This window comes from Lepidochelys kempii, chromosome 1 (genome assembly GCF_965140265.1).
Source record: "Lepidochelys kempii isolate rLepKem1 chromosome 1, rLepKem1.hap2, whole genome shotgun sequence".
NCBI lineage: Eukaryota > Metazoa > Chordata > Testudines > Cheloniidae > Lepidochelys > Lepidochelys kempii.
Window position 1 is genome coordinate 62,892,140 of NC_133256.1, and position 72,089 is coordinate 62,964,228.

At 43.6% G+C, this 72,089-nt stretch overlaps 1 protein-coding gene across 1 annotated transcript; it reads left to right on the forward strand.

Annotated features, from left to right (window-relative positions):
• The first annotated feature begins 14,103 nt into the window (after positions 1 to 14,103).
• Positions 14,104 to 44,254, forward strand: OLFM4 (olfactomedin 4). The gene is made up of 5 exons (XM_073346078.1): positions 14,104 to 14,177; positions 17,645 to 17,797; positions 28,292 to 28,504; positions 29,353 to 29,506; positions 42,993 to 44,254. The coding sequence occupies exons 1-5, from the start codon at positions 14,169 to 14,171 to the stop codon at positions 43,793 to 43,795; spliced, it is 1,332 nt and encodes a 443-aa protein (XP_073202179.1). The 5' UTR covers positions 14,104 to 14,168; the 3' UTR covers positions 43,796 to 44,254.
• The last annotated feature ends 27,835 nt before the right edge of the window (positions 44,255 to 72,089 follow it).

Here is a 72,089-nt window from a genome sequence, read left to right on the forward strand (position 1 = left end):
GTCAAGTCATAAACCTGAGCTGCAGCTGGACTGTGAACACTTCACAAACAATTTGGAAATCTCAGATCAAATAGATTACATGTGTCATTTGACATTGTCTAGTAGGTAGAGCCAAGGCTTAGGAATTATGGGACCTACATTCTCAGGTCTTAAATTCTCACACAGTACTTCCTGGAGCCTCGGGGCTTCTGCCTCTGGGGTATGCTGGGGCTCAGGGTGTCTGCCTCGCAGGCAGGGGTGGAAGTAAAATGCAGCTCTTACCAGTACAGGGCCGCTGTGGCCCTCCCCAGAAGGGGCGGGAGGGGGTCAGTGTCCCCCAGCAAGTCCATCTGCTCTCCCTGGCCTGTGCCTCCTGGGGCTCCAGCAGCATTTTAAAGGGCCCGGGGCTCCGGCCGCTGCTGCCACGGTAGCAGCAGTGGTAGCTGGAGCCCCACGCCCTTTTAAATCACTGTCCCAGGGCAGCTACTTCTTTCCCTGCCCCCCACTGTCGGTGGCCAGGGGGAAAAACGGGCAGCGACATTAAAGCGCTTTAACCTGTGGAACTCCATGCCAGAAGATGTTGTGAAGGCCAAGACCATAACAGGGTTCAAAAAAGGAACTAGATAAATTCATGGAGGATAGGTTCATCAATGGCTATTAGCCAGGATGGGCAGGAATGGTATCCCTAGCCTCTGTTTGCCAGAAGCTAGGAATAAGCAACAGGGGATGAATCACTTGATTACCTGTTCTGTTCATTCCCTTTGGGACACCTGGCACTGGTCACTGTTGGAAGACAGGATACTGGGCTAAATGGACGTTTGGTCTGACCCAGTAGGGCCGTTCTTATGTTCCCTAGGCAAATTGTTCCAGTGCTTAATCACTCTGACAGTTAGGAAGTTTTTCCTAATGTTCAACCTAAACCGCCCTTGCTGCAATTTTAGCCCATTGCTTCTCGTCCTCCATGTAACAATCTTTTATGTACTTGAAAACTGTTATCATGTCTCCTCTCAGTCTTCTCTTCTCTAGACTAAACAAACCCAATTTTTAAAATCTTCCCTCATAGGTCATGTTTTCTAGACCTTTAATAATTATTGTTGCTCTTCTCTGGACTTTCTCCAATTTGTCCACATCTTTCCTGAAATATGGTACCCAGAATTGGACACAATACTCCAGTTGAGGCTAATCAGCACGGAGTAGAGTGGAAGAATTACTTCTCCTGTCTTGCTTACAATACTCCTGCTAATACATCCCAAAATATTTGCTTTTTTTTTTTTGCAACAGCATTACACTGACTCATATTTAGCTTGTGATCCACTATGACCCTCAGATCCCTTTCCACAGTACTCCTTCCTAGGCAGTCATTTCCCATTTTGTATGTGTGCAACTGATTGTTCCTTCCTAAGTGAAGTACTTTGCATTTGTCCTTATTGAATTTCATCCTATTTACTTCAGACCATTTCTCCAGTTTGTCCAGATCATTTTGAATTTTAATCCTATCCTCCAAAGGACTTGCAACTCCTCCCAGATTGGTATCGTCAACCAACATTATAAGTGTATTCTCTATGCCATTATCTAAATCAGGGATCGGCAACCTTTGGCACGTGGCCCGTCAGGGAAATCAGCTGGCAGGCCGGGACGGTTTGTTTACCTGCAGTGTCTGCAGGTTCGGCCGATCACAGCTCCCCCTGGCTGCGGTTCGCCGTTTCAGGCCAATGGGGGCTGTGGGAAGTGGCAGCCAGCACATCTCTCGGCCCACACCACTTCCCGCAGCCCCCATTGACCTGGAACGGCGAACCACGGCCAGTGAGAGCTGCGATCGGCCAAACCTGTGGACCCGGCAGGTAAACAAACCGTCCTGGCCTGCCAGCTGATTTCCCTGACGGGCCACATGCTAAAGGTTGCCGATCACTGATCTAAATCATTGATGAAGATATGGAACAGAACTGGACCCAGAACTGATCCCCATGGGACCCCACTCATTATGTCCTTCTAGCATGACTGTGAACCACTGATAGCTACTCTCTGGGAACAATTTTCCAACCACTGTATGTTATGCATCCACCGTATAGTAGCTCCATCTAGGTTGTATTTCCCTAGTTTGTTTATAAGAAGGTCATGAGAGACAGTATCAAAAGCCTTACTAAAGTCAAGATATACCACATCTACTACTTCTCCCCTATTCACAAGGCTTGTTACCCTGTGAAAGAAAGCTATCAGGTTGGTTTGACATGATTTGTTCTTGACAAATCCATGCTGACTGTTGCTTAACACCTCATTATCTTCTAGGTGTTTGCAAATTGATTTCTTAATTATTTGCTCCATTATCTTTCTGAGTACAGAAGTTAAGCTGACTGGTCTGTAATTCCCCAGGTTGTCCTTATTTCCCTTTTTATAGATGAGCACTATATTTGCCCTTTTCCAATCTTCCATGACTTTTCAAAGATAATTGCTAATGGCTCAGATATCGCCTCAGTCAGCTCCTTGAGTATTCTAGGATGCATTTAACCAGGCCCTGGTGATCTGAAGATATCTAACTTGTTTAAGTAATTTTTGACTTGTTCTTTCCCTATTTTAGCCTGTGATCCTACCTCATTTTCACTGGCATTCACTATGTTAGACATCCAATCGCCACCAACCTTCTTGGTGAAAACCAAAACAAAGAAGTCATTAAGCACCTCTGCTATTTCCACATTTTCTGTTATTGTCTTCCCCCCCCCCATTGAGTAATGGGCCTGTTCTGTCCGTGGTCTTCCTCTTGCTTCTAATGTATTTGTAGAATGTTTTCTTGTTACCGTTTATGTCCCTAGCTAGTTTGATCTCATTTTGTGCCTGGGCTTTTCTAATTTTATCCCTACATACTTGTGTTATTTGTTTATATTTATCCTTTGTAATTTGACCGAGTTTCCACTTTTTGTAGGATTCTTTTTTGAGTTTTAGATCATTGAAGATCTCCTGGTTAAGCCAGGGTGCTCTCTTGTCATACTTTCTATCTTTCCTATGCAGTGGGATAGTTTGCTCTTGTGCCCTTAATAATGTCTCTTTGAAAAACTGTGAGCTGTCTTCAGTTGTTTTTCCCCTTAGACTTGCTTCCCATGGGATTTTACCTACAAAATCCCTGAGTTTGCTAAAGTCTGCCTTCTTGAAATCCATTGTCTTTATTTTGCTATTCTCCCTCCTATCATTCCTTAGAATCATGAGCTCTACAATTTCAGGATCACTTTTACTCAAGCTGCCTTCTACTTTCAAATTCTCAACCAGTTCCTCCTTATTTGTCAAAATCAAATCTAGAACAGCCTCCCCCCAGTAGCTTTCTCCACCTTCTGAAATAAAAATGGTCTCCAATACATTCCAAGAACTCGTTGGATAATCTGTGCCCTGCTGTGTTATTTCCCCAACAGGTGTCTGGGTAGTTGAAGTCTCCCATCACCACCAAGTCCTGTGCTTTGGATGATATTGTTAGTTGTTTAAAAAAAAAGCCTTGTCCACCTCTTTTCCCTCATTTGGTGGTCTGTAGTAGACCCCTACCATGACATCACCCTTGTTTTTTTCCCCCTTTTAACCTTACCCAGAAACTTTCAACAAGTCTGTCTCTTATTTCTATCTCAACCTCAATCCAAGTGTATACAATTTTTAATATATAAGGCAACACCTCCTCCCTTTTTCCCCTGCCTGTCCTTCCTGAGCAAGCTGTACCCTTCTATACCAATATTCCAGTCATGCGTATTATCCCACCAAGTCTCTGTGATGCCAACTATATCATAATTGTGTTTATTAGCATTTTGAGTTCTTCCTGCTTATTCCTCATACTTCTCACATTAGTATACAGACATCTAAGATACTGATTTGATTCCCCCGCTCCCAGTTCTGTCTTGTCTCTCCCTTATTTCTGCTACAACACCCCATGCTCCCCTTCTCCTGGTCTCCATGTGAGCCTCTGAAGGCCCTTATTTTTAGGTTTCTAATGAGGTCACTGGGATCCTAGTTTTGGAAAATCCATTAGTATGTGCTTAGGACCATCCCTATTCAGTGTAAAAATGTTGGCTGTTGTGGAATGTATTAATAATATAAATATTATGTCTCTCCATTTTTCAATATTTGGCAATGAGAGCGCTGAGGCTTGAAGAACCCATCACACTAACTTAGCCAACAATCTGTAGCAGGAAACTGTACTTACAGTAAAGGACAGCTCTCAAACACAGAAAGATTCTGAGGGTTTAAAGTAGGACTGTAAAGCAATTAAAAAATTATTCACGATTAATCACGTGATTAAAAATAATCGCAATTAAAGAATAATAGAATACCATTTATTTAAATATTTTTGGATATTTTCTACATTTTTAAATATATTGATTTCAATTACCACACAGAATACAAAGTGTACAGTGCTAATTTTATATTATCTTTTATTACAAATATTTGCATGGTAAAAAACAAAAGAAATAGTATTTTTCAATTCACCTAATACAAATACTGTAGTGCAATCTCTTTATCGTAAAAGTGCAACTTACAAATGTAGGATTATCTATGAAAAAATAAATGCACTCAAAAATAAAAATGTACTACAAATCCCCTCAGTCCGACTTCTTGTTCATAAAATCACTCAGACAAACAAGTTTGTTTACATTTTCAGGAGATAATGCTGCCCTCTTCTTGTTTACAGTGTCACTTGAAAGTGACAACAGGTGTTTGCATGGCACCGTTGTAGCCAGCATCGCAAGATATTTACGTGCCAGATGTGCTAAAGATTCATATGTCCCTTCATGCTTAAACTACCATTCCAGAGGACATGTGTCCATGCCAATGACGGGTTCTTCTTGATAATGACCCAAACCAGTGTGGACCAACGCATATTCATTTTCATCATCTGAGTCAGATGCCACCAGCCAGAAGGTTGATTTTCTTTTTTGGTTGTTTGGGTTCTGTAGTTTCCGCATCAGAGTGTTGCTCTTTTAAGACTTCTGAAAGCATGCTCTACACCTCGTCCCTCTCAGATTTTGGAAGGTACTTCAGATTCTTAAACCTTGGCTTGAGTGCTGTAGTTATCTTTAAAAATCTCACACTGGTACCTTCTTTGCGTTTTGTCAAATCTGCAGTGAAAGTGTTCTTAAAATGAAGAAAATGTTGGGCCATCATTCGAGATTACTATAACATGAAATATATGGCAGAATGCGGATAAAACAGAGCAGGAGACATACAATTCTCCCTCAAAGAGTTCAGTCACAAATTTAATTAACACATTTTTTTTTAATGAGTGTCATCACATGGAAGCATGTTCTCTGGAATGGTGGCTGAAGCATGAAGGGGCATTTGAATGTTTCGTATATCTGGCACATAAATACCTTGCAATGCCAGCTACAAAAGTGCCATGCAAATACTTCCTTTCAGGTGACATTGTAAATAAGAAGCAGGTAGCATTATGTTCCGTAAATGTAAACAAACTTGTTTGTCTGAGTGATTTTCTGAACAAGAAGTAGGACTGAGTGGACTTGTAGGCTCTAAAGTTTTACATTGTTTTGTTTTTTGAGTGCAGTTACGTAACAAAAACCCCTACATTTGAAAGTTGCACTCTTACGACAAAGAGATTTCACTACTTGTTTGAGGTGAATTGAAAAATACTATTTATCATTTTCACAGTGCAAATATTTGTAATAAAAATATAAAGTGAGCACTGTACACTTTGTATTCTATGTTGTAACTGAAATCAATATATTTGAAAATGTAGAAAAACATCCAAAATATTTAATAAATTTCAATTACTATTCTATTGTTTAACAGTGCAATTAAAAGTGCAATTAATTGTGATTTTTTTTAGCTGCGATTAATTTTTTTTAGTTAATCGCGTGAGTTAACGGCAATTAATTGACAGCCCTAGTTTAAAGCAAACAGCCTAAGAGTGACATACTTTGTGGTCACAAAAAAGTGACAGCATTCCATCTTAGAGAAGGTGGAGCTTGAACTGATCTTTAAGCTAGAGACTTTGGCTAGATTTTCAAAAGCACCTAAGTCACTGGGAGTTTGGCATCTAACTCATCGGTATTTTTGAAAATTCCCCCTCTTACCACTGTTTAAATCATTGCTTGTATACTATATTTGGGGATTTAATGCACAGTAATATTGTGTGTGAGAGAGTGTGAAGGTCTTAGCTATGTGTATTACCTTTGGAAGGATGATTTTGAACAGAATTGACATTTTTAGTAATTAGTTAACTGACTAAATTCCTAAGCTTTAACTTTAGCATTACACTAGTTGAACTGTTATGGATGTTCCCATAATATAATTGGCAAATAAACTTAATTGGTAAATCAACAAGGGTCTGGGAATCTAAGGGAATCCCTAATTTTTGGGACAAAAATTGCCAGCCCAGATTTATACAGAATAGGATAGTTTCTTTATGTAACAAGACTGTCAGACTTTGAGTAACTGATTTGGTCTATTGCCTATTGACAAATTTTAACTTTCCTTGTCAAATTCATTCTTTTTAATTTTGTAAAAAGACCCTACCAAATAACCTTCTTTATTTTGTTTTCTGTAATTCTCTCAAACTATTGTTGCTAATGAAACCTGTACATTTACAATCCTCCTCCAGTCTGTGCTTTAGCTAAGGAACAGAGGCACAAGAACTGTGAGAAAGGTAACTGCTTAATTAAAATTACTTAACTAATGTGTGTTTTATACCTTTATTGTTCTTTCTGATTTGGCATCTGAAAGATCTTCTAAAGACAAATTTCTGAGGTAGAGACACAATAATGGTAATAACAGAAAGGTCTCTGTTTTGCCAGAAAAACTAGGAAAGAAATTAGCTCTGAGAAAATAGTTAGCATGGCCATTGACTTATTCACAGATCATAAATTATAATGAAAGACCTGGGAAATGCTACCCAGAATCTAGAATCCGAAAACCAAGCCCTATGAAATTAATTGAAATGTCAGAATCCCCAGAGGCTGAGCAATACATAAACTCAAAAGAAGTCCAGGAGGTTGACTCTCTGGTCTCTAGTTGAAGGGAATTGTCTCTTGATGCCAACAAATTGAAGCAGTATGAACACACCCAAAAGAGGGCAGTGGTCCAGGAACTTATAATACTGACCCTGGGTAAAAATGTCACTCTCAAACATAGCTGAAGAGATTAATAAGACATAACAGGAATTATTCATACACAATTTATATATGATATATATATATATATGGATATAAATGATTTTATAGGCCTTAATTTTTCGGTAGACTTTGAGCAGAGTAAGAATACTGAACTATAGAACATGTCTTACCGTAGAAAGCAGTCGTAATGATGACCATACTATTCTGGGGCAGTTAGACCTTGAGGAACTGTCTCTTTAAGGGTTAAAACAGAACATGATAACTCTGAGAGAATTCCCCTGAATAAAATCATTATCCTCATGCAGAAAGCAAGCCATATCCTGCAAAGGGGATAGAAAGGTCCAAGAGACCTGCTAAATAAAATGGGGCCCTGAATCCTGAGACTGACAAAATATGTTTCAACCGCCTTTACCTTAAGCCAGGAAATTCTCAGGATCCGCCAATAACACTTAATTGGCAGGAGTGGCTAGATAGGGAAGGGGGCTGAAATTGCGACTTTAATGAATACCTTCCCACAGCTCTCGAGAGGGTCCAGCAGAAGGATGTTACATGCCGTGGATGGGTTGGGTCTGTTACTACCTTTGTGACTCACCAGTGTGACTTGACTCACTCAAATTCTAGATGCCAGGTGAAGCTTCGGGGACATTACTTATCCTTACACAGAAAGATTAAGATTTTACGTATTAAAAATAATGAAGTATAATGAATCCAATTGGCACAGGTCATCTTTCCTTCAACCGATCCTTCTCAATGTGTTTTCCACCCCTTTCCTCCTCCTTTATCATCTTCCCTTTGTCAGACCTGTACAGGCCTCCTACAGGAAATCACTTAAGCTTGTACTAAATTTAAGCATGTGCTTAAGTCCCATTTAAGTCACTCTGCTTTTAATTACTTTGTTTCCTTGAGCTCATAACTTTGAGACTTCTCCTGCTGGGCTGTCAATTTTAAACTCAGGGCTGCTTGGTAGTTTGTGGTATGTATTTATGGCTATCTTATAGGGGCTTTGGTCTTCTTTTTGGTAACTACAGTGTATATCACAGCCTTCTGGTCCAAGGGAAGCTGGCAACAAAGCTGTTTATTGTAATTCATTTAATTTAAGTGGGGTTATATATATGAGCTGTAATGTCTTGCACCTTCAAATAAAAATATGCTTTTTTGTCAGGGTTTTCCTCCACCTGCTGGTGGCAGCAGGGGTGGTGGAACTGGCGGTGGCGGTGGGAGGGGGCAGGCTGGTGTCCCTGCAATGGAAACATTATGGGGGCTCTGCCCCCAGGTAAACTTACATGTCTGTGGGGGGAGAGGGACAGAGGTGAGAGCAGGACACAGAGTGGCTGGAGTGGCTGCCGTGGGGCCAGGCACCAGGGACCCAGAGGGGCTGGAATGGGCCCAGGAGCAGGTGGGAACATCTGAAACCCTCCTTTCCAGCGTGGAGCCGCCTGCCTCTCCCTTCCCCCTGATGAACCTCAGCACCGCTCCTCACTCCCCCTCCTATCCCTTTGCCCCATCCCATTCACAGGGAGCTTCTACCTCCTCTAGATGCAGATTCCCTTGGGGACATTCCACAGTCTAAAGAGGGTGCACGCACAAGTTCATACTCACTAGGAGCCTGATTCAAGGTCTGCTGAAGTCAACGAGAGTGTTTGGATGAGGGTTTGGATCAGGCCATAGGTCAATATTCACCTAGGTGAGGATTCTCCTTAGTGCTGGTGTGGGGGATGATGCATAGACAGCATGATTTTCCCACCCTTCCCCCAGCCCTGCTCCCTTATGCCTACCCCTGAAAGAGCATGGATCCACTTACTTGTGGAGGGACTACCACGGAGGTTGGGAGAAGGGACGCTACCAGGCCACAGAGGAAGCACTACACTGTTCTGCTCTTCTCAGCAAGAGATCCACCAAGTTTTCATCCCTTCCACCCACAAAGACAGATGGGACAATAGGGCCCATAATTTTCTCAATTAAAACAGAATCCCGCATATTAAGCAGAACATTTGGAACACCTTGGGTGGCCTGTTTGTGATTAGAAATGAACCAGAGAAGCAAATATTTTAGTTACCTTGTCCTCCCAATTCCCACACTGCCAGTTTGTTTGTGTTCTAACTGCTGTCACTCGTCGGATGTTTAGACTGCGTAATATTTTGCACACGAAGTTAACAGTGTAGCTCTAAATTTGCTCTATTGCAAATTTATACAAAATAAATCTGTGTGCTTATTCAAAGTCAACAATAGAAGGTAAACATAGAAATCTGACATACTGAGAACTATATGTCCCAAGAATTGATGAGAAACAATTTGTGCTGTCCACAGAATATAGCATGTTTTGGGACTATCTACACAATACTTCTGCCCTAGTGAAAAGTGCAGTCAAGTGGTGATAGGGCCAGATCCAAAGCTCATTGATATCAGTGGGAGTCTTTCCATTAACTTCAGTGGGCCTAGGATCATACCTATGATGCAGAGGCTGGAACTTTGGAGACTTGGATTCTATTCCTGACTTTGTCACACTGGCTTCCTCTCTCAGTCTATGCTACGGCAGAAAAAGGTTTGTTGATATAGCTATGCAGGTCTAGTTATACTAAACCCTTCTAGTGTACATTCAGCATCTACCAGCAAAAATGTGCTTTTGCTGGTGTAGCTTATACCAGTTCCCCAAACAAAATAAAGACTTATGCTGGTACAAAAGGACTTTTATGCACCTACACTAGGACTTTTACCAGTATAGATGTATTGTTAAAAAAAAAAATCACATCCCTAATCAACATTATAATACCTGCAAAAGTTTCTAGTGTAGAACTGGTCTAAGTCTTAGTTGTCCCCTCTGTAAATTGGAGATGATAATATTAATCCACTGCTGAAAAGCTCTTTACATTCTTCAGAAGGAAGATGTGGTACATGTGAAGTGCTGTTATTACTCAGAGGAATTGGAATAACCTCATATCTGGAGGGACATAAAGTTTCTAACTTGTTTTGTAAGTCCGGAAATAGGTGGGGTAGAATATTATGTTCCGATATGGGGCCCCTTTGCTTTGCGCCACCAGCACAAACAGGTGAGAAACCTGATAGAACTGGCCAGATGGGATTTCTCCTGTGTAAGGGAAATCCCCAAAGGGCCTACAGCTGCCATAGTGGCTTCCTTCAGCCTGTGCCACCTCTGCCTCACCTGCATGCTGGGGGAGCTCGTGTGGAACGCAGCTCTGCGGCACTCAGGCGTTGCGTACCCTCTGTGTAAGGTCTCAGAATCCTCCCCCTCCCTTATTTTCTTACACTTAAAGAAGCAGTACTCAGAAAACAGAACCAAGCTCCATTCTCCACAATAAGTATGTATTGTTTAAAAATACAACTGCAGACACTAATTAAAGGTAGGAGAACTGACCTGAACTTCCACCCAAACTCACACCTAGCCTTCCTGCCAGTTCAGAAATGTCTGGATAGCCATTTTCATCCTTGCTTGCCTCTACGCCTGGCTCCAGTGAGCACTGGAAGTGGAAGTGCCTAAATGCCATGAGACCAGCTCATCGATTGCCTGAATGTCTTGAAATCTGCTGGCAAACCATGTAGATCTTCGTGCTCCCATGCAAAGGGCCATTCCACAGTGTGCTGTTCCCTGATCTCCGCTGCTTCAGGAGCCATGGTACCAAAACTATAGGATGGCCATTAACGCGGACTGTCTTAGCATTATCTTGCAGGTTTGCTGGGTCTGTTCTTTAGCTCATCCCCCTCCCCTTTCCAATGGTTGGCCTTTAGCCCAAATTTGTGGAGCCCCATGTGCGCTATGCTCATGTTAAAAGGCATCCAGGGGCTTAGAGAAAGGGAGGGATGCTCCTTTGACATTGTATGTGAAATGACCTAACTTGAGGTGCTTTCACCCCATCTGAGTTTAGAAGCAGGGTTAGGAAGATGAAGTGGCCCAGGTTGTCTATATGCTCCTGAAAGGATTTACAATAAAAATACGGATAAAAGTCCAGTAAAAGGAAGCAGCTATTCTCCCCGCCCACAAAAACCACCAAGAATGCATTTTAATCATTGCAGTCCTATCAAATTAATTGTTCTGTCCATTGTGTACTTATTCCTTTGTGGCTCTCAGAGAACAAGATTAGATACTGGGAATAACTAAGGAAGGGCTTTGTGGTACAAAAGGGCAGGGTGGTTAATTTTTGACAGCAGGCAATGAAAAAGTTATCTTTGTATAATAGTAGTTCAGTCACTTTCTGTGCTAAGATTTACTCACCTTTAGGAGAAGTGTCAATAAATATTACACAAGTTCCCCTTTCTGAGCAAAAACTCCTGCTGGGGGAATTCCCAGAGCACACTATAAAAGGGCTCTGTCTGTCCTTTCTCCATCATACCTGTTTGCTGAGAAGATGAAGTGTGCAAACTTGGCTGTGCTGCTGGTCTTTCTACAAAATGCCATTGCACTGAATGCAGCCACCACCACACTCCATAATATGGTAAGATGCGTATTATGATTTTCACAGGCTCTAATGTATTCTTTTTTCCTCTCACTACTCAGGTTGCTAGGAACATCTTTTAAAATTATTTGAGGCAAGTTTTCAGATCTCCACTTGTTCTGTGGGCTCTCTGCAGGTAGCAAGTGTAAAATACTGCCTTTAACAAATGTGCTGGGATTTAATTATAAATCCGAAAACAGATTACACTCATGTTTTAGATTACTCAGATTACACTGTTTTAAAAAGCCAAAATTCTGCTTTCAGTTAGGCAAATGTAACTCCCATTGAGAATCTGAATAGAGTTTAAATGCAAAATGCAGGTCGTATTTAATTAAATATGGTTTGTACTTGAGACAAACTCAATCCAAAACCACACATACAAACACCCCTCAGCCTTTTGGAGCGTTGAAGATCTGGATCTAGATTTCCGTGTCTCAGGTTCATTTGTCCAGCACTTTGAAAACATAATGCACTATATGAGTTCTAGGTGATACTATTAATGCAGTCTAGTAGGCCTTGAAAGTGCTGTGGACTCACGTAGGGAACTCAGCATCTAAGGGGAGGGAATGTTTTTTCACTGCAGCATGAATAAGCAGTGGCAATTCCTGGCAGTAAGAATCAAGGCTGAAGTGTAAATACATAATGATAAGCTGAGGATGGGGGGAATTTAGTATGTCAGAGATTTCTCCTCATTATGCTCACTCTTGGGTAAACCATAATTCATGCAGACATTTGTAAAATTTATGATGCTCCTTGTAACTCTGCTATTAATCACCATTAGCCCCCCTGTACAACACTATCAGGGGGCCAGACAAATGGTTGGGTACATTATCTTTTTGACAAGCTGGCACAAAAAAATCCTGTTTTCTCTGAATCAGTTTAAACAAGTAGCCCTTTTCCTGTCATCTTCCAGTTCCACAGCTGTCCAGCTGGCTGTTTTAGGGGCTCCTTAGAAGTGGGACTGTCTGACTGGTTTGGGGAATGAGGGAGCAGGTGATGGGGATGCAGCAGCATGAGGAGCTGAACAGGTTCTTGGATGAAGTAGTGGGAGGCCTTCAGGGGAAGCTTGGGCTAAAACTGGGGCTCCAGAGCTCTGTCAGAATGGAGTTCTGCTTCAGCGTGGCTTTGAAGTTGTGCAGCTGGGGAGGACACCTGCCATGCGGAGCTCCTGCAGGAATGGCACATTGCTCTTGTACGGCTGGCTAGCAGCTGCCTCCCTGTGCAAGCCCCTTCCTGCCCCACACTCCTCTAGTTTAATCACATCATTTGATGCACAGTTTATCAAATGGTTTTGTAAGCATTGGAGATTGCCACGGTTCCCATTCGGTGGAGCTCAGCTGCGTACGGTGGTTGGCTGCGTCCCTGCGGTATAGTATTTTGTGCAGTACACAGGCCCTTGATTACTGTAGACTCTCAGGGATGCATGTTAAGGTTCAAGAGTGACATCCAATCTTGCCAGTGCTACGGAGGGGTAGGACCTGACACCTAGAATCATAGAATATCAGGGTTGGAAGGGACCTCAGGAGGTCATCTAGTCCAACCCCCTGCTCAAAGCAGGACCAATCCCCAATTAAATCATCCCAGCCAGGGCTTTGTCAAGCCTGACCTTAAAAACTTCTAAGGAAGGAGATTCTACCACCTCCCTAGGTAACGCATTCCAATGTTTTACCACCCTCTTAGTGAAAAAGTTTTTCCTAATATCCAACCTAAACCTCCCCCACTGCAACTTGAGACCATTACTCCTTGTCCTGTCCTCTTCTACCACTGAGAATAGTCTAGAACCATCCTCTCTGGAACCCCCTTTCAGGTAGTTGAAAGCAGCTATCAAATCCCCCCTCATTCTTCTCTTCTGTAGACTAAACAATCCCAGTTCCCTCAGACTCTCCTCATAAGTCATGTGTTCCAGACCCCTAATCATTTTTGTTGCCCCTCACTGGACTCTCTCCAATTTATCCACATCCTTCTTGTAGTGTGGGGCCCAAAACTGGACACAGTACTCCAGATGAGGCCTCACCAATGTTGAATAGAGGGGAACGATCACGTCCCTCGATCTGCTGGCTATGCCCCTACTTATACATCCCAAAATGCCATTGGCCTTCTTGGCAACAAGGGCACACTGCTGACTCATATCCAGCTTCTCGTCCACTGTCACCCCTAGGTCCTTTTCCGCAGAACTGCTGCCTAGTCATTCGGTCCCTAGTCCACTGCTTTCTTATTTCTTATTCCATAAGATGGCAGTGAGAGGGTATATATTACTTCAGCAGAAATAATGCACATTGTTTTGGACAGACTGAGCATTCGAGGCCTTTCATTGATCACATGAAGCTTTTTTCAAAGGAAGGACTCCACGAAACAGTGTTGTACCAGAAGAAACATTAACTGTCTCAGCAGTCAGTCAGAAATCCCAATCAACGTTAGAGCTGCTGTAGATGGCTTCCTTAACAAAATCAAAGTGTTTCAGAATACTGACAAATCCGGAATGTCGACTGTCTGTTGGGAGAGGGGGTCATGATTTAAATAGGGATGGGACATGTAGTGTGTTGCATTGTAACAGGTGTTTTTCTTTCCTTTCCCGACTATACCCCTTCCTACCTTGGTGGAATATCTGACCGAACCTCAGGCCACACTCAACAAACCTCAGTTTATGACAGAGGTATACCATTGTTTACTGTTCTTGGAAAGCTATAGTAAAAATCGTCATTAAGATAAGAGAGATGTGTGGTCTAGTATATTAAGCGCAAATCAGGTTGTTTAGAGGTCTAATCCTGGCTGTCACAGGACTCTGTGTCCTCTGTGCCAAATTGCTTAAGCTGAAACTTGAGCTCAGGATTTTCAAAATTAATTTCCTAAATTTAGGTTCCTAAATCCACATATAGTCACTGTAACCAGGCGCAGACTCACCGGCAGTACCTCCTGCTGGTCATCTCAGGGAATTAGCATTCCAGCCGCCGGAGCACCCTCTTCAGGCCGGTGTCTCGCCTTACTGCTGGCTCCCGTGTCCCCCCCGGGACCCCGGTGCCCCTTTCACTGGGTTCTGCCCCCTGGCAGTGCCCCACAGTTCTAGGTCTTCCCCTCCCAGGGGAACCCCCCACCCACTATCCCTACCTCGCCTCAGTCGTAGGCTCCTGCCAGTCACCAACTAGCCCCCGTACCCTGGCGCAGACTGCAGTATGAGCCACTCATCACCGGCAAGGTTGGGTTTGGACTGCTGCTTCTGCCTACCCGTGGCTGCCCCTGCAAACCCCGTGCCTAATAGGCCTTCCCAGGCCTGCAGCCTGGGGCTTTCCTAGGCCAGAGCTCCCAGGCTCCCTTGGCCTTTCCCCAGCCCTGCTCCAAACTGGGTCCTCTATTCAGGTCTCTGCAGCCAGATCCCTCCTTCTCAGAGCTAGAGAGAGTGCTCTTCTGCTCCTGGCCCGCTGGGTCTGTTTGGGGCATGGCCCCCAGCTGTGGCTACTCTGCCAATCAGCCCAGCTCTTCCCCTGCCCCAGCCCTCTCCCAGGGCTATCTTAAACCCCTCTGGGCCCGAGCAGAGTGTCCACTCCGCTACATCACCCAAATAAATGGCCTGGTTTTCAGAAATGCTCAGCACCCAGCAGCTCTCATTTACTTTATTAAGCTACAAATATTTGGACCAGGCTGAATAATATTTCTTTTAGACTCAGATACCTTTATGTAATACATGATTTAATTTTACAAACCGAACTTTTGCAGTCAAGTCCTTGCTACAGGCTAGGACAGTTTGCTCTCTGTTAAATACTAAATGAAGCCTATTTAGCTTTTAAAAATACACACACCAACCAACCAACCAACCAAAAAGAGCCAAACTTCAGCATATTTTTAGGTAGGACTTGGAAAGATGTTATGACCAAAATTAATAATTCTATTGACATTGCACTGTGATCAAAGGACTCAGGGACCCAGGAAGATCTTAATAAATAATAATAATAATAATTAATAATAATACTGCTTATGGTTTCATCAGTATCATGAACCCAGCATACTATAATGTCAATGGAAGAAATGAAACAATTCTGTCAACATCATATTAAGTCTGAGGAAGCTATGAACTTGATGTGATGTTAATGTGCAAAGGCCTTGAAATCTGCAACCATTGTTCATGCTGAATAGTTCTACTGAAACCTGTCCCTCTAAATTCCTGCTAAACTTCATCAACCTTTAATTCTTAGTTCTTATAGGAGTTCAGTGATTCAACCTATTGATGCCATTTATTTTTTTGGAGGAAGGATAGTCTTATGGTTAAGGCACTAGCCCGGGGCTCAGGGAATTTGGAATGGTCCAGTGGTTGGGGCTTTGGAGAGCTGGATTCAGATCACTGCTCTGCCACAGACTTCTTGTGTGATCTCGGGCAAGTCATTAACTTCTCTGTGCCTCAGTTCCCCGTCTGTACAATGGGGATAATAGCACTTCCCTACCTCACAGAGGTGTTGTAAGACAAATACATTAAAGATTCTGAGGTGCTCAGATAGTAGGGAAATGGGTGCCATAAAAGACAGAATTCTTGCCCCTGCCACATGTCATGTGTGATCTTGGCCAAGTTACTTAAACTTTCTGGGTCAAATGCTGGCTCCCGTTGAAGTCAACAGCAAAATTCCCATTGCCTTCAACGGGGTTCCTCATTGGTAAAACAGGGATAACAATATTTCTTCCTCCCACCCTTTAGCTATCTTGTCTATTTAGACTTTAACCTCTTTAAGGCAGGGGCTGTCTTTTAGTATGTATATGTACATCTTCTAGCATAATGAGGCCAAACCTCAGAGGGGGTAACTAGGCACTCCTACAATACAAATAATAATTTTTTAAAAAGTAGTTGAATTCATCCATTGACGTCTGGTGGGTTTTTGATAGTTTAAATCCACTTTTAAAAGAGTTATTTAATTTATTAAATAAACATAGATAAAGGGCAGTTTGTAATCTGTCTGAGGGATAAAATAATGCCCCCTCCCTACAGGCTAGCACAGATGGGGGCCTTATCAAAGGTAAGTACAATAACCGTATTTGACTGTTAATTGGATGTTTTCCTCTCTGCTACTTTTTTCACCATTCCTGCTGAGCAGAATTCAAATCCAGTAAAGTGAGGAGTCTGAGGGTGACAATTCCAAAAGCACCTAAGGGAGTTACGAGCCCAAGGCCCATTTTTAATAATGACTGAGGCCCAGATTTTTAAAAGCTATTTAAGCGTTCCTGCACTCAGTGTTGCAATGTCTAACCAATTTAGGTGTCTCAATTTCATTTTTAAAAGGGATTTAGGAGCCCAAATTTAGGGATTGTGTTAATCAATAAAGGAAGCACTGAATGTGGAACAGAAGCCTGTTTATCTCACTTTATTGGAAGTGGACAAATTTAGTCATGGTACAAAACTACTCATAAAAGTGATATTCAACAGCCAATATTTTATTATTTTTTAACTCTAACTGCCCCAATTTAAAAACTTGTTTATACCTCTGTGCACTGATGGAGCAGTGATAAATGTCCCTTACTCCACTCAGTACCCTTCAGTAGCTGGCATAGCAGCTCTCATGTGAATGTGGTTGAGTATACAACCTGTTTACCAGGGCTAGCTGAAAAATATCAAATGAATCATATTCCCAATGGGGAAAATAGGGTTTAGTCAAAATCAAAATTTTCCATGAAAATAGATAAATTTCTATGGATTCTTCCATCAGTAAAATCCAAACAAACTTTGTAAAGTGCTTTGAAATTAATGGACTAAAAGCACTAACTGGATCTGATGCAAAGACCATTAAAAACAATGGAAAGACTGCCAATAAGATTTAATATTATTATTTCCTGCTCTGCCATTGACTGTCTGATCTTAGAAAAATCACTTAACTTTCCTGTACCTCAGTTTTGCCAGTGTTAAAATGGTTATAATAGAATTTAACTACCTCTATAGAGGTGGGGTGAAGCTTAATGAATTAATATAGGAAAATACTTTGAGTTTATTGGAAGAAAGTTGTAATGAATAAATGCTTTCAAGGTCAGTATTATTATAGCTCAACTTTTCCCTGCCTGGGGACTGTTGTCAGTCCTTTGCTGTTGTTTCCTAGTAGCATATTGACAATTTTTTATTTGCTTTCTGAAACAAACTTGTTCTTACAGCCATTTGCCAATGTAACCGGCTCTTTGAATGAAAATGGAGTGTGCCAATGCTCAGTGTACCTGCCAGACACCACGTTTCCTGTGCAGAAGGTCGAGATGCTGGAAATCACAGCCCAAGTGCTTTCTGAGAAATTTGAAATAGAACTTACTAAAGTAAGGATTTTTGGTTTTTCTTTAAAAAAAAAAATTTACCAGTCCTATTGTTAGTGAATGTGAAACACTCTAGCAGTCAGAACTTTGCAGGGCCTGCCTTCCAAGCAATGGCAGCAAGGGGCTTGTAAAAATTGCAAGGAAAAGGGTGACTAAACATAAAATGTTCAATATTGTAGCATGCAAGCAGGGCCTTATAATAACATAAGTTTCAAATATCCTCAGGCCTCATTCCTGGGCCTATATAGGCAGTCCCTAGGGAGGTGCGGGGTCCGGGACGGAAGTGATGGATTCATCTCTTCCAGGACCGACTGCGCTGGCCAATCGCACTGGCCTGTGGGGCCCCCCAAAGCATGGGGCCTGGAGCGGTCGCCCCAATTCGCCCTACCCAAGGGACATGGTGTTCTTGGAAGGGTGGAGGAAGGGCTATGCTACTCTTTATTAACCATGGAACAATCTTGTTGGCTTGTAATTGCTATATACAGTCACAGAGGAAGCCATGATTCCTGCTCCCTCCTGTGTTATTACTTGTATGTAACCAGCTTAAGGGAGGGAATGAGAGAAAAGAGAGCAAATGTCAGCTCAGCCCAGGGTGAAGCATGGGCAAAAATCCACCCCCTCACCTCCTCCATTCCCTTAACAGTTGAAAAAAAATCTGTTATTTTCTCTGTCAACATCTGATGCTCTGGCAATGACTACTGAATTATGCATTCTAGTTAAAGACAAACTCCTTATCCTTACACTACTTTGCTTGTTTGTTACAAGGATTCAGATCTCATTTTTCTTGCAAAAATCAGGCAAAACTAGGGGACTACAGTGGTTTCTTGAGAGAAGGAGAACCTGCATTTGATTTTTGCTGGTAGATGAATATTCAGGGTTTACATTAGGTGTCCATGAGAAAGTGTTTGACTTTTCCAGGAGCCAGACATCTTAAAAAATGAAGTGTCCTTGAATTAATCAGTAGAAAAGACACAGCAGTAAATTATAAATTCTAACCATAAATATTCATAACTCTCTTCTAGTATAATCAAGAATAGATAAGAAGTTATGCATAAAAACACAACAATGGGGGGCATAATCCTATAGAAAGTCTTTTCAGTTAAAATAATTTGCTTTGAAATAACTAGCGCAAACGATGACATACATTCAGTTGTCAGTGGAGATATGAAGGGCAATTTGACAAATCTCAGTACCTCTCAGCACAAGAGTTACCTGATAGCTTTAAGAGGAAAATGGAACTTGACATTAATGATCCATGAAAACACTAGGTATTTAAGGGCCCCAAAGTGCTCCCATTGTGGTCAGTGGCAAAATTTCAATAGCTTGCAACAGGACAGGATCAGGTCTATAATTCTCATCCTGAAACTTGGACTAATTTTGCAAGGCCCTCCCGAATCCGAGAGGATTGAAATAAGACTCAACTGAAGCCAATCTCCTGTTGAAGTGAAACTCTGCATTGGGAGTTTGCCTGAGTAAGGACCAAGTATGGATGGCAGGAATTGGCTGATTTTTTGAAACCCTGTAGCTGTTCTCTATTAAAAAAATGGCTGGACTCTAGTGACCTCAGCTGATGTTGTTTTCTCGAAGTCAATGGAGCTCTGGCAGTGTATACCAGTTCAGGAGTTGGCCCTCACTTTTCAACTCCAGTGGTAGATACCAAAAAAAATCTTGACCTAGTCTGAGTTTCACTGCACTTTATCATGTTGTGTCTGATCAGCCAAACAGTGTTGCAATGCATCGAGTTAGATATAGTGTGACAGATCCTCCAATGTGATCCAGGCAAAGAGATATCAGGTCAGAAATGAAAACAAACAAACTGTATTTTTGTTTAACTATGGGGGTGTTACAATTTCATAGATAATTATTATGTTGCTTGACTATAGAACGAAAAAGATACCAGGCATTGACCTGTTCATCTCTGAGCTCAAGTAAAATTGAAATGTCTGGAGAGGGGCAGAAGATGCTTGAATCTATGTGCATATTTGTACTTGTCTTATGTAAACATATTTCTCAGGCTCTCTTTAAAATGAGTTTTTCACCTTTCTAGTTGTACAGTTACTCCTCAGTGTGTAACCCAATGTACTGCTTGTTTCCTGAAAATACGTATGGACAAAATGAAACAATAAAACCAAAAGATCTCCCAACTCATCCTAGCGTTAGAGGGGTCTGAACCAAAACTCTGGGTTCCAAGCACCCCCAAACTATGGGGATGTTCAGATCCCCATCCAATTTTGCAACCCAGACTCATCTTTACACATTATGGAGTGGAAGCGACCACTGAACTACTGTGAAAGTTGAAACAACTAGGCAAATCATAAACACTTGGATTTGGGTTTTGAATCTGAGAACCACTTTACAAAGAGGGTTGGAATAACAAACAGATCCTCAAATAATTTAAATGGATGAAGCACCACGGAAGTTAGTTTACAACTTGCTAATTTACACCAGCTGAGGATGTGTCCCAAATGCCATAACTACATTTCACCATCCCATTGTGGTTGGGTTCAATCTTGACTTACTTGCTTAGTCAAAACTCCATTTGAAGCTAAGGGGAGTTTTTCCTGAGTAAGACTTGCAGGATCCAGCCCTTTAAGAGGTGCTATACATGCATTAGAAGTCCTAGATATACAACCTGATTGAATCCCTAAGCTTTTGTCTGATTGTAGGCTGCTACTTCAACAAGCAAAGGAGGCCCTTTTATAAAATCATCAGGCAGTGAATTTCACAGACAAAGAGATACTCCGATATTCCAAAGCAGTAAAAAACTGTAGCCTGAAAATGTTGGACTAATTTTCTCATCTGTAATTTGAAACTTTGCTAGCATAATTATCATGATGAAAAAATTAACCTGTTAGACTAATGCGGGAATCAACTTTTGTTCGCAACAGTGAAGAGGAGTATGGCTCTCTTTGTGCACCTCATTAAAAGGGAAGAATAGCAACATGAACCCCATGGGAGAATTTGCCTTTCAGTGCTTTGACTACAATGCCCAGAACATGCTCGGGCAATAAAAACAGGAAGAGCAAACACACCTGCCCAACAGAGATGAAAAATACATTCAAAACAGATTATTCTGTTGGAAATATTCCTCTTGATCTGAGCTGGGTTATATGACATGCGGGTGGCATGCTCACCATGTGATCACGGAGATCAGACTTGCCTGCGGCCAATGCACTTGCACGTGAATTGCTTGCTGATGTCATTTCTATCCCCCTTTCCCTCCCTCTCCATTCTTTTTCATTTTATGTCTTCCTTCTGCTTCCTCATTCCTCCACTCCCACCCTCCACCTGCATGCTGGAGGAGTGTCTGCTTGCATGCTGAGTAACCTGTGTTGATAAATACCAGTTTTGGGTAACTGACACAATAAATGAACATTACAGATTTTCTCCCTGCCCTTTTCAGGCCCTTAGTGTGACAATGCTTGCAAAGCAGGAAAAACTAGATAGGAATTATTCTTACGCATGCCTAAAATAGATGAATTTTATATTTCTTTAATGGTGAAATTCACCCCCTGCAGAGGTCCACCACAAGGCCTATGCACTGCTCAAACCCCACTGCAAAGCTCTGTGATGAATGCGAGATGCATGCGAGGTGAATATTGATCTGTACCCCAAAATGTGGTTTATGTACTAGATTTCTGAGATGGTATGTTGGCCTGTTTTAGAGGGAGCAGATGGTTTCAACACAATCCCCCACAGGTAGATACAGTCACAAGCTATTAAGGCAAAATGGGTCTAACTGCCAAGCAATAGAGCAGCCATCATGGGAGGCATTCTCCTAGATGGCCCAGCTGGGCAACTGGGAAAAAACAGTCTGAGTCAGAAGGAAGACAGGGCTGTGTAACACACTCCAAATAGGGCTTACGTAGTGCCTCTGCCTTGTGCTGGCCCTCTGCATTTTGCCCAAATTGAAAAAAAAACAGATCAATACATCTGAGAAAACCAAAACTCCTGGGCTCAGGCCTGAAGCTCTTACTTATGAGAGTAGCCCTTACTTAGGCTGGTAGTCCACTGAGTTCAGTGGATTGCAGATTTGGCATATTTTTGGTGACTAGCTTTTCTTTTAAAACATTTGTTTTCTTTGAATATTTTAATATTATTAGCATCGGGATAGATACCCACATTTCTGAATGTTTGTGCCTGTGATATAGGCAATTGCACACATCAGTATGCATTTTCTCCACATGGTTGCCACTTTGTGCTCACTGGTTTGTAAACACAAATGCATTTTTGTGCATGCGGTGGGGTCATGTGCAAATTTTACAGGCACAGTTTAGACACCAACTTTTAAACATCTTCCCCACAGAGATTACTGGGGAAATCTCCCAGCTCTCACTGGATTTTTGTGAGTAGCAAGGTAGTCAAAATCCATCTAAATCCTCTATTCAAACAACATGAGGGTGGTGAAACACTGGAATGTGTTACCTAGGGAGGGGGTGGAATCTCCTTCCCTAGAAGTTTTTAAGGTCAGGCTTGACAAAGCCCTGGCTGGGATGATTTAGTCAGGGATCAGTCCTGCTTTGAGCAGGAGTTGGACTAGATGACCTCCTGAGGTCCCTTCCAACCCTGATATTCTATGATTTTATGACTCTATGAACATGGATCTTGCTCTATGGACTGGCTCATGTGAGGGTGGAGGTAGGGAAATTTAGACATACCTATGGTGAACGTCCAGTCAATTAGCTCCATATATGGAGATAAATTTAAACAGACACTATTTGTTTTGATTGCCAAGTACAACACCTTTAATCATTCCTAAGCTTGAATTTACACAGGACTAAAACTATGAGAGCCAGATCCTCAGTTAGTGTAAATAAGGGACTCAGCTGGTGTAACCAGGAGATATTCAAAGACCTGAAACTCAAAAAAGAGTCATACAAAAGTGGAAACTAGGTGAAATTACAGAGGATGAATATTAAAAAAACCCAACAGAAGCACGAAGGGACAAAATTAGAAAGGCCAAGGCAAAAAACCCCAAGATTAGAATAATAGAATATCAGGGTTGGAAGGGACCTCAGGAGGTCATCTAGTCCAACCCCCTGCTCAAAGCAGGGCCAATCCCCAATTTTTGCCCCAGATCCCTAAATGGCCCCCTCAAGGATTGAACTCACAACCCTGGGTTTAGCAGGCCAATGCTCAAACCACTGAGCTAGCCTGAGACCTAAAAAGTAAGAAGAAAACATTTTACCAATATATGAGAAGCAAGAAGATGACCAAGGACAGGAGAGGCCCATTACTCAATGAGCAGGGAAAGACAATAACAGAAAACACAGCAATATCTGAAGTGTTAATTGCCTTTTTTGTTAATATTTTCACCAAAAAAATTAGCACTGATTGGATGACTAATATAGTGAACATCAGTGCAAATGGGGTAGGATCTGAGGCTAAAATAAGGAAAGGACAAGTAAAGAATTACTTAGACAAATTAAATGTCTTCAAGCTGGCAGGGCCTGATGAAATACATCATAGAATACTTCAGGAAAATATTGAAAATATTGCTGAGCTATTAGCAATGATCTTTGAGAACGCATGGAGGATGGCAGAGATCCCAGAGGCCTGGAAAGGGGCAAATATAGCACCTGTCTATAAAAAGGGCATGAGGACAACCCAGGGAATTATAGACCAGTCATCTTAACTTTGGTATCCGGAAAGATAATGGAGCAAATAATTAAACAATTTGCAAGCACCTAGAAAAAGTGAAAAGTAGCAGTCAATCTGAATTTGTGAAGAAAAAATTATTTCAACCGAATATCCTTCTTTGACAAGGTAACAACCCTTGTGGATAGTGTGGACACAGCAGCTGTGATATATCTTGATTTTAGTAAGGCTTTTGATACTCTCTCACATGACCTGCTCATAAGAAAACTAGAGAAATATAGCCTAGATGAACCTACTATAAGGTTGGTGCACAACTGGTTGGAAAAGTATATACAGAGAGTATTTATCAATAGTTCACATTTGAGCTGGAAGGGCATATTGAATGGGGTCCTGCAGGAATCTGTCCTGGGTCTGGTTTTATTCAATATCTTCATAAACGATTTAGATAATGGCATAGAGAGTACACTTTTAAAATTTGTTGACAATACCAAGCTGGGAGGGATTGCAAGTGCTGTGGAGGACAGGATTAGAATTCAAAATGATCTTGACAAACTGGAGAAATAGTCTGAAATAAACAGGATGAAATTCAATAAAGACATATGCAAAGTACTGCCTTTAGGAAGGAATAATCAATTGCACAAATACAAAATGGATATGACTGCATAGGAACACGTATTGCAGAAAAGGATCTGGGGTTATGTGGCATCAAAAATGAAATATGAGTGAACAATGTAATATTGTTGCAAAAAACCTGAACATCTTGCTGGGATGTATTAGCAGAAGTGTTGTAAGCAAGATACGAGAAGTAATTCTTCCATTCTACTCAGCACTGATAAGGCCTCAACTGGACTATGGTGTCCAGTTCTGGGCACGACACTGAAAAGTTGTGGACAAATTGGAGGAAGTCCAGAGGAGAGTAACAAAAATGATTAAAGGTCTAGAGAACATGACCTATGAAGAAAGATTGAAAAGATTGGGTTTGTTTAGTCAGGAGAGGAGTAGACTGAGGGGGGAGGTGAAAACAGTTTTCAGGTACCTAAAAGGTTGTTAGTGGTTAAGGAGAACAATTTTTCACCGAGGGACGTACTGGCCGCTGCTTCCAGCAGCTCCCATTGGCCTGGAGCAGCGAACCGTGGCCACTGGGAGCTGCGATCAGCCGAACCTATGAACACGGCAGGTAAACAAACCGGCCCGGCCCGCCAGGGGCTTTCCCTGCACAAGCGGCGGAACAAGTTTGGGAACCACTGCTGTAGGCAATATCACCAGGACAGTAGAATAGCAAAGCTCTAGTCTTAATGAAAAACTGTACCCATGTCAAATTTTTTAAAGTCCATTTTGGAGCTGTCCTCTTGATTAAAATAGATCTGAAAAAAATTGTGACCGGTGCAAAACACTCTTAATTCATGTTAAGATAATGCAAAAGTTGCCAAATTGATTTTTAATCCAACAAATTAATTTTAAGTCTGAGAATATGCATGAGCAATTTCAATCCAGAAGGTAATATTTAGGGAAGTGATAAGCACCTGAAAATTAGGGCTTATAATGGAAATGTGTTCTGAGTCCGTAATTTCAGAGTTGCTAATTTGACACAATAATATAATTCTATTTATTCCTGTTGAGAGATACTTCTTATCTTTTGGAATGCCATTAAGGAAAAATGGGTACAGTTTTAAATCATGTGGGAAGAAGATTATATCTTTTCCAAGATGTTCCATTTGTAAGCGCCAAATCCACATAGTGTTCTTGACATTCTTCTTCACAATGTTTGCACCGTGACCTTTACATTAGTAGATACATGTGCAAACGTATATTTCTCCAGCCATCTGTTTAGTGGTTCCATGTCTGAAGAGGCAGCTGGGCAACAGTTATTCGACCTAAAGGCTAAAATAACTATTTCATCTCAACTGGCCTTCATGTAAATCAGTTTCAGGATGGATGGATCGGATTTGTAATAGTTCACTCTGCTAAAATATCCCCTTCTTCAGGGGACTCAGTTAGTTCTAATGCAGAAAAGGTTGGGTACTATTTGCAGAGTGGTGGCCTGACCAGTGCCCCCTGAAGTCAACAGAAAGTCATCTTTGGGAAATTGCTGGATCTCTCGTTACCTTTTCCAGCCCCAGAGAGTACATCTACACAGCAAGGGCAGGCCGCAGCCGTGAATCTGAGCCCCAGGCAACAGACTCAGGTTTGCACTGCGTGCTAAAAATAGCTGTATAAGTGGTGTGGCTCAGGCTGGAGTGCAGGCTCTGAGGCCTAGGGAGGGGTTTATTTTTTAGCACTGCTGCTTTTAGCCTGGCAGTAAGAGCCCCCCGTCTGTCGACAGGCTCGGAGACATACCCCAACATTCTTCACGTACATCACTTATTAGAAATAGTCACTGCAGATTCCTTGGTGGACTCTGGCCCCTGAAATTCTATATAATCCTGGATAAAGTTAGCTCCTAGAGGGAACATTAGTGAGTGTAAGTGGGTGGCTTGCCCTGTACAGGCCGGAGGGCCTGGGGCTCAGGGCCGGATTAACTTTTTGTGGGCCTGGTGCCAAACATATTTATGGGACCCCTTGGGGACAGTGGAGCATGGCGTGGGGAGGTTGGTCCCCAGAGCGAGGGGCTGGCCAGGGGCAATGGGGCATGGCACAGCGGGGGTGGCCCCACTCCGCCCAGCCCACTGCAAGGACACAGTTTACAAACCGGCAGTAGCCAGACGCACAATGGCTTGTCTGGCCCTGTGCTGCCAGCATGCCACTTCCCTTTGGGGGTGGACCTGGGCTGTGCCCCACAGCTCCCTGCCCAACTTCCCCCTACTCCCTATGCCCAATGTCCCCTGGATCTGCTATGCCATTTGTGGTGCCCCTCCACATATCCCCCACCACCAATGCACAGTGCCCTGCACACCACCACCCTGCCCAGTGCCCCCCCAACAACCCCCCCACAACTGTCCAGCACCCCCCAGCCCGACCACAACTGTTCAGCACCCACACAAAACTCCCACTCCCTAGCACCCTAACACACACAGATCTCCCCCTCCTGCCACTGCCCAGTGCCTTTCCCCACGGCCCTATCACCACAACTACACAGCACCCCAAAGACCCTCCACTGCTCAGCACCCGAACACACACAGACCTCCTCCACCACCCAGAGCCCCCCACAGACCCCCCACTGCTTAGCACCCCAAAACGCATAAACTTCCCCCACTGCCCAGCACCCCTGCCCCCTCACAGCCCAGCACCCTGCACTGGCCCCCCCAGAGATCCACTCCCCTCGTGCCCTGCCCCCCTGGCTGAACTCACTGCTGCTGGGAGGTGACTGTGTCTGCTGGGCTGAGCCAGCAGCATGGCTGGGGCTGGTCCCATTCCTGGGGCAGGGAATTACTCTCGCCCCTTGGGAGCAGCATGATCACCCAGGCAAGGGCCTGCCCCTGCCACGGACAGACTCTCAGGACCCTCTTGCCTAGAGGGGCCCAGCCAAGCACCCCACACTGCCTCTTCCCCCCTACACTGGCTGAGAGTGGCCAGAGCCGGAGCTGCACTGGGGTCTGGCCAGGGGGCAGAGAAGAGCCAGCGGGCTGGTGGGGCCTCAGGGCACAGTGCAAATGGAGAAGGCTGGGCTGGGGCGCCTTCTGAGTGTGGGCCCAGCACCTTGGCACCATTGAAAACCTGGTGTTGCTGGGGCAGCCAACCCCGATTGCTGAAAGAGGGATCAGGAGATTCCCCTATAAAAAGTAGCTGGAAGCTGAAATGGGGAAAACTCAGGGAGACCAAAGACTGCTGGGAGTGAGGAGGCTCCAGCAGAGTCCTGGGATTTGTGACTATGGTTTGTCTATACCAGTGGTACCCAACCTTATTACACAGGAGTGCCACATAAACCTTATGTGGGCTAAACAGATTCTACATATTTTAATAAGATTTAAAGTCACATGTATTGATTTATATTTGAAGTTTAACTTGTGTTGTGTGTCTGTAGATAGGTTGTTTCTATGTACAGTATTGTCTATTTACACACTTGTGTAAACTAAAATGATGTAAGCGTGATGACCAAACGCTAATGAATCGGCCACTAGTATATTGTGTTGAAGCAGGCCTCAGGCTTTATGAAATACTCTGGTGGGCTGTGTATGGCCCACAGGCCATAGGTTGGGCACTCCTGATCTACACTGTCCAGCAGTTTGGATCACGGGTGTGTGAATAACAGTGCAGCATCTTGGTGCACATTGCAACTCACTTGTGTGGATGTTGTGGGTGCAACCCATAAGTTTCCTAGTTTGCCTTCATGGAATCCTCTTCAAACAGGACTACATTAATGGGAAGAAGGAACCTTTTAGTTTGCACCCCAGGCATCCACACAGGGAAGTTACAGAGCAGCACTTTGGTGCGCCCTGCAGTCTGAACCACAGGGCAGTACAAATGTAGCCTAAGATTTCAGCTAGGAAGTACTGGCAGTAGCCTGCTAAGGCAGGGGAGACTCTGCGAGAGAGCAGGGGAAAGACAGCCAAAGCTCTCCAAGCAGGGAGGCTTGGGAACAGGAAGCGAAACGTTTGCTTGTTGGACTTTAATTTGGGACTCTTGAGATTTATTTTGAGTTTGTTTTGTGAATCAACCTAGGTCCCAACAAGGGGTATTTTGACCCCAGAAAAAGAGTATGGAGTCTGCATAAGGGGCCCCGGACGCAGGTGCTGCAGGGTGACCTCTGGTCAAAAGGGGTTGCTCACAGTGGGGTTGCTCGTGTTACAGTAAGGAATAAAAAAGTGAAGATTATGAATGAAATTCTGCCCTCAGTAATGCATAGGTGTAAATGAAGGCACTTTTTGACAAATTTATAATTTAAATGCGTGTAATAAAGATGTCAAACATGCCTGTTATATTTGCTAAACTGAACTTGAAAACGTGCTTATTTTTTTTTAGGTTAGCCAATATACCAAAGCAATTGAAATATATGAACAGAAAATCCGAAACCTCACCATCAAGGTGGAACATATGGAGTCGACCACTGTTTCTTATACTAAGCTGGACTTTCAGTTACTGAAACTGGAAATCAATGAAATGGAGAGACTGGTCACTCAGCTGAAATCCACACTTGTTGGAAGCAATGTGATTGTTGAACAACTATACGTGGAGGTAGAGTATGAGGGTTATTCTGCCATTCAGAAACATTCCGTTCTGTGTTACACCAGTGACATTTGGAATGTCTCTACTATTGTCAGTGCAGTCACTCTGGATTTAAATCGGTGTTAATTAAAGCAAATCTTGGCCTGAAGCATGTTTCTTCATATATGACAGAAAATGGCAATTTTTATCATTTGTGTGACTGAAAGCTAAAGTTCTTGGATGCTGCTATATTAAATAAATATGCTGTCTAAATTATTATAATATTAATTTATGGGCACCGATGCCTGAAAGCTCCTGTGCTCTACAAATATAATTTAAAAATTTTACTTATTAGGGTAGTAACCCAATCAATATAAAATCAAGAACTGGAAAAGACTCACACCTTCCCAATATTCAATAAATCAAATTTTCAAAGTTATCACTCACTCACCTGGAGTGAATAATTGCTTTTGATGGTAAGTAAAATATCATTAGTTTCTTCACTGTCCTCTTCAACATTAAATGAGCATGTGAGTAGATTATTCATCTGGGCAGGTAAAATTTCAAGACACATTTGCAAGGTTGAAATAATGTATAGGTAACAATTAATAATCGAGTAAGCCTTATTGGACATGTTTGGGTGATCTTTAGCATTATGGAATATGATTAGGTGCTAAAATCACAAACATTTTCTTGTGGTTACACACATCCACATGATGTTTATGCTAAACCTGATGTTTATGCTTAAACATATTCTTGGGAACATTTCCTAAAACTTGTTCTGCAGCACCTGTTGTGAAATGATAAATCCAGCCTAAAATGTTTGTGAAATAAAGTTGACTGTAATTTAAAGTCATGCTGAATTTTTATTTCTCCAGATTAGGAATTTGACTCTCATGGTAAATGATCTGGAATCACTGGACAAAACCAATATCCTTGCAATCCGTCGAGAAATTGTGACTCTGCAGAATCGATTGAAGGAATGTGAAAAAGAAAGAAATCAAACCACTCCGCCCCCCTATTTCCCACCAGGTAAGCATTTCATGTATAGATCACATGAGAAGGGACGGGAGAAGTAGGAAGAAGACTGAGTTAAATGAAATGACAATAAAGCACAGGTCCTGGAAAATTTGCCAAACATGTACTAACCTTTCAGCAACAGACTGGTATGAAAGATGAGAGCAGGAAACAAACACTTTCACATACTCTTATACTGTTTTTAAAGTGGAAAAAGTTGGCAAACAGTACAAATGCAATGTTTTCCCCTTCTTCCAAACTCTCTTTTTGTGGTAAAATATAAGAACATAAGAACGGCCATATTGGGTCAGACCAAAGGTCCATCCAGTATCCTGTCTTCCAACAGTGGCCAGTGCAAAGTGTCCCAGAGGGAATGAACAGAACAGGTAATCATCAAGTGATCCCTCCACTATTGTCCATTCCCAGCTTCTGGCAAACAGAGGCTAGGGATACCATCCCTGCCCATCCTGGCTAATAGCCATTGATGGACCTATCCTCCGTGAATTTATCTAGTTCTATTTTGAACCCTGTTATAGTCTTGGCCTTCACAACACCCTCTGGCAAGGAGTTCCACAGATTGACTGTTCGTTGTATGAAAAATACTTCTTTTTGTTTGTTTGAAATCTGCTGCCTATTAACACAAGAACTAGGGGTCACCAAATGAAATTATGAGAAGAAATAAATATAATTTCCTTATTTACTTTCTCCACACCAGTCATGATTTTATAGTTCTCTATCATATCCCTCCTTAGTTGTCTTTTTTTCCAAGATGAAAAGTCCCAGTCTTATTAAACTCTCCTCATATGGCAGACGCTCTTTACCCCTAATCATTTTTGTTGCTTTTTTCTAAACCTTTTCCAATTCCAGTATATCTTTTGTTGAGATGGGGTGACCACATCTGCACACAGTATTCAAGATGTGGGAGTACCATAGATTTATATAGAGGAAATATGATATTTTCTGTCTTATTATCTATCCCTTTCTTAATGATTGCCAACATTCTATTCGTTTTTTTGACGGCCGCTGCACATTGAGTGGATGTTTTCAGAGAACTATCCACAATCACTCCAAGATCTCTTTCTTGAGTGGTAACAGCTAATTTAGACCCCATCATTTTATCTGTATAGTTGGGTTTATGTTTTAAATGTGCATTACTTTGCATTTATCAACATTGAATTTCATCTGCCATTTTGTTGTCCAGTTAACCAGATTTGAGAGAGATATTTTTTCTGACTAGCTCTGATCACGGATAACTTCTGTGAAAGTGATCTGTGTCTTGTCAATGTTACTCTACTGCTGCTTGGGAAATTTGAGAAGCAGCTGATGCACTGGAGGAGTTTGTATGCAGACTCAAGAAGACAATATTGCATAGTTTACATTTTTCATTAATATGCAGAAATTTATTTTGAGCCATAAAGTCTAGAATCTTAGGGTGAAATCCTAGTTCCATTGAACTCAGTGGGAGTTTTGCCATTGTCTTTAATGGAGCCAGGATTTCACTCGGTTTTTTTTTTAAAGAAAGTTTAAATTCTGTAGCAATTGATAGCTTTCCTTAAGGGAAAGCTTCCCAGTCACCAATGAGTAGGCAAGAGGATTTTTTAAGCACTGTAACTCCCTTGTATGCATTTTTATGACTTCTTTTTGCCAAATTATTCTAAAGCAGAAGATATTGAAATGTTCATAATACAATTGGGGAAGAAGACTGTTTTTTCACCTGTACCTAACAATTTGGCTAGCAAATCAGAGGTGAACCAGATGAATAACAAAAAGTTTGGAGAAACCTTTGAACAAAGCAGAGCACTTTCCACTATACAGATAGTGCACATATATTACCTGCCAGCACTTGCCTCCTACCATCTTCAGGTCAGTTATTTCAAGCTTCCCATTAGCAGGAAAGAGGAACTGGTGGAAGTAAGTGTTTTCCCTCTGCGGCCTCTTCAGGGTTTGCCAGCATTGCAGGCAGCCAGCACAGTTTGTCTCTGATAGGAAAAATGAACAGCACCTTCTCGGTTAGGTCAGATGATGCGGGGGGATGGAGGAGGGGCTTATTTCAGGGTTGGTGGATCTCTTTCTGGTTGACTTGAATGTGACATGCCTGCAGGGCACCGCAGCTTTCTTAGCACCAGGAATGGCATGGAAGGCCAGATCCTCAGCTGACATAAGTTGCCATAGCTCCATTGACTTTGGTTGGACTATGACAGTTTATACCAGTTAGGGACTTAGCTGATGACTTTTTTGATGGTTTCTGGGTGCAATTCCCCCATTGGCACAGAGGCTTCAGAAGGCTCCTACTGCAGTGGAACCTCAGTGGTTCTCTTGTTTGAGGGGTGTGTGAAGCTGTGGAGAGACCATAGAGAGGGACTCTGCATGTCTTGTGCATGGTAGAGGTAAGTTGCCATCAACTTCAAATAGCTCAAAACAAGGTTTGCTGGGAGTTTGGGAGCAGAGAGTGATTGTGATTTCTGGGTGTGCCATTACGGAGATCAAATGATAGTAAACCATGCTGAAGGGGAGTATATCAGTGCCATGGTTCGTACTTCAGCCCAAGACTGGAATAGCAACTGTGGAGAGCCTGGGAATTCGCCTGTCTGTTAGGAAGTGGAGCTGCTCAGCTACTACTGTGTAAATATCTAGATAGAGACAAAGATTCAGATCCCTAACCTGCTGTATAATTGACCACACAAAGCCTGCTTAGCCTGCCATTGTTTGCATGGTGGGGAGGAAGGTGAGCAGATGAATTGCACTCTCTTTACAGTGGGTGCAATCTTTCATTTCATGCCCTATTGTTCAAAACTTTCTACAGCGATTGCACACAGTATAGTCCAGGGGTGGGCAACCTACGGCCTGGATCTGGCCCCTCAGGGCTTTGGATCCGGCCTGTGGGATTGCCCCCGTGGTGCCGCAGAACTGGCTGGCACCATGTCCCTGGGGCCCCGGGGCAGGGGGGGCAGGGAGAGGGCTCTGTGCATTGCCCTTGCCTCCAGGCACCGCCCCCTGCAGCTCCCATTGGCCGGGAACGGGGAACTGCGGCCAATGGGAGCTTCGGGGGACATACCTGGAGGCTCAGCAAGGGCAGCGCGTGGAGCCCTGTGCTCCCCCACCCCAGGGGCCACACAGGGACGTGGTGACAGCCGCTTCCCAGAGCGGTGTGGCGTGGGGCCAGGGCAGGCATGCAGGCAGCCTACTCTGGCCCCGGTGTGCGCTGCTGCTTTAGGTAAGCGGCACCGGGCCGGAGCCTGAACCCCTCCTGCAACCCGCCCCCCAACTCTCTGCCCTAAGCCCCCTGCCTGCACCTCGCACCCCTCCTACACTCCAACTCCCTTCCCTGAGCCCCCTGCTGCACCCTGCACCCCCGTGTACCCCAACTCCCTGCCCTGAGCCCCCTGCCGCACCCCACACTCCTCCTGCATCAACCCCCTTCCCTGAGCCTCCTCATACACTCTGCATCCCTCCTCTGCCACAATCCCTTGCCCTGAGCCCGTTCATGCACACCGCACCCCCTCCCACACCTCGCACTCCCTCCTGCACCCCAACCCCCTGCCCAGGCCCTGCATACTATTTCCCCACCCAGATGTGGCCCTCAGCCCAAAAAGTTTGCCCACCCCTGGTATAGTCCATTTCCTTAACAGAGAGAATGTGAGAGGGAGAGGTTGTTGTTTGGGAACAGGGGGCAAATAAGTGACTTTGTTGGATTTCCTGGATGGGTCCCTTTGGAGGATGCAAACGGTTGCTCACACTAGACTGTCAAAACTCCCTAACATGCCTTTAAGCAGTTACACACAGATTTCCAGACATTTCCTCCACAACCTTGATTCCTGTCAAACAACTTCCTCTGCTTTTGGCTCATACTATATTTATAATATTTGTATTACACTGACCCTTTGTCCTGTTTTCAGATCTGTTCCCCCCCCCCCTTCATATTTTGGTTGGGTAAAGCGGACTTGGGAGACTCTGAAAAATCCTTAACTTGTCTAAGGCGAGTTTAATTAAAGTTACTTGTTCTTGCAGTACTTTGGAATACAGCCCCTCAAACACTGCATCCCAAGGTGCTGCTCACTGGCACGCTGTGTAGAGAGAGCAGGCCTATTCTCAAGCAACCTGTCAGAAAGAAAGTACTGTTCTCCATCTAGCCTGCTCTCTGACTGCAATTTTCTAGTGCATGGCCCAGTCCACGATAGGATTCAGTAAATGTGCTGATAATAAAAACTCATTACTTTTACCATGCCTGCAGCAGTTTCCAGCACCTCTGTCACTATTTACTGCCCCAAATTAGCAGAAACTTATCCAACCTTTTCCCATCCCTTTGACAAACTAAGGACTTGTCTCCACGGGCACTTTACAGCGCTGGAACTTTCTCGCTCAGGGGTGTGAAAAAACATCCCCTTGAGTGCTGCAGGTTTCAGCGCTGTAACGTGCCAGTGGAAACGGTGCGCCAGGGCTGGGAGCCGCGCTTCCAGCCCTGGTTGCTATTCCCCGTGTGGAGGTGGATTTTTAGAGCTCTCCCAGAGCTGGCCGCAGCAGCCCTTTAACGTTGCCAGTGAAGATGTGCCATGAATGCCTGTCTCTCTTGTGTGTTGATTTCAACTGATTGCATCAGGCAGGAGTACAGAGATAAATGTTCAGTGAGGGCTCAGCAACAGGCTCATTGTCACACTGGACTAAAATGATCTGGTAGTCAGCAGACAGTCATGAGCCAAATGAGACTCTAACAGGCAAATGAAAAGGCAAAGCTGGTTTTCCCCCGCATTGTGCCTTCATGGACTAATATACCAGACTGCAGGTTATTGGCAAACAGCTCTCACCAGGGTGGGGACATGGAATCAGCCTCCGTGGAAGCTCAGGCATCTCGGTCTGAGGGTTACACTGATTTCATGCACCCCGCCATCTAAATAAGGCTGGGGTGTAAGAAAATAAATGCCTATAGCTTGGTTGTCTTTTGGGGTAATGTAGTGGCACCAATTATCACTTGAAATGTTAATGCTTTTGTTATGGATATGTTAATTTAGAGCTGGACATTTCCATGGTGTTTGTACAAACACAGGTCCACTCCAGCAATCTGATCCAGGTGGGTGGATCTCTGTGCCTCTGATATCAATGGGAATCAATGTGGGTGTAAGGATCTGCCTGCATGGGCCAGATTAGAGAAGTAGGACTAAAATGTAATATGTTCCCTTCCTCAGGGAGCGTACTATTTCTGGGCTGGATGGTGTCCCAAGCCTTTGGAAGAGGTGGCGCATTGCCGGGCTGCCCCAGGAGCAACACAGGAAAAATTGTGGTTCAAGGAGCCACACTTTCCTGTTCTGCCTTGTTCTTCAGGGGGCACAGGCAATGTTCCCTCTAATTTTTTCCATCCATGTGTGGAATGAATTTTGTTATGTGCACCAAATTATTGAGGTAATGTGTGGATGTATGCTCCCAGTAGAAACAAAAAACCTACATATAAGAATATTTTTAAAAAGTTACCATAGGGATAATTACTCCAGCCATTTTAGAACTCACTACTCAAAGAATTAAATGTAAGCGTAAGAGAGGAATAAAAATTATGAAATCAGTAAAAAAACTCAAATAACAGCACTTTGAAAGAATAAAATTACAGAGCCTATATGTGCATTGTAGGAGGTATTCAGAAGCAACAACAAGAACACCACAAGTATGTGTTGGGAGGTGTGTGTGTGTTTGTGAGAGAGAGAGAGAGAGAGACACACACACACACGTACTGCCCCTTTAAGTAGATCGGCACTCACCAGTCTGAACAGTCTGTGCTTGTTCAGACACAGCAGCAGTTGCCAGCAAGCTCTGTCCCACTTCTGAGCTCTGTCGTGTCACCCCCACCCCGCTCTGCAGAGATGGGATACAGGCAGGGATGAAAGTAAGTCGAGTGACTTACCGGTACGCTGGGGCCAGCTCTGGCCTCCAGAAGGGGCGGGGCCTAGGGTGGAAGGGGCAGGGCTGAGAGGGTCAGAGCCAGCCCCAGCCCACCCTGATAGGTAAGTGCCCTGCCCCTCCTTCTCCTCACCCCTCCTTCTCCTCCTCCTCCCCTTCCCCTTCCCCCCCAACCAGGGTAGCAGCAGCAGCCCGGGGCTCTGGGGGCTATTTAAAGGGCCCGGAGCTCCCCTCTTCTACTGCTCCGGTCCTTTAATTAGCCGCCGGAGCCCTGGGGAAGTGGCGGGGCTCCAGGGGCTATTTAAAGGGTCGGAGCTCCAGCTGCCTCTGCTGCCCCAATCCTTTAAATAGCCCCCAGAGTCCTGGAGTAGCAGGGGCAGGGCTCCAGCAGCTATTTAAAAGGCCAGGGCAGTAGAAGCAGGGGAGCCCTGGGCCCTTTAAATAGCTGCCGGAGCACCGCTGCCGCTACCCCAGGGCTCCGGCAGTGGGGCTCTGGAGGCAATTTAAAGGGCCTGGGGCTCCAGCCACTGCTGGGAGCCCAAGGCCCTTTAAATTGCCCCCTGGGGAAGCCGGGCTGCCCCAGTACGGTGCACCGGCTCTTGCTGGTATGCCGTACTGGTGCGTACCAGCTTACTTTCACCTCTGGATACAGGGGTGGTGGGGACGGGGACACCCTGACATCCTCCTCCTATCCCTCCCACTGCTCTGCACAGCAAGCAAGAGGCTCCCGGGAGCAGCTGGCCAGGGGCTCCAAGGCAGAGGGTAGGAGCAGCGCTGCAGTGGGGGGAAGGGGGCACCTGAAGTGCGCGGAACTTGACAGACTGCTGGGCGGCTGCCTGGCTGTGCAGCTTAGAGGGAACTATGGGCACAAGGATATCAATTCACTGCTGTCACAACCCCCAACCTGCCAGCTTAGCTGTGGTGACTGGCACACTGGGGCTATGGGGCCATGGCTTCCCGCCTCTCCATGCTCACTCCTCTGCCCCTCAGAAGTGGGTTAGCAAGTAAACATGCAGCACCACTGCCCCCTGGGCATCCTGACCCAAAGTCTGGGTAGCCTGTGTGGGGGAATAAAGCGTATGTGTTTTCTTAGCTCCCTCTACCTTATTTCCCCACATGAACATGCAGCCCACCTCTGAAAAAGAGACAAGACAGAGCTTTAGCCCTGGGACTTCAATGATCAGAGGCCTAACACAGTAAAAAAGGAGTTAAAAATGCTAAAGTCTGAATAATTCATATGGATTTATTTCAAGTGCCGCCCAATATTTACAAAATGACATGACACTTTGTTTCTTTTGTGTATCTTTTTCCATAAGATCCAAACAGGAAGGCAGGTTAAGATTAAACAAACAACAATGAGTTCCTCTGAACCTGTGCAGAAGACAGATAACCCACCCTGACTACCACAGAGCTGGTTTTTTAAACTGTTTCTGGGAGAATTTTCAAAAATCAAATATCCACTGTATGGAACCTCACACAATTTCTCATGTCATTAAACTGAACATGCTTCTAACCTTATTTTAATAATTCATGCATGGTTTCATAAATAAGAAACAAACAAGTGTTCAGCAGAGAGATGTCTTTAAGGGAAGAAATAATAATTTATTATTTCTTTTGTAAGAAAAGGTCTCTCTGCTGAACACGTTTTTTTATTTATGAAACTGCATATGAATTATTAAAATAAAGCTGGATTGGGTTCAGTTTAATGACATGAAAACTTATTTGAGGTTGCATATATATGAGTTTAGTAGTACCTCAGTACCAGCAATATTATTTGGAACAAATCACAGATTTATAGAGGCACTTAATAACCATTTAAAAATAAGATTGCTGTGAGTTAAGTTCAGTAATAGATTCAATATGTCAACAGTTAAGAACAAACCATAATGCCGGAGGCAGCGATACACAATAGAGATATAAGGCAAATGGCTCAAATTGATTTATGGCGTTGGCAGGCTGCAAGCCACTGTGCATCATCGTCCGCGTTATCTTTCTTGCACTGCGTTAGCTGAGGTATGAGCACCTCCAAACATCAGTATGTGTGCCAAGTACTGAGGCCATGTTATTAGCCATGCTAATTGTCGTTTGTAGAGCTACAGCCTGCCTGGCTATACGTGCCTGCATTGTGTGCTATATCTGGAAATGAGGTCTCCGGTCTCAGCGGTCCATTCCCAGTCAGTAAAGCACTTAAGCACGTGTTTAACTTCTTTGCCGAATCTGAGCCTAGAATGCTGATTTGCTGTAATTGGAGCGTTATTTGGTAGTGTTTTTCAACAAGGGAGCAAAACCCTGGGCTACATCATCTTCTAGCAGTGTGTCCTCAGAGCAGAAGATTGATCGGGGGAAGTTACAGTGGCACAGAATGGCTGTAATCTCTAGCCAACAAGGGGCATGACCCAGGTGGCCAGGGGAGGCAGCAATTCAGCACAGCCTCTCTGTAGCTTCCATCAGCAGGGCTCCACAGAAGCCCCGGGAAGAAATGAAATCTGCTTCCCACCCCCAGCAGTGAGGGCAGTGAGTGAATTCCTGATCCCCACATGCTTTGGCACCAGGGATCAGGCTGGGGTAGGGAGGTGTGAGAAAAGATGTACAACAGAAGAAAGGAGACAGTGGAGCTTAGGAAAGGTGGAAAGTCAAAAGCAAGTGAGACATGGTGAGTTTCACTGAAAAACCATATTTCATAGACTGCCACAAATGTTACAATTACAGTTAAATGCACATTAACATTGGATTCTGCAGATGTTACCAATAGTTAAACTGAAAGGCCACAAAGATACAGTCCTGCCTCTATGGTGGTGCATCCTTCTAGCTAGATGCTGATAAATCATCCCTGCCAGGGATGACTTTGATCCCTCTATTTCTGAACAAGAAATGTTTTGCATTTGCAAGTGTAAAGCCGACAGACCCCGGTCATTGGTGGACAGGATCGAACCTGGGACCTCTGGAGCTTAGTGCATGAACCTCTACAGCATACGCTAAAAGCCAACAGGCTGTTAGCTCAGGCTGTAGAGCAGACTAATTTTATTTCTCGCTCTAAGTGGTCTCAGTGCCACTGGATGGGACAGAACACCACACCCAGAAGGTGTGTGGGTTACATACTTCCCCTAGCTGAGGAAGCACGTCCCAAGCTTCAGAGTCTTTCCAGTTGAAATCCTGGACAAGCCCCAACTTGTAACGTGGACAGACCCCAATCATCAGGAGGCAGGATCGAACCGGGGATCTCTGGAGCTCAGTGCATGAGCCTCTACCGTATGATCTAAATGCCAACTGCTTGTTAGCTAAGGTTGTAGAGCAGACTCATTTAACTCTCTCTCTACGTGGTCTCGGGTGCCACTAGATGAGATGGAACACCATACCCAGGAGGTGTGTGGGTTACACAAGCACCAGTTTTCTCCAAGTGGCAGGTGTGTTCCAATCATTTCCCAGGGAGAGCATCTTCAGACTGACCACAAGGGGTTCTCCCTCCTCTGCACATTGCTTTGTATACTGTGGACTGTTCAGAAGATGTTTCTGGCCAAAGGAACCTGCTCGTCTGAGCCTGTCAGTGTTCCCTATTCTGCTCCACAGGTGCTCTTCAAACCTCCTTAAAGGGGACCAGCTTTAGGTATGAGAGCATAGTTCTGTCTTTGTTATCTCTGTTCTCAGTGCTAATAAGGGGGTGATGGTGTTATTTGTGCTGTGGCCTCTTCTCTATTTGGAATAGACTAAGACCAGCAACTCTTTTCACACAGGCTTGCAAACAGCCATCAAATGATATTCACTGAAAAGATAAAATATAAGTGACTTGTGTTAAAAACACCCCCTCCACCAGAGCACGTGCAGCCTCTGCCCTGATCTAGGTGTTTATGATGTCATTAGCTGTTGCCGTGAATTGATCAATTAATAGAAACATGAAACTTGGCAGATAAAATTTCCTTCACCTCTAAGAGGAAGGGAGCATTATCTAGCGGTGAAAGCACCCGAGTTAGGAAATGTTTGTTCCATTCCTGGCATTGCCACTCACTTGTTGTGTGACCTTATATAAGTCACTTGGCATCTGTGTCTCAGATGACCATATTTTTAAAGGAAAAAGAAACCTGGCACATGTACATGCTGACATCTTTTAGGGCTGCAAAGAGTCAGACAAAAGGATACTTTTATTTTAAAGTGTGCTGGTGTCACCACTGCCAGCTTCTGACTCAGAGAGACATGCATATTTTGGAGTGGAGGATTTTTTCAATTTTTAAATCAGCTTCTGTACCAAATGGCTGGAGGATAGCTAATGTGACGCAATTTTAAAAAAGGGTGCCAGAGGTGACCCTGGCAATTACAGACCAGTAAGCCTGACTTCAGTACCAGGCAAACTGGTTGAAACTATAGTAAAGAACAAAATTGTCAGACACAGATTAACATAATTTGTTGGGGAATAGTCAACATGGTTTTTGTAAAGGGAAATCATGCCTCACCAATCTACAAGAATTCTTTGAGGGGGTTGTCAAGGTTCCTTCCCCACTCTGAAGTCTAGGGTACAGCTGTGGGGACCTGCATGAAAACCTCCAAAGCTTACTTTTACCAGCTTAGGTTAAAACTTCCCCAAGGTACAAACTATTTTACCCTTTGCCCCTGGACTTCCACTGCCACCACCAAACTTTATCTGGGTTCCTGAGAAAACATAGTTTGGACATGTCTTTCCCCCCAAAATCCTCCCAACCCTGGCACCCCACTTCCTGGGGAAGGTTTGGTAAAAATCCTCACCAATTTGCATAGATGACCACAGACCCAAACCCTTGGATCTTAGGGCAATGAAAAAGCATTCAGTTTCCTTAGAAGAAGACTTTTAATAGAAGTAAAAAAGAATCACCTCTGTAAAATCAGGATGGTGAATACCTTACAGGGTAATTAGATTCAAAACATAGAGAATCCCTCTAGGCAAAACCTTAAGTTACAAAAAAGACACACAGACAGAAATATTCATTCTATTCAGCACAGCTATTTTCTCAGGCATTTAAAGAAATCATAATCTAACACATACCTAGCTAGATTACTTACTAAGTTCTAAGACTCCATTCCTGTTCTGTCCCCAGCAAAAGCATCACACAGACAGACACAGACCCTTTGTTTTTCTCCCTCCTCCCAGCTTTTGAAAGTATCTTGTCTCCTCATTGGTCATTTTGGTCAGATGCCAGCGAGGTTACCTTTAGCTTCTTAACCCTTTACAGGTGAGAGGATTTTTCCTCTGGCCAGGAGGGATTTTAAAGGGGTTTACTCTTCCCTTTATATTTATGACAGGGGTCAACAAGCATGTGGATAAGGGGGATCCAGTGGATATAGTATATTTAGATTTTCAGAAAGCCTTTGACAAGGTCCCTCCTCAAAGCCTCTTGAGCAAAGTAAGCAGTCATGGGATAAGAGGGAAGGTTCTCTCATGTATTGGTAACTGGTTAAAAGATAGGAAACAAGGGGTAGGAATAAATGGTCAGTTTTCAGAATGGGGAGAGGTAAATTGTGGTGTCCCCCAGGGGTCTGTACTGGGCCCAGTTCTATTGAACATATTGATAAATGAGCTGGTAAAAAGGGTAAACAGTGAGGTGGCAAAATTTGCAGATGATATAAAACTACTCAGGATAGTTAAGTCCCAGGCAGACTGCGAAGAGCTACAGAAGGATCTCTCAAAACTGGATGACTGGGCAACAAAATGGCAGATGAAATTCAGTGTTGATAAATGCAAAGTAATACACATTGGAAAACATAAACCCAACTATACATATAAAATGTTGGGGTCTAAATTAGCAGTTACCATTCAAGAAAGAGATCTTGGAGTTGTTGTGGAGAGTTCTCTGAAAACAACCACTCAATGTGAAGCGGCAGTCAAAAAAGTGAACAGAATGCTGGCAATCATTAAGAAAGGTATAGATAATAAGACAGAAAATATCATATTGCCTCTATATGCATCTATGGTATGCCCACATCTTGAATACTGCATGCAGATGTGGTCGCCACATCTCAAAAAAGATATATTGGAATTGGAAAAGGTTCAGAAAAGAGCAACAAAAATGATTAGGGGTATGGAGCGTCTGCCATATGAGGAGAGATTAATAAGACGAGGACTTTTCAACTTGGAAACAAGATGACTAAGGGGGGAATATAATAGAGAACTATAAAATCATGACTGTTGTGGAGAAAGTAAATAAGGAAATGTTATTTACACCTTCTCATAACACAAGAACTAGGGGTTACCAAACAAAATTAATTTTAAGGCAGCAGGTTTCAAACAAACAAAAGGAAGTATTTGTCACACAACGAACAGTCATTCTGTGGAACTCCTTGCCAGAGGGTGTTGTGAAGGCCAAGACTATAACAGCGTTCAAAAAAGAACTAGATAAATTCATGGCTATTAGCCAGGATGGGCAGGGATGGTGTCCCTAGCCTCTGTTTGCCAGAAGCTGGGAATGGGCTATAGTGGAGGGATCAGTTGATGATTACCTGTTCTGTTCATTCCCTCTGGGGCACCTGGCATTGGTCACTGTCGGAAGACAGGATACTGGGCTAGATGGACTTTTGGTCTGACCCCATATGGCTGTTCTTATGTTCTTATGTTCCAATAATGTCGTGGTCTGCGTTCATTGTGAAACATTGAACAAAGTGTCACCAACAGTCGCTTTGAGCAAAAGAGTGGCTTTGAGCAAAGGAATAGCTTTGATAGCGTTCATTCAAGTTCTCTTCATTCCAGACATTGTTCATTCCACTGAATGCTCATTCCACTGGGCTGTTTGTTCTAGGTAAATAGTGCAAATTCTACTCAGCATAGCAATACATCTTGAACAAGCATTGTGTAGCTATAAAAAAAACAAACATTTTGGCTGATGAAATGAAAAACACTGGCTATTTCAAGCTCCTGAAGCTCCTGGGTCATCGTAAAAAACACCAGGACTGTTACCTCACATGTAAACTGGGGATATTTAACACCAGCTCACAGAGCTGTTGTAAGGCTGTGCTCATTAATGTCTGAATTGCTTTGAGAGCCTCAGGTGGAAGGCACTGTGATGTATTGTTTTTAAGTGGTGATTTTGACAGCAGCATGCTAATCTGAAATGAGCCTCTAGAACTAGTGCTGCTATTTCTCCCTCCAACTTCTAAAATTCATTGTTGTATAGTGAGACAAGATGTCCCATTTTCTTGTTTCCTATATTCCCAGAACTATGCTCTACTAAAGGAGAAAAGGACCTAAAATGCTTCTGAAATTGTATTTTCTATGTGATTTCCCAGCCCATCGGGTTGGAAAGCATAGAATAGGTGGAAACAGAAAACTGATCACTTATCTAAGCTGATCACTTATTTACTGCAAGTGAGTACTGACTGAAAACAGAGGTCCCTATAATTTGTTGCTGGATTGTTGGCTATTTTTTCAGTATGACCCCCATTCTAGTGGTATGGGGCTTTGACCTCTGTATCTCAGTCAGACTGGAACAGCTACAGTAATGACATCCATGCGCTATTTCCACGGTGCAAAGCAAATCTTTGACAAAGATATGTATGTATTTCTGTTCTTGCAACAAAGCTGATTCTTATAAAGCACACACTGTAATCTTCTCCTCTAATCATGCCATTTGAAAAGCCTGCATTTTCTTTTTGCTTACAGGTAGCTGTGGTCATGGTGGAATTGTGAATATCAGCCAGCCCTATATTGTACAGCTGAACTGGAGAGGATTTTCCTTCAAATACGGTGCCTGGGGTCGGGATTACTCTCTTCAGACCCCAGAGAAGGACCTGTACTGGGTTGCACCTTTGAACACAGAAGGGAGAGTCTTGGAATATTACAGACTTCACGATTCCTATGATGATTTGCTGCTATTCAAAAATGCTAGAGATAAAAGAATTACCTACGGGGAAGGCAGTGGCACTGCAGTTTACAATAATTTCATGTACTATAATATATATAATTCAAGAGATATGGGCAAGCTTGATTTAAACACAAACACATTAACTGTGAGGAAAACTCTGCCCAATGCTGCTTATGGTAACCGTTTCTCTTATGCTGGTGTTAGGTGGCAAGATATGGACTTTGCTGTGGATGAAAGTGGATTATGGGTAATTTATTCAACTGAAGAAAGCACAGGTAACATTGTGATTAGCAAACTCAATGAGACCACACTGGATGTGCTCCATACTTGGAAAACAAGGCAGTACAAGCCATCTGTTTCCAACACTTTCATCATATGTGGTGTACTATATGCCACACGACCTCTCAACACTAGGGAAGAGGAAATATTTTACACGTATGACACCAACACCAAACAGGAAGGTAAAATTAACATCATTATGGACAAAATGTTAGAAACAGTTCAGAGTATCAACTATAACCCCTCAGACCATATCTTGTATGTTTACAATAATGGCTACCTTGTTAAATACAATCTGATTTTTCAACCTGTGTTACACTGATATGAATAAACTTAACAGCTAGAGATCATAGAAAGTCCCATTTTATATCCCTGTGGAAAATGTTAATGTTAGATTAGGATCTAATCCTACCAAGAATAGCTACTGGGCATAGGTTTCAGAGTAACAGCCGTGTTAGTCTGTATTTGCAAAAAGAAAAGGAGGACTTGTGGCACCTTAGAGACTAACCAATTTATTTGATAGGGTTTATTACCATGAGCTTTCCCATTGAAGGGATTACTTACACTATAACCTCTATGCCTGGTAATAACTAATTGCAAAACTGGGTTCTTAGTTTTTTAATTGGTGTTTAGCTACCATGGTGACAGGTGTACTAGAAATGCCTCTGCTATAAAGATAAATAGATGACTTACTGATGGACAGAACATGCATAGCAATAGGTTCACACACTGATGTGCATTTGGAGGAATGTCTGTATTTGAATAAAACATGGAAACTGAACTGCTGTTTTGTCATCATTGCTCAAAGTATGGAAGGCCATAATATATTAAACACTGGCCTCAAATAATTACTAAAAGATTAAAATTAGAGGAGAATTAAGACTTGATCTTTAAAGAGCAGACCATTGGTTAAGATGAAGCTATGGAAACGGTTGCCATGGCGCCTTCCTTGCAACCCATCAATATATTTTAGATGGCAGGGCTCCAATGCACTACTTTCCTAAAGTTGCACTCCAGGGAATAAAAATCATACCCATTTTTGGATGGTTGCATTTTCTTAGCACTGAGTCCTGGGCGCCTGAGCCGTAGCCCACTAAAAGCAACAGAAAGAGTTCCATTGACTTGAATAGTCTCTGGCAGTTCCTTGGTGTAGGCCATATGCTGCAGTAGAACAGAAACTATGCCACCCTGCATACTTCCATTTAGCCATTTGGCAGTCTGCAATTTACTATGACCTCCATTAGCATTTTTCAAAAACACTCTGAAAACAAGGAGCCAAAATTCATTTCCAGTATAACTCAATTGGCTTCAATTATTTTATATTGGGGGGTGAATCTGGCACATGATCTGTCAGTTACAGAATACTGAAGTTAGGACAAAATCAGTCATATGATCTTTATTTTTAAAATGCCACAAAATATTTTTTATCAATATTTGTACTGTAATCATGTCAGAAATACTGACATGTTCAATCGTGAAAATGCAGTGAATGTTTGCTGGTTTTATTTTATTAATCCTATTTTTGTTTTCTTATAATCTGGATCAGTAGATGGGAGTGATTAATTTTTGTTTAATAAAGTGTTCTAAAAAATCTAAACCCTACAGTTATTTCAGTCATTGTGCGACAGCTGGGAAACTTTTGGGATGTAGCAAAAAGCCAGCTTGATCAAACAATATTGGAAACAGAGATCATCACACTCCTTTGGGTTTAGAGTGTTTAAATACTCCTGGAACAACACAAAGGTGTGAATCAATATGTCAGTAACTAGATGAGGGACTTTATTTCCACCCATTGAAATATGTTCATCGGTTAGATTAACATTCTCCACCAAACTGAGATGTTACTTGAGAGGTCTGAGGCTGATGACCCATCTTTAAGTCAGGTGTTGCTATTTACCAGGTATCTGCATCTGTTTCCCAAAAATGTGTGAAATAAATTTGAAAGCCAGCCATCACCGGCACAGTAATCTGATCTATGAGCATGGGCCTATAAGGAATTCACAATATCCCAACCGAGGGTTTGTTTAAAAATAAAAAAGCTAATAGAGAACAGAATATTTCTTGCTTCACATTTTTTGGGGTGGAGAAACAATAATTCCCAAGGGTTGCCCTATTCAAAGGCATAAAAGGTATCTCTATATGGCATCACATTTTAAGGAGCAATTTGGGGCTAGATCCACAAAGAGGACTTAGGTTCAGTGTTGCAACACCTAACTTTAGGTCCCCTGCCACTTACTGGAATCTTCAGCCCTGACTCAGGTACACAGGCTCCCCATAAATGTATGCGGAGATTTAGGCACCTAACAATGAGATTCACAGAAGCTGAGTGGGATGCTGCTTAAGATAGCCAGTAGCAAATGCTGAGTAGAGGGTTGGCCTCAAGTCCACTTAATGCTACTTGGGATTCACAGCTGTGAACCCTCTCCTGGAATTAGGTGTTTAACTCAGGTCAGCCCTGTGTGAAGGGGGGAAATTGGAGGTCGTGATGCCCTTTTTATACACAGTATTTAAAGCATTCAGCTTGGATATGGGAGATCAGGGTTCAAATCCCCACTCTTCTTGTGTCAGAGTAAGCACTTGAACCCCCAGGTCTTTCACTGCCCAAGTGAGTATGCTAAGTACTGGGCTACAGGGAACTCTGAAGTGGGTCAGGGGAGGGGCTTTCTCAATCTCACCTGCTGAAGCTGCTTCGCTTTGTATGAAATACTTAAATAGTCAGTGGGCCAAAGAGTAGTCAGAATGACTATAGCAGAGGGATTACAGTATCTAGTTTACAGACCCAAGTTCTAGTCCTCCACCAATGACTGTTTAAACCTGGAACATTACTCAGTTCTAAGCTGTTACAGTGTCTTGTTATTGTCACTGTGAGAAATCTTGTGATTAGCAACAAGCTTGCTAGTAGCCAGCAGGGCCAAACCCGTCAACTTTCTTTTGTAGGAGCTTCCTATTTACCAAATAGGCTGTGCAATGTCAGCTCATTCTGTATCTAATATCAGAAAGACTAAAGCAAAGGGCAGGTCTAGCTGATTCTGTGCGTTTCCCACTTGCAATTTTTGAGTGTCACATCAGCTGGACAGCTCCATGCCTTTCTGTACTGTCCAAAGAGAGAGTGCCTCTTCAATCATGTAGGTGCCTAGTGTGGGGTAGGCCCCAAATGGCCTCATACTGTAAATGAGTTTCTGATATGGTACTCTCCAGTTTACAAAGAGGAGTACAGTGTCGCCAGTCCCTGCACGGGCTTGCCAAATTGAACAGCAAAGCAACGGGAAAACAAACGCCTTCCATTGAAGCAAATGACAAAACTTCCTTTTTCTTCAATGGGAGTGAGACTACAATGAACCGAAACCGGAACGTAAATTCACAAATTCGGTTGTTTGGAGATCCATTCCTGACCTGATTCCTCTCCACAGTTTTGCATCTTGGCCTGTCTCTCTGTCATCTCCTTGTGGCTATTTTGCTATCTATTTCATTGTAACTTGGTTAAAATTGAGCTCCTTTCATTCCCCTCAAGATCTCCATTGCATTCTCAGTCACCACTGACACTACTACCATCCTTCCTGTCACTCAGACTCATCATGAGAATCATCTTTGACTCTTCACCCTCTTTAGAGCCATGCATCCAAGCTGTATCCAAGGCTTGCCACTTCTTCCTCCCTAGCACTTCCACTCTTGGGCCTATTCCCTCAGTCTACATGACTAAAACTCTCCCTGGTGCTTATCTGCATCTTCTCTGACCTTCCTGTCATTCACCTCACTCTCCTATCTAGGCAAAATGATGTTGCAAAGTTACCTTTTTGACCTGTCACAGTGACAATGTCAGTCCCCTTCTCGAGTCCAATAGAACATGTCATATGGAAGTTTTTTGTTCCTCCTTTATGGTCTTTCACAACCTAACCCTTCCCCACTTGTCTACTCTTTTATCAACCCTTCCTCTTCTGTTTTGACAATGCTATTAGCCCCTATTTATTAGTTCACCTGTCATCCAAGCACTTTCCCATTTACTTCCACTCTGACTCTTATGCATGTGCACTCCCCCTAAACTAATCCATAAATCCATTACACTGTGCTCCTCCAAATAGCTCCTTAAGACCGACTTCTTCCAGATGCCTATGGTTAGTTGCCAGCTGATTACAGCTAAGCAGATGTTTCCAGTAGGAACTTCTGATATTTATCGTATTTAAAATAATTAAAGACATGAACCAACTCAGGACCATCTATTCGTGCACATAGCTGGTCTCTGCAAACTCATGATCTTGTTACTTTTACCCTTACTGTTTATCCCTCATTCTTTTCAATTGTTGTTACAATTACTTGTTGCGTCTTAGCTTACATTTTGTTGTATGTTCTTCTAGAGAGGAACTGCCTTTTTGCTCTGTGTTAGAACAGCATCAAACACCAATTGTGGCCTCTAGGTACTTCTGGGATACAAACAATAAATAATAGCATGCCTGGGATTTTTTGTGCATCTGTGTTTTTGTCCGAAATTTCATGCATGGCTATGTGGATTGAATTTAAATTGGCTTTGAAAAGTAGGCAAACAATATGCTTCCAGACAACTGTGTAAACATTCTGTTGGAAACAGTGTTTCAATAGTTATGTGCACATAATGACATTTAAATTTCATGAATTCATCTCTAAATTTATAAGGTGTAAGAGATGGGGATCTCTTTCTCCTGTAGATATTACATTGTTTTTTGTGATTGAATATTAGTGCACCTGAAAGTTAGAGACTAACAACACTAGTCTGAGGCAATCACAGAGCACAAAGTCAATGGGTAGTCTTTTGCACACTGCACTATTGGTGGGACTCTGCCCTAAAAACAACATTTGGCATGTCTCTTGAGAATAGATTGAAAAATCATGACTTGCAGTCTCTGCTGAAGATTCTTGAGGAATTCTGTTCCTATTTGTTCTTAGTCTGTTTTCAAACTCTAACAAACAGTTCTAGTGTTAATTACTTAACACTCTTTAGTTAAGTATTTGCCAGTGTAATGCCCTTGGAGTTCAGGGAGCATGGCCCCTTTAAAACCTTGTTCTGAGGCAGAAGTGCATGTTGTTTCAGGCCTGGGGAGTGGGAGAGTGACAGGGCAGGTGTAGCTCCAGACAAGAGGGCTACACTGAGCAGGCCCTCACGTAATGAAGCAGCAGAGAACGAGCCCAGAGCCTGGGAGGGACAAAGTGACTGACTGGGCCACCCCACGACTGGAGCTAGGAGGAGCACAGTGCCAGGGAGGAATCACCCGAGAAGGACAAACCAGAGCCTGATCCAGAGCTCTGTGGGGCTGTGAGTACTGGGGCTTGTGATCTTGCATTGGGAATAAAGAGGGAGGCTGTAGCTACTTAAGTGGGGAGGTTGTTGCTCTGTGTGGCTTTGTAGAGAGTGGCAGAAGAGGGCACTGGAGGGGTTTGTGGGGAAAGTTTACGGGTGCTGAAGACGACTGGGTACCAAAGACTCACTGCCAGACTGGAACTTTTTTCAGGAGTCTGAAAAAGTCTGAGTGTAGATGCATTGCTCAGTGTCTGCCCCTTTCAGTCTGTGGTACCACTGGGGCCTTGTGTTGGATATAATCCTGTTTTACTGCTCCCTTATCTTCCCCCCTGTTGTTTTTCTCCATTCATCCCTCTGTGATGACGTAAAAAGAAAAGGAGTACTTGTGGCACCTTAGAGACTAACCAATTTATTTGAGCATAAGATTTTGTAGTGATAAACACCCATTTTTTCATGGTCTGTGTGTATAAAAACATCTTCTGTATTTTCCACAGTATGCATCCGATGAAGTGAGCTGTAGCTCACGAAAGCTTATGCTCAAATAAATTGGTTAGTCTCTAAGGTGCCACGAGTCCTCCTTTTCTTTTTGCGAATACAGGCTAACACGGCGGTTACTCTGAAACCTGTGATGAAGTATTTCCCTTTCCTATATTCCTTGTACTATTCTGGTGCGTGTGTGTTTACTCCAGGGGATGTGGAACAGGTACTCCTGGGTTGGAAGGGAGTTTCTCTGCTGAATTACTGCACTTGCCTTTTCTTGGCCAGAGCTCCCTGCAAAGCAAACTCCTTCTTGGCCACAAGGGCATTAAAGTTACACTAGCAAGTTAAAATCGTTTCCTCCATTATACATTCTTTTGGCTTTATCTCCACCTTCAGTTTTTGGTTCCGATTGAGCTAGTCTTGTCATTGTACTGGTAATGACTTACATCCTTACACGGACCATGATATTGAGCTTTATCTCCAGAAAGATCCTAAAGAACCATACAAGCCACATTTGTGTATGTACGTGTAACTCATGGTGAATGTGTGTTACAGGTCCTCCACTGTAGCTGATCTGCTCTATCCACTAATCAATCTTTCCAAAAAGTAAGGATTTGTTCACACAAGGAAGCTATATCACTGTAACTACACTGGTACAGTTAAAGTGGTACAACTGGTAGTAAGGGATCATCATCTAGTACCATCATCATGTTCCTATTGCGCCTCTGGCATTTAGGGCAGTGATGAAGCTCCTCCACTCCTGTTTGTTTCTGGCAAGTCTTTCAATGGTTCCCCAGCTGTGCCCCCGGTTTTTCAGCTCAGCTTCCACAGCTCTTCGCCATGTTGTTTTCGGGCAGCCTCGTTTTCACTTGCCTTCAGGTGTCCATCTTATTGCTACTCTGGTGATGGAATCAGTTTCCATCAGAAGCACATGGCGGATCCATCTCCAACGCCTCCTGGCAATGAAGGTGCTCAGAGCCTCTTGGCTGCACTGTGTCAATAGGTCTTGGTTTGAGATTGTTCTGGGCCAAAAGAGACAGAGGCTTTTTCTGAGGCAGGTTGTATGGAATGAAGACAGTTTGGACATGTCATACTTCCTCATTCCCCAGCATTCTCCACTATAAAGTAGTGTTGAAAGTACGCAGCTCTGATAAATCTTGAATTTGGTTTTGGTGTTGTATTTTGATGATTTCCAGACTGTATTTAAGCTCCTGAAGGTGTTCCTGGCTTTATTGATTTAGTTCCAGATGTTCTGGCTTGTTCTACCGTCTTGGCTGATAGTGCTGCCCAACTATGTGAATGTTTCTACATTGGTGAGAACATGATCCTCTATCTGTACTTGTGATGGTGAGGCAATATTAAGGGTCATGATATCTGTCTTATTGCGGTTGATTTTCAGTCCAATTTGCTGGCTGAATGTGTTGAGTCAAGTTGTTTTTTCTTGTATATGGTGTTAGGTATGTGAAAGGAGAGCAACATCATCTGCAGAGTCCAGGTCTTCAAGGGATGAGAAGAGTGTCCATTTAATGCCTCTTGGCAGGTCTTCTCTTGTACGCCGCATTACCCTGTCGATGGCAATGTTGAAGAGGATTGCAGGCATGACACACCCTGATGTACTCCTGTTTTGACTTCGGAACTGAGCTCACTGTGATCAACACTGCATGTAAAGTTGAAATAGAAGCTTTTGATGACGTTGATTATACGGAAAGGAATTCCATATGCCCACAGCCTGCCATAGGCTGGTCCTGTGAATGCTATCAAAAGCCTTCTCAAAGTCTGAAAATTTATGTAGAGTTGCCGTAGCCATTCTAAGCACTGTTCTATTATGTTTTGTAGAGTGAAGATCTGGTCTATGCATCCATGCCCTTTCCGAAAACCAACTTGCTCTTTTCTGAGAATGCTACCATCTGCCTCTGATATATGCTGGACTATGATCTTACACAATACTTTGCTTGGCACAGATACAAGTGTGATACTATGCCAGTTATTACAATCACAGAGTCCCTTTATCTGGTATCTTCACTATAACCCCATTGGTCCACTCATCGGGCACTTTTTCCCTTTCCCAGACTGATGTAAATAGCGGGGGCCAGGATAGATGCTGCTAATTTAGGATTTACCTTGAACAATTCTGCATTCAAGTTATCCTTGCCAGGAGCTATCCCATTTTTTAAAGGATTTGATGGCTTGAATGATCTCTTCCTTAGCTGGGGTGTCTGTGTTGATATCAAGATCTTTTTCTGCCTCCTGGATGTTTGCTTCCTCTTTAGGTGGCTCCCTGTTCAGCAATTCTTTGAACTGCTCTGTCCGGTGCATTTCTTGTCCTTTTTCGGTTGTTAGTTGGTGTCCTTGTTTGTTCCTGAGAGTGTTTGTTGGTGTCTGCCATTTACCACTGATTAGCTGTGTCATTTTGTAGATGGTTCCTTGTTCACCACGAGCAGCTGCAGCCTCTGCTTGTGTTGCCAGATTATCAATATAATGCCGTTTGTCCGCTCTCACAAGGTGTTTGATCTCCTGGTGTGCCTTGCTATATTGCTCGTCACAGGCGCCAACTTTTGTTGGCGCTGGTGGGTGCTCATGACCCCCCTGTCTCCATCCCAACTCTGTCCCCTCCCTGCCCCATTGGACCCATCCCCAAATTCCCGCCCCGGCCCTGTCTCTTCCCTGAGCACGCCGCATTCCTCCTCCTCCCCCCTCCCAGCGCTTGCCACACGAAACAGCTGTTTCGCAGTACAAACGCTGGGAGGGAAGGGGGAGAAGCAGGATGTGGTGGCGTGCTCAGGGGAGGAGGCGGAGCAGAGGCGGAGGTGAGCTGGGGCGGGGGGTGCGGGTCGGGGAGCTGCTGGTGGGTGCAGAGCACCCACCAATTTTTCCCCGGGGGGTGCTCCAGCCCCGGAGCACCCACGGAGTCTGCACCTATGCTGCTTGTGGTATCTGTCCTTTAGCTTCTGGGATTTTGTGTTAAAAACTTTTTTCTTCAGGGCTCATCTGGTTTCTGTGGCATTCCATGTGCTGGGTGTAATCCACTCCTTCCTTCTCTTTTGTCTGTAGCCTAGACTGGCTTCACTGCTCTGTTTATAAAGCTGGGAATTAATATTTAATCTCACTGAGGAGCTGGGAATCTCCTCTTTCCAAGGGGTTCTAACATTGGTTCCTTGCCTATCCAGGTTTTGAGATATCAGACTTTAAAAAAAAAAATCACATTATGATTGGTCAAAAAGAGAGTGAGTGTGTAGCAAGAAGTCCCTCTCCTCCCCTCTGGAGTACAGACAGTAAGCAAGCTGTTTGTCATGCACAGGGCTGCAAATTGAATGAGTAAGAATGAATGGGCAACCATTCTTAGGAACTCTATGGGGAGAGCTACAGCCATTGGCCTGGTTTCTCTGGACTAGCTGAGTTGTGCTTGGCTCAGGTCCAGCATGTGGAGGAGTCAAAGGTGACTTGCAGCCATCATCCCAGTAATGAGGCTGGAGGGTGCTGGCCTTGGCGAAAGTAAGGGCAGCTTTAAGTCTCTTTTATCTTATGCAGGCTGCTAATGGCCCCCAGGAGTCATTCCAGAAGCTGGGAATCAGCTGGATGTGGCAATATCCTGACCTCACGCCTTTCTTCCTGCCCCATCTCCTGTGCTAGTATTTGAGCTGGGATACAGCTTCTTGGTGCAGCTGGAGTGGTGCAAAGCAGCCAGAAGTCACTGGAAAACTGGGCCCACCATTTGGTTCTTAGGGATCAATCCTGCTCCCACAGAACTGATTGGCAAAACTTCCATTGACCTTAGGCCTCAAATCGCATTCATGGTTTTCATGAAGCAAACAGTGAAGGAGTTTGAGAGGGAAATGTGATAGAGGTCCAGATTTAAAGGAGAAAGTGAACTATTTGTGTGCTATTTGCAAACACAAGTGTCAGAACTGAGTTTCTTTTTTACTGTACTGAATTTGAAAATAGGTGGGAAAAAGGGAGTGGAAGCTTACTGGTAACCCATATCATTATCTATCTAATCTATTAACTTTTCTAAAAGAACCAAACTGAGGGGGTACCAAAATGTATTCATGCAGAAAAACATTTAAAAGATGAGGGGATTCATCTTTCCCTTAGTGTAAATAACTTTTTATAATCTAACAGAAGTAAGAGGACACTAGATTGTGTGGAATGTAAGTGATTCTGGGAATAAAATGCATGCAGTCCCTTGAAATGAGAGGCATTTTGGAATCTTAAGTCATAGTTTTGGTGCTTTGGTTCTCAGCTCATTTTATGTCTTCAGGAGAATTCCAATTTCCAGTTAATCAGAGTAGTGCCTTGCTTCTGATTTGGAATCAGGGCTGATAGGCTCTTTTTTTTTTTTCTTCATGATTCTTATTTTGATCAATCATTGTGCAAGAGCATATCAGTCGACAGCAGTGTTAAAGACTGAGATTTAAGACTCAAGTCTCCCTAGGAATGTTGAAAATGCATATTTAAGCAGCACAGATTGTTACCATCCACGTTTTGAACAGAACCCAGAGCCTTAAACTGTTCTATTTGTTGTATACATATGGAAATACTGTTTACAGCAGAAAAGTAGAGGTGCAAATCCTTTTTATGCATGATGCGGGACATTTAATACATTCAATAGTAAAGCAATTTTATACATTTTGAATGGAAGCATTGTTTGCTTATTCGTCTTACTGTGACAACCCCCCTCCTCCCTTCCACGGAAGATATAGCAGAATTAAAGGCTCAGACTTTTTGGAACTCAATAAAAAGTCTTGAGTGATACAACTGCACTCTGATTTAAGAGTTTCTGATTCTCCCCTATGGTAATAGTCTACAGAGCAGGTAGACTATTCCACCATCGCAGGGTCCCAGAGCTCAAGCTCCAGCCCAAAATCTCTATACAACAATTTTTCAGCCCCACAAGGTCAAATCAGTTGACCCAGGCCAGCCTGGGCTTTTTAATTCCCGGGTAGATATATCTAGAGGGAGATGGGAAACAGTGAATCTACTACTGTCTTACTCTTCTGTCTCCCTCTTTAATAGGAGGGAACAAAGCGACACAGAGGGATTTGGAGACATGCCCAAGGGCAGAGAGGAGACAGCCAGTCACTGGAAGACCCAGGAATCAATCCCAGGAATTACTTCAAACATTTCTTTTAGTTCTGATCTCTTTGACCGAATGTTCATTCAGATTCAATAATAATCGCCACAGTGTACAAACCTAGAAAGACAGAGTGCCACTTTGTGTTGATTTTTAATTTTATTCAGTGTTAAATCATTACATTTCCATCGGGAGAGATCAGTAGCATAATTTGGTTTTTAAGTAGATACAGTCCCCAACCAGCATTGGAACTATGTTATGATTCACAAGCAGTTAATGAATATTTTCTTTGCATCTCTGAGACATTCATCCGGAGGATAAGAGATGAGTTTTCCATATTTCTCACAGTTAGCATGTAGGCAGGTGAAGTGGAAGGGAGTTTGGATCCGTGGATCATATGTGATTGAAGGGAGGCAGTTGAAGATTGGTATTGTTATAAGCTGGGTGAAACGTTGTTATGGGGTGAGCCAAGAGATTGAAGGTGAGTTCACACCCATCAATTAACATAAATGTAAGCAAAAACACCACCTAAGACAAAAGAGGTGTGTGAACCTACCCAGGAGCTTTTGGCTGAGTACTGTTTTTTGGTAGGTGTGCGTGGGAAAAGAGATCTCACAGAAAATGAGGTCAGATAAGAACATTTGGAAAGAGAAAGGCAGTCTGAAGGAGCAGCTAAATGTATGTGGCTGACCCTGGAAGAAACCAAGGAAGAGCTTTTGGGTTGGACTGCAGGCTGATAAGAGTGCTCTTGACGTTGTGATCCAAAGAGGTCATTTCCTATTATCTGATTCCTTTTGCATTTGCTGGATGCTGGACTTTGTACATTCTTTGTAAATAAAATTGTATCAAAGAAATACTTGAGTACCACTAATATCTGTTCCCCACAGGGTCCCAAACTGACTAGCTGCTCAGGTTGAAAAGAGGCAACAATATTTACAGTATGGAGGAGAAGGTTTGTGGCCTCCATCACTGTACAAGAGGTACAATGACACAGAGTTATGGTGGTTAGATTTCAAGGGATCGTTGGTGGGTAGATAAGGAGGATAGGGCAGAGTTTAGGATGTTTGTGGAATCTTAATCTGCAAGTTGGGCAATTCTAAGTTAAGAGAAAATAGGCTTGTGAGACTTCAATTTTTTAAATATAATTTTGATGGATATCAATGTTTATTTTAAAGCATTTTTAAAGATTTTTTTATTAAGTTAAATTTTCAGTCATGGGAAATTATAGGGGTGTCAGACAACAGGAAAGGGGTGAGGTCAGATTATTTAATGACCATAGATGTTGAGAATCAAAAAGTTAGCTTTATACTATTAAAACAAATTGTCATCACCACATGTCAACATAGGCAAAATAAATATCCTTAAATCAAACTCCAATAAGTTCTCAAGCAGCATTTTTCTTACTTATCGGTAAATTTTGATGATTGTGGATGGAAATACTTTTTCATCGGTTTGTGTGTGTATGGTGAAATTGATTTTTATCAACTGTTACAGATAAACTAAATTCTTCCATGCCTATCTATAGATGCCACACTTTAGCACATTTTTCTTCATTAAATGATACATGTTTACAGCTATAAAAATCTTGAGTATTTTTGTTCTGAAATTGTGCATTTCTAAAGTCACATACTCTTATTCTACACAGCAAAAAATAATAATATTTTAAAACTGAACAGTGCATTGAATAGACTTCGAGGACTAAATCTCTAAAGCATTCCAAGGATTTAATCTTGTATGTGTCTTGGTGAGAGAATGCTAACAGTCTGTGATAGGATCAGAGCAAATGCATCAACACAGATAGTGCTGGGAAACGTACCTGGTACGTGGGACAAACACAGATTTGGTCTATCAGGTACGTCATAGTGTTGTCAGTGATATTCTGACACTTCACAGAGCACAGTCTCTGCACAGAAATTGCAGATGAAACCAGCAACAAAGAGGTTAAAGTGCTGAGAACTGGAAAGCAGACTATGGCTAAATCGAGCAAATATTGCCATTTTGTACCTGACTCTTCACAATCCATCATTCATTTGCAGCTATATTGTGCTATCAATCCATGTGCATTCCATGGGGTTTCAGCAGCACAACTCCCATTAACTTTAATAGGAGTCAGGAGAATAAAGTGCTGAGCTAAGCACTTTGAAAACGTACCCTTTCATTCTTAAAAATATATTACTCTGCTTTATGCAGTGGGGAATCTGCAGGAAATAGAGCTGAATGCTTCATAATGTCAGTGTGCTTTGTGCCTAATGTTTACCGTGTGGTTCATAGGCTGCTTTATATTGCAGTGGACAATAGATTTCATTACTCAAGATGTGTGACTTTAGAATCTATCGACACGAAGCACACAAAAATCTCTCAGTGAGATAACAATTATGTGCGTGTGTGTACGTGTAGGTTATGCAGGAAAGACAGACCATTTCGGAAAATTCACTGCTACTGCCTCTTTTACAAAAGCCAGTTGCCAGGATACGGTCAAGACCAACCGCTGGGGCAGTTCTGGTGTTAAATGAACCTCCCACCCCACCCCAACAGCAACCAAATGAGACTCAGAGCCAAATATTTAACCCTAGGCCAGAGGACCAGTGCTTAATTTGGGCCAGAGTTTGCCAGGGCTGAGCCGCGGCACCCCTAGGCTTGGCAGTTCATAGCCCCGGCACCTCTGGGCTTGCTGCATCATTTATGCATGTAAAAAAAATTGCTCAAGCCCCAGCACCTTTTTCCATTACAAATTAAGCATTGCAGAGGACCATGTGCAAGGAGGGCAAGTGCATCCATGCCCCCATCTTTTCGTGAACAATTATAGTAAATGTGTGCGCAGATCAGAAGATTGCACATACCAACAGCTGCTGAGATACCTCAAAGCCAGGTCCTGCAAGTCATCATCTCTCATTAACTTCCCTGAATGGGAGTTGTGGGTGCTCGGCACCTCACAGGGTTGGGTTTAACTACCCAGTCATCTACTTTGCTTCCTAGTTTCTATGCACAATTGCAATGAATCTGACAAAAATTAGCCATTCGTACATACGGATCTACATTCGAAGTCATTTCTTGAACACACGTCAGCTTCGATCTTTGACGCCCCGTAAAGTGCGCAACAAATACAATAGTCATAAATGCCTGAAAGAGGGATGCAAACTATCCTTTTAGTTGCATACACAGCCATATTTCTTGTTCAGGAAGACAGTTTTTGCACAGATCTCAAGTTTTGCTGCTCTAGGAATGTGAAAAAGGGCACAGAGTTTTAACTGCATTGAGATCAGTAGGCACGATCAGCTCTCAAGACTATTCTCCTTACCCAGATAAACAGTAGTTCTTCACAATGATTTCTGAAGTGTACCATGTTCCCATTTACTTAGACGTGCAGTGCATAGAGTGGGAACCATTGAAAAGTCTTGTCCTGCATTATCTAAGGGATTCTGAAGGAAATTGAGGAAATCTGCATTACAATACATTCTTCCAGAGCAGAGGGATCTCACAAAGCATAGCCTGCACGACAGAGGCAGCTTTTCAGGTTAATATACATTATAATTGGGTTATTCCTTCCCAAATATGGTGCACCCCTCAAGGGCCTCCACAGTCATAGCAGGGGGATTGTTCAGCCCAGACGAGGGAGATGCAATGGTGGGTGGAAGTCTCCAAATCCAAAAACATGAATATATTTTTCCATTTTCAAAATTAACAATTACCCTCTTCCATTGCCAGCAAAAACGAATCTCAGTCAGACCTAATGTTGGGTTCCCAGGGATTCGCTGCCAGGCCCAGATCAAGGTGAACTGGTAGATCCTCCTGCTCCCCTACAAATTACAAGCTCAGCCCTAAAGGTGTTCCTTGCAGGTCAAGGGTAAAAATGCATTGCTGGGGGATTATGGAGGAAGCTTGCACTGCTATGGATTATAACCTTCATGTCCTGTGTATGAATAGAAGGGGTCCGGTTTCCCTGCTGTCAAACTGGCATCTTTTCCAAGCATTAAACTAAAGTGAACCTGAAAGCAGAAGGCATAATTGTTTCCAGTCCCTGCACAGGTTTGTGGGGCACAAGGGTCTTTCTCTTTGTATCCCTGGGCGTGGGCTAGGCATAATCATAGTCCTTCATCAGCTTGAGGGTAAATGTTACTCAAGCCTAGTGCCACTAGACTCCCTAGAGGAGTCAAGAAAGGGCAGGGCAAAGTGGAGTTGGTCCTTCCCATGTAAAAAGCATGCATTTCACCAGTACAGCTGAGGTGTTCTCCCTCTGCCCCGGTGCGGTTATGCTTGCCTGAGTTGCCCCAACACAGCATTGGCCAACAGAGCCCAGTCAGGATAAGGCCATCAGCATCTTTTTCTAACACTAAGTTCACTTAGGGCCTGAACCATTTCCGTTGACTTCCCTGGGGGTGCGTGGTGGGGAACATAAAATAGGACATGAAGTCCATTAAAATAGTATTTTTATTTTAGCTGAGCTGTGAATAATTTGTAGTGAATAATTTGTAGATTTTCACACTTCCCCCCCATTTGTGAAATTATTGCATTTATTCATTGGTAGTCCTTCATATGTTTTTCGCCTATGACTAGTTTGCGGTGAATATTTAAGCTTCGCACTTTGCACTGTGTTGGTTCATTATGAGTTACAAATATTATAAATTAGATATACCCGACCGTCGCTAGAACATGTGTCTATATAGCGTGAATTTGCATGTAACGTAGTTGCGGCTATGGATCCCAAATTTTATTACTTTAATTGGAATTCATTTTAACACGATCCCCGCGTTAACGCGGTACCGTGCATGGATCCCAAATCCTGTGTTCTAGCGAGGGTCTGGTGTATTATCGTAAATTCACTTTCAGTGTCTATTTCCGCCTTCATATTTAAAATCCGCTTTCCACAAGTATGCATGCTACAGAAGACTGATCACCCAAGTACCCCCTGAAAGCAAACACAAGAATGGTTGTGAATATTGGTGAACAGAATTTTCAATTGAAAATACATAGTGGTGGAACATTTTTCCTACTCTTTGTTCTAGTTTTTAATAAAAAATGTATTGAAAACAAGAAGTAACTTAGCCCTGGTCTACACTACAAGTTTAGGTCGAATTTAGCAGCGTTAGATCGATTTAACCCTGCACTCGTCCACACGATGAAGCCATTTTTATCGACTTAAAGGGCTCTTAAAATCGATTTCTGTACACCTCTCCAATGAGGGGATTAGCGCTGAAATCGACACCGCCGGGTCGAATTTGGGGTAGTGTGGATGCAATTTGATGGTGTTGGCCTCCAGGAGCTATCCCAGAGTGCTCCATAGTGACCTCTCTGGACAGCACTTTCAACTCAGATGCACTAGTCAGGTACATAGGAAAAGCCCCAGGAACTTTTGAATTTCATTTCCTGTTTGGCCAGCGTGGCGAGCTCATCAGCACAGGTGACCATGCAGTCCCAGAATCACAAAAGAGCTCCATCATGGCCCGAACGGGAGGTACTGGATCTCATTGCTGTATGGGGAGACGAATCCGTGCAATCAGAACTCCGTTCCAAAAGATGAAATGCCAATATATTTGCCAAAATCTCCAAGGGCATGATGGACAGAGGCTGCAACAGGGACCCACAGCAGTGCTGTGTGAAAATTAAGGAGCTCAGGCAAGCCTACCAAAAAACCAAAGAGGCAAACGGCTGCTTTGGATCAGAGTCCCAGACATGCTGCTTCTATGATGAGCTGCTTGCCGTTCTAGGGAGTGCCCCTGCTACTACCCCACCCCGTCCGTGAATACCTACAAGGGGGAGTCTCACACAACAGACATGAGGATTTTGGGGACGAGGAAGATGAGGAGGATGAGGATGAGGATAGTGCACAACAGGCAAACGGAGAAACCGTTCTCCCTGACAGCCAGGAACTGTTTATCACCTTGGAGCCAATACCCTCTCAACCCTCCCAAGGCAGGCTCCCAGATCATGAAGCCAGAGAAGGCACCTCTGGTGAGTGTACCTTTGTAAATATAATACATGGTTTAAAAGCAAGCATGTTTCATGATTAATTTGCCCTGAAGACTTGGGATGCATTCGCGGCCAGTACAGCCCCTCCTTTTAAATAGCCAACCCAACAGGTGCTTGGTATGGGAAAGGAGGGCGTTGCTGTTTGAAACCATTCCTACATGTTATGAAGGTTGAAGAAGCTGAAAAACTGTGGCTTACCACGGCTGCCTGCAAGCCGAATTCTGTTGCCCGGCCCTGCATATGTGATCTCTCACACCAAACCGGCAGGCCCTCAATATAAGAGGCAAAATGCGACCTTGTACTTAAAGCACATGTGCTATGTAATGTTAACAGCTTAGTTCACCATGGAAAAGTCTACCCATTGTTCTCTAAAGTGTGTCTTTTTAAATACTACTCTCCCTTTTTTTTCCTCCTGCAACTGCAAATGTTTCAACGCTCCCCCTATCATCTCCATCCCAGCAGCTAGCGCAGATAAGAAGGCGAAAAAAACTGCACTCATGACTAAATGTTCTCTGAGCTCATGCAGTCCTCCTGCACTGAAAGAGCTCAGCAGAATGCATGGAGGCAAACAATGTCAGAGTCCAGGAAAACAGAAAATGAACGCTAGGACAGGAGGGACGAGCAAGATGAGAGGTTGCAGGAGCATGAGGAGAGGTGGCGGCAGGGTGATGAGAGGAGGCAGGACGCAATGCTGAAGCTACTGGGGGATCAAACTGATATGCTCTGGTGTCTGGTGGAGCTGCAGGAAAGGCAGCAGGAGCAGAGACTGCCGCTGCAGCCCCTGTGTAACCGCCTGCCCTCCTCCCCAAGTTCCATAGCCTCCTCACCCAGAGGCCCAAGAATGCGGGGGGGGGGCCCCTCCGGGCACCCAACCACTCCACCCCAGAGGACTGCCCAAGCAACAGAAGGCTGGCATTCAATAAGTTTTGAAGTGCAGTGTGGCCTTGTCCTTCCCTCCTCCCCTCATCCAACACCCCACCCGGTGCTTCCCTCCTCCCTCACCTCTCCTGGGCTACCTTGGCAGTTATTCCCCTATTTGTGTGATGAATTAATAAAGAATGCATGATTTTGAAACAACACTGGCTTTATTGCCTCTGCAAGCGGTGATCGAATGCGGGAGGGCGGTTGGCTTACAGGGAAGTTGAATGAACCAAGGGGGCGGGTTTTCATCAAGGAGAAACAAACAAAACTGTCACACCATAGCCTGGCCAGTCATGAAACTAGTTTTCAAAGCTTCTCTGATGTATAGCGCGCCCTGCTGTGCTCTTCTAATCGCCCTGGTGTCTGGTTGTGTGAAATCAGTGTCCAGGCAATTTGCCTCAACCTCCCACCCAACCATAAACATCTCCCCCTTACTCTCACAGATATTGTGGAGCACACAGCAAGCAGCAATAACAATGGGAATATTGGTTTTGTGAAGTCTAACTGAGTCAGTAAACTGTGCCAGCGTGCTTTTAAACATCCAAATGTACATTCTACCACCATTCTTCACTTGCTCAGCCTATAGTTGAACAGCTCCTGACTACTGTCCAGGGTGCCTGTGCATGGCTTCATGAGCCAGGGCATTAAGGGGTAGGCTGGGTCCCCAAGGATAACTATAGGCATTTCAACAACCCCAACAGTTTTTTTATGGTCTGGAAAGTAAGTCCCTTCCTGCAGCTGTTCAAACAGACCAGAGCTCCTGAAGATGCGAGCGTCATGTACCTTTCCCGGCCATCCCATGTTGATGTCAGTGAAACATCCCTTGTGATCCACCAGTGCTTGCAGCACCATTGAAAAGTACCCCTTGCGGTTTATTTACTGGCTGCCTTGGTGGTCTGGTCCCAAGATAGGGATATGCATTCTGTCTATCGCCCCACCACAGTTAGGGAATCCCATTGCAGCAAAGCCATCCACTATGACCTCTGCATCTCCCAGACTCACTAACCTTGATAGCAGCAGCTCAGTGATTGCGTTGGCTACTTGCATCACAGCAGCCCCCACAGTAGATTTGCCCACTCCAAATTGATTCCCGACTGACCGGTAACTGTCTGGCGTTGCAAGCTTCCAGAGCGCTATTGCCACTCTCTTCTGAACTGTGAGGGCTGTTCTCATCCTGGTATTCTTGCACTTCAGGGCAGGGGAAAGCAAGTCACAAAGTTCCATGCAAGTGTCCTTACTCATGCGAAAGTTTTGCAGCCACTGGGAATCATCCCAGACCTGCAACACTATGTGGCCCACAGGTCTGTGCTTGTTTCCCGGGCCCAGAATCTGTGTTTCATGGCATGAGCCTGCCCCATTGCCACCAGGATGTCCAAATTGCCGGGGCCTGTGCTTTGAGAGAAGTCTGTGTCCATATCCTCATCACTCTCGTCACCATGCTGCCATCATCTCCTTGCCTGCTTTTGTGAGTTCTGGTTCTGCACATACTGCAGGATAATGCGCCAGGTGTTTACAATGCTCATAACTGCTGTGGTGATCTGAGTGGGCTCCATGCTTGCTGTGGTATGGCATCTGCAGGAGAACAGAGTTGCAGCAGAAGCGGTGGCTAAAAACGGATGCCACGAGAATAGATATTTATAGAGAACGACGAGAGGACCTGAGAGGTGGATTCATGAGACCAGAAGAGCAGAGTTGCAGCGGAAGCGGTGGAGGGTGACAGTTAGCACCGCACATATTTCCCAAGGAAGAACACACATACCCGGGAGCCCAGGACAGACAACATGGAGAAATTCGCAATTGAGACAATAGCAGCAGAGCAGAATTGCAGCGGAAGCGGTGGATGATGATGGTTAGCAGACCTACTGCATCGTCTGCTGCCAGCAGCACCCAGGGCACAACAGCGGCGGTGTTGGTGAGCTGAGCTGAGCTGGCTGCACTCTTGTCGTGGTATGGCGTCTGCACAGAAAAAAGGTGCAAAATGATTGTCTGTCATTGCTTTCACGGAGGGAGGAGTGACTGACGACACGTACCCAAAACCACCCGCAACAATGTTTTTGCCCCATCAGGCATTGGGAGCTTAACCCAGAATTCCAGTGGGTGGTGGAGACTGTGGGATAGCTACCCACAGTGCATTGCTCCGTAAGTTGATGCTAGCCAGGGTAATGAGGATGCACTCCGCCAACTTAATGCGCTTAGTGTGGACATACACAATCGACTATATAAGATCAATTTCTAAAAATCGACTTCTACAATATCGATCTAATTTTGTAGTGTAGACATACCCTAAAAGCTGTCTTAGCATACATTGATGCTACCACATTGATCAATGCTAGAAATGGAAAAATATCAATATGAATATGTAAATAAGAATACATTTTCATATCTGTAATTGATTCTTCCATGACATTTCCTCCCCACATCATACTCTGCCACGCATTTAGGGGTTCTTGGTCTGGAGGTTGTCACCAGGTTTACAGGGTACAGGCCAACTGTTGTACAACCATGGGACATTGTCAGGATGTAGGAGGCAAGTTGAATTTAAGTAAAAAGTTGCTATTGACATATACAATATTTTCTCCATCTTTGTCAGAAACTTCTGCAAGGGAAGTGAGTTGTAGTTAAAGCACAGGACTTGGGAAGAAGGCACCAGGATTTTATTCAATTTTCGGTATGACTTTTGGTAAGTTATTGTTGGGCCACTGTTTCCCCATCTGTAGAGTGGGGACAATAGTGCAGGGGTGATGCAAGTCTAGATGTGGACACACCCACATCTTGAATAGTGTGTGCAGATTGGGTCACCACATCTCAAAAAATTATATTGGAATTGGAAAAGGTACAGAGAAGGGCAACAAAAATGATTAGCGGTATGGGGCAGCTTCTGTATGAGGAGAGATTAAATGGACTGGGACTTTTCAGCATGGAAAAGTTACAACTAAGGGGAGACATGATGGAGGTCTATAAAAATCTTGACTGGTGTGGAGAAAGTGAATAAGGAAGTGTTATTTATTCCTTCACATAACACAAGAACCAGGGGTCACCCAATGAAATTAATAGGCAGCAAGTTTAATACAAACAAGAGGAAGTATTTCTTCACACAATGCAGAGTCAACCTGTGGAACTCATTGCCAGCAGATGTTGTGAAGGCCAAAACTATAACTGCATTAAAAAAAGAACTAGATAAGTTCTTGGAGGATAAGTCCATTAATGGCTATTAGTCAGGCTGGCAGGAATGCTATACCATGCTCTGAGTGTCCCTAGCCTCTGTTTGCCAGAAGCTGGGAGTGGACAATAGGGGATGGATCACTTGATTGTCTGTGTTGTTCATTCCTTCTGAAGAACTTGGCATTGGCCACTGACAGAAAACAGGATACTGGGCTAGATGGACCATTGGTATGACCCAGTATGGCTGTTCTTACGTTCTAAATTCACTAATAATTGCAAAGTGTGTTGAGATCCGCAGATGGAAGGCAGGCACAATAGAAGTGCAAATAAATCATCATTACTGTATCATTATTCATTCATTGCAGTTTCGTTATTCACTACAAACCACAGTCTGTGGAGCTCAGAGTTGATACAATAGACTGGAAAATAAGTTTGTTTTCAAAAATAAAAATGTGCGTTAAGAAAGAGGGAGGAAAGAGATAAGGAATTGGACTGTAGCATCCCTAGTATTAAATAAGGGCATTGTGTATCCTTATTTGTTATTGTGGCTTGTAATATTAGTGGTGATTCTCTGAAGGAGAACAAGAGGTGGAGAAGAGAATAAGAAGGAATCATTGTGTACTCTTGTGCAGACTGAATCGATCTAGAGACTGTGATATAGAACTTTCATAAATGCCATCACTTTGAATGTGACCCCTAAGGGTGATCCCTCCAGGTCACAGCTGAGTCACATCATGGGGTGGAGTGTCCCTTTTGCTGTTCCTGCCCATGCTGTATAATTTCTGTGGCTAAGCAGAGGACTTAGGTTTCCAGGTCTTGCCCTCTGGCACTTTTTGTAAGTGGTAAATTCCCTTTAAAAATAGAGAGGATACAGAGCCAAAACCCCCAGATCTGGACACTCCTCAACTCTGGGGGAGGAACGTGCATGGCATTGAACCTGGACCTGTAATTTTGCAGCTGCTTTTATAACAGGCCAAAACAAAACCCCAGAGATGAACCCCCCTCAACCTCTGGTGCTGAAAACTTGGATTCACATCTGAATTTGGTGCCTTGAGCCATCTCTGCTTAAAACACAAACATATAGAGGCCAACCCTCATCTGCAGTAAGCTGTAATAGCTCCCTTGAAGTCAGTGGAGTCATGACAATTGGATCTGTACCATGTTTTGTGCTGTTTCCTGTAGCAAATGAATGCTACAGGGAAGAAGCCATGGAAAAAAGAAAGACAATGTGGAGGGGTGAAGTGGGGGAAAGAATTAAATAAATAGCAAAAGGAAGCCTTAGAGCCTACCTCAAGGCTTTAGACAAAGCACTACCATACTTGTGAGCCCTCTGCACCCTCTGTGCGGTTGAAAAAGGCAGGGGGAAGAAATGGCATCATGTTAGCTACAAAAATACAGGACTTAATTATTTTCAATAGTCGAGTGTTGCTTGGAGTCAGTGTTCCTTTTGACACTCAGAGTTCTAGCCCTCACTAAAAAGCAACCCCTGCAACAAAAGAGATTGCTAAGAAAATTTAAAACAGACTCCTAACAATGGAGGCTTCAGTTCTACTGCACAAGTGTTGGGAAAGCATGTCTTGGGACTTCCATAGGGCTGCTCTGAATACATCTGAAAAGCAGTTAAGGCTGGCAAATAGCTACTAAAGTTTTGCATCACCAGTCCTGAGAGTGCCTTGGTAATGGCGTGACTTACTTAATTCAATGTAGGCTTGGAAAGGGACCCCTACGGCTCAAAAATGCTGTTGTGTAGATCACTCATGTGCCTCAAGGGGATTGTCACAACATATCCATGGCAATTGATCTAGTGAGCTGAGGGACTTTCAGGGAGCTGGCACATTATAAAGACTGCATGGTATGTACTGGTGTGTGATACACACACACACACACACAGAGTGAGTGAGACTGCCCTCTAGTGGAAGATACATCAGACCTACTGAGGTATCTGAACTAGTGGAGGTGTTGTTTTAATGCTTGAAGTGGATACATTTGCAGAAATCAGGTCTGGTTTGTGAATTATTTGTCAGTAGAAAAAAATGGCTAAATGGATCAGATAAAACATTCAGTGAATAATTTGACTATTTGATACTGACTATTTAAGCCATCAGCATAAGCTCGATGTAGACAAAACAGAGCTCTTAATATTTCCCCCTAGCCCCTGACTTCTTTCTCATTAACTATGAATGACACAATAGGGCCTTTCCTCTCAGTCCACACCGCTAAAACTCTCATCGAGGCCCTCATCATTGCATAGCTTGAGCACTGCAACCTGCTCCTTTCTGGCCTTGACAAATGCCATCAGGTGCCATTATATCCATTCAAAATGCTGTCGCAAAGATTTTTATTTTAGCTTGCTTCTTTGACATGACCACCTCCCTCTTTGCATCCCTCCACTGGCTGTCCCTTCTCCATCACAGCGCAAACAAGCTATTTGTCTTCACTCTTTTAAGACGTATCCTGACTCTCCTCTAACAAATTAGAAGAGGTTAACTCTCTTCTCTGCCAGTCATGCTAGCCTTCATTGTCCATGTGTCACATTTTTTTGCAACATGTGCTATCCCACCTTCTCCGATGCTACGCCTGATGCATGGAAAGCGCCTCTCAAATATCTGCCAAGCTGTCCCATTGTCTACTTTCAAATCTATCCTTAAATCTCTCCTCTCATGTGATGTCTACAACACACTCGACAACTGTGATGCAGCTGGTGTGCTGTGTCCCATGCTGATCAGAGCCTTCTCATTATTACCTTTTGCTTCCCAAATTGACCTGTTGTATCCACATGTTGTCTCTCATCTTATAGTTAGACTGAAAACTCCTTAGGGCAGGGACGCTTTATGTTATGAATATGGTGCCAAGCACAATGGGGGCTATGGTTTGTAAAGGCTACCACAATACAAATAATTATAATAATTATAAACCAACTTCAGTCTCAGGTTCCATAGGCCTTCTTGTAGAGTTAGCCTCTGCATTCAGTCTCCTCTTTCTAGAGACTAGCTATTTTCTTGGCCCTGCAGTTGGCACACCTTCCAGAGCTGTTCATGGGCATGCCTTGGATACTGAATGCAATGGGGCAAACCTCAGCAGAGGCCACAGCTGGGCATGAACTAATTGGAGAGGTGTTTGGAGTCAGCCAGCACTGCTTCACTGAGTGGTTTTTTTTTTGGTTGTGCTGGATGTCTTTTTGGATGTCTGAGAAGTGACTTTATCTTATGGCAGGCAGTGAGATTACTCTACATCACAGCATTGGGATGAGGGATAGCTCAGTGGTTTGAGCATTGGCCTGCTAAACCCAGGGTTGTGAGTTCAATCCTTGAGGGGGCCATTTAGGGAACTGGGGCAAAAACTGGGGATTGGTCCTGCTTTGAGCAGGGGGTTGGACTAGATGACCTCCTGAGGTCCCTTCCAACCCTGATATTCTATGATTGACTTAGGTGCCCTTATCACTGCCATTTTTACCTCACTTACCTTCCTTTTGGCCACTAATTTGTGGCTATGAAAGCTATTTAGCCTATTTTACATCACCACAAGTTTGTGGGGCTTCTCTGTTCACATTTTCCATCCAGTTACACCACCTGAGGGTGTACGTTGCACCAGCCTAACTGGTTAAGATACCTTTTCTCATCTTTCTCCACTGTGACTCACTTTTAAACTTCCCTTCTCTAGTCTGTAGAACCATTCAGTTCTGGATTCATTTGGTGTTTTTGGATTTGTTTAATCTCCACTGTCATATCCAAAGCACTTTCAGAACCAGCAGGTAGTTTCCTCCTTTTAGGAGCTGACACAGAGCTTTCCCCACTGTATCAGGAACCTTACTATTATATCCAGTGGATTTTTACAGTTAATTTCTTTTCATATTTCATATTCTAATATAGTCTGAAAATCCCAATGACTCTCAAAGGCTTTCTGGAGGTCTATTATCTCACTATCTTTTATGCTGTATATGGGGAGTACAGCTACCAGTACTGCTGAGAGAACATTTATAGGCTTTCCAATTCCCACTACTGCCTTAAAGAATGAAAAGTGTGCAGGCATGTTTATGTGTGGATTTTTTTGTTACACTTCCAACCAATCTCTCCCTCTAAAGGAACCAAGACACTATAAGAAATGAAAATCTTGTACGACAAGTGCTCAATTGCCAATAATGAACATAGAGTGCAAAAGCAAATTAAAAAATCCTATGCCAGGAGAGACCATTAAGAGCAATTTGACATTTATTGAACAACAGATGGGGATTAAAAGCATAAAACCAAAATTGGCTTGCTTAAAAAAAGGGCAGCCCTTCTTAAAAAAAAGAAGCCCTTCTGACGATCAACCTCAGAAGGGCTTCTATCTGCATTATAATCAATAATGCAGTTCAAAATCGGCCATCTAAAAGCCCCAGTTTTTAGCTTGACAATTTGCCTAAGAGATTATCCAAAGCTTGAAGGAATCTTCCCCTACCAGGCAGAGCTCAGTTTGTAAACACTGAACAAGGAGAACTGTCATTTATATTAAACAAGGAGAATTGATTGCTCTTCCCTTTTCCCTCTCCTCACCCTATTCTCCTAATCTAGCCTGGTTTTCAGGGGGTCAAATCATGATCTACTTCTCTGCAGCATGGAGCCTGAACTGGGATTGTCCGATTGTGCTAGAAACTGTACAAACGCATAGTGAGAAACAGTCCCAGTCCTGAAGAGCTTACTTTCTAAATAGATAAGACAGGCAAAAGTTGGGAAAGGAAACAAGGCACAGAAATGTTAAGTGACTTGCCCCAGATCACGGGCAGAGCTTGGAATAGAACCAAATTCTTCATATTGACTCCCAGTCCAATGCTCTAGACCAGGGGTTGGCAACCTTTGGCACCCAGTCAGTTAGGGTAAAGCCACTGGCGGGCTGGGCCGGTTTGTTTATCTGGAGCGTCCGCAGGCACAGAACCCCGCAGCTCCCACTGGCCGCAGTTTACTGTTCCCAGCCAATGGGAAATGCGGGAAGCACTGCCTAGCATGTCCCTCGGCCCACGCTGCTTCCTGCAGCTCCCATTGGCTGGGAACAGTGAAGTGCGGCTAGTGGGAGCTGCGGGGTTCCGTGCCTGCGGACGCTCCAGATAAACAAACTGGCCTGGCCCACCAGCGGCTTTACCTTGACGGGCCGGGTGCCAAAGGTTGCCGACCCCTGCTCTAGGCACTGGGCCACACTGCCTTTCATTTGCATTCTTTTCTGGGTTCTTATATGGTCTCCAGCTCTCTGAGGATGTCTGTAACCCACCTGGGTTCAGTGGCTGTGGAGGCAAAACGGAATCCTGGAGGAGGCCACGTGGCCAGTCAGCCAAATGCATGCTTTTATGCCTTCACTAATATCAATAGCATCTAAGGCATTGGGGAGTGACATCAGGCAAAGCAGTATGGGTTGGGCATGACAAGTGACAGCAGTGCCCCAGAGCTGGCAGTCTGAGACAGAAATATCAGCCAAGTCAGACAGGCCCGTTAGGATAAGCCCCCTCCATGCCAACGACAATAATAGCTCCTTGTTACTGTTCCAGCCTGTTACAAATGTATCTACATACAATTCTAAAAAGCCCAGTGTTGAGTTTTGCCTCATCCCTTCCCCACAATCCTTTGTGCTGAACAACTATCTTTGTATTTTGGAAAAAAAAACAAACACAATGAGGATCCTGAGGGAGACCTCTAGGAGCTACAGAATAATGAAAGTGTAGGATAACTCTACTTAACTGTGTTTTATTTTCTGCTTCCCCAGTCCCTATCTCATGGCCCAATCATAACCTGTAAGCCATCAGCTATTTAGCATATCCTCCATGCACGCCCATTAGAAACTTGGCTCAATCATGGTTTGCCTTTATTCTTCCTTTTCTCTCATACTAACACCTCTCCTCTTCATTAGCATCTCCTTTCTTCTGCTCTGTCCCTTTCACTTTCCCCACCTTCTGTATTTTGTCCTTGCTTCTACTTTCCCCTCGTATTGCACCCACCTTAGTGAACGAATTTTGAATTAGTAATCACAGGCATTTGCACTGAAAACCTGATTAAATAGTTATATTCACTCAATCAGTGAGCAGAAACATGCAGTGATATCCTATTGAAAGGTCACTGCAGCTCCTGTTATGGTAGCAACTGTGGAAACTCTTGTGTATATAAAGGTGTTGGTCGCTGCTGACATTTTAACCACCGGGCTGTCTAGACCCGTCTGAGGAGGGTTGGTCAACATGGTGCTGGCTGCCTGGCACTGGTGTCCCTACTATTGCTACTATCAGTGGAGTTGCATTTACGGTAGAGTCAGAAATTTCTGGAAAAGGAGCCTAAAATAGGCCCAGCCAGTCTGCAGCCAAAACTTGAATTCTGAATACGTGAAGCAAACAGCTTCTGACCAGGATAGAGATGAAGCATTATTCTCTAAAGTTATGCAGTGAATAACTCAGAATAATGAATACAAGAGAAAAATCACAATCTGCTCACAACGCTTGCAAACAGAGGGGGAAAAAATCAATTATTCATGCAGTTTTCACTCCGCTCTAAGAAAGAACAATGACATGCTCTTTGCTGGCTTTCTATACTCAACTCTGGCCTCCCGCAAATAATCATAAAATACGAAATGAGAGGATTGCACTGGGCAACGAAGTTGCTCATTACATTTTGCAAAAGGGTGAAAAAACTACCAAAAAAAAAAAAAGTTCAAAACTGGGTAACACATTAAAGCTGGTAACAAGATGGGAAAACAATTACGAGGTGGTGATGCACCATGTGAGATGTAGTATCAGAGGGGTAGCCATGTTAGTCTGGATCTGTAAAAGTGGCAAAGAGTCCTGTGGCACCTGATAGACTAACAGACATATTGGAGCATAAGCTTTCGTGGGTAAATACCCACTTCGTCAGATGCATATAGTTGAAATTTCCAGAGGCAGGTATAAATATGCAAGCATGAATCAGGGTAGGGATAACGAGGTTAGTTCAATCAGGGAGGTTGAGGCCCTCTTCTAGCAGCTGAGGTGTGAACACCAAGGGAAGAGAAACTGCTCTTGTAGTTGGCTAGCCATTCACAGTCTTTGTTTAACCCTCAGCTGATGGTGTCAAATTTGCAAATGAACTGAAGCTCAGCAGTTTCTCTTTGAAGTCTGGTCCTGAAGTTTTTTTGCTGCAGGATGGCTACCTTTAAATCTGCTATTGTGTGTCCAGGGAGGTTGAAGTGTTCTCCTACAGGTTTTTGTATATTGCCATTCCTAATATCTGATTTGTGTCCATTTATCCTTTTACATAGGGACTGTCCAGTTTGGCTGATGTACATAGCAGAGGGGCATTGCTGGCACTTAATGGCGTAGATTACATTGGTGGACATGCAGATGAATGAACCAGTGATGGTGTGGCTGATCTGGTTAGGTCCTATGTTGGTGTTGCTGGTGTAGATATGTGGGCTGAGTTGGCGTTGAGGTTTGTTGCATGGATTGGTTCCTGAGTTAGAGTGACTATGGTGCGGTGTGTCGTTGCTGGTGAGAAAATGTTTCAGGTTGGCAGGTTGTCTGTGGGCAAGGACTGGCCTGCCTCCCAAGGCCTGTGAAAGTGTGGGATCGTTGTCCAGGATGGGTTGTAGATCACTGATGATGCATTGGAGACATTTTAGCTGAGGTCTGAATGTGATGACCAGTGGAGTTCTATTGGTTTCTTTCTTGGGTTTGCCTTGCAGCAGGAGGCTTCTGGGTACACCTCTGGCTCTGTTGATCTGTTTCCTTATTTTCTCGTGTGAGTATTATAGTTTTGAGAA

Coding starts and splice junctions, on each gene's coding strand:
- OLFM4 (XM_073346078.1), top strand. Junction 28,505..29,352: donor TTGAACAACTATACGTGGAG/GTAGAGTATGAG, acceptor TTATTTCTCCAG/ATTAGGAATTTGACTCTCAT. Junction 29,507..42,992: donor GCCCCCCTATTTCCCACCAG/GTAAGCATTTCA, acceptor TTTTGCTTACAG/GTAGCTGTGGTCATGGTGGA.